This window comes from Panthera onca, chromosome D1 (assembly GCF_046562875.1).
Source record: "Panthera onca isolate mPanOnc1 chromosome D1, mPanOnc1 haplotype 2, whole genome shotgun sequence".
NCBI classification, from domain to species: domain Eukaryota; kingdom Metazoa; phylum Chordata; class Mammalia; order Carnivora; family Felidae; genus Panthera; species Panthera onca.
This window is the reverse complement of record NC_138348.1, coordinates 2,088,619-2,140,215: the sequence shown is the minus strand read 5'-3', so window position 1 is coordinate 2,140,215 and position 51,597 is coordinate 2,088,619. Positions and strand designations below refer to the sequence as shown.

Sequence of the window (51,597 nt, the reverse complement as noted above, 5' to 3'; positions counted from 1 at the left end):
GACTCCCTCCGTTCCCTTCATCCATATTCATGCTTTCATTCAGGCCTCCGGAGAGGTCCCGTGTCCCCGGGGCTGAGCCCTGGGCCGTCTTCGGCCACATGACATGACGGGAATGCCCACTGGCTCCCCCTCCCCGCTCCCACCCCAGACCCCGTGCCTGCCCTTCTGGTTCTGCGGCCTCCACACAGGCAGATGCTCTAATCACATCTCTTGGTCGGCGAGGCAGGTGCCTTTTCGGGCCACCGGTTTCCAAAAACATTCCCCAAGGGCCTGGGCTGGGCCCTGGCGGCCCCGACACTGAGACACTGTCCCTGCATTCCAGGAGCTGATAGTGACCTCTGAACAAGGTAGTGCAGGCTGGATAGGGAGCTTGCCAGGGGCCAAGGGGGAGAAAGGCGTTCTGGGCCCTTTCTCTTTGGATCCTTCGTGTCTTAGGAGGCAGGCCCCCCAACTGTGAGACTCCAGCCAAGGGGCTCAGAGGACCAGACGGGGGGACGAGAGACACAGGTCCGAGGGGCCAAGCCAGGCTGGCGGTGCAAGCCTGAAACCAGCCTCCTGCCCTGGGGCCTCTCGCTTTTCCCAGGCTGGAGCAGTAAGGAGAGGGATGCAGGGCAGGCCTGAGTCAGTCACAGGCCGCGACCTCTGGTGCTGTGACTCCAGGCAGCGTGGGCCTCCCCGCCCTCCTGAGGTTCGCGCTGGAGCATCTGTGGGACCCCCAAGGCCCCGCAGTCACAAAGCTGGTGGGAGCAGTCCCGAGGGCATGCCCCTCCCGGCAACCCAGGGGGGCTTCCTGGAGGAGGCCAGAGGAGCGGAGGAGAGGGTCCCCCGGGCAGGGGAAGCAGGGAACCCCATGTCGGGCTGTCCCTGAGCACGGCCTCCCACAGGAAGAGGGTAGTATCGAGCCCCAGGCACATGGGCCAGCTGTGACGCACGGCTTCCTCACAGGCTGCTGTTCCCAGGGCTGGTTGGGCAAGAGCGTCCGGGCCCAGCCTCTCACCGCTGTGGGCATGACCTCAAGAGGGGCCTTTCAGAGAGGTGCCCTCATTCCGTCTGGGCCCAGCTGGACAGGACAGCGAGTGGCCTTGGCCGGAAGTTTGGAGACCAGTCTGTCTGTCCCCGGGGGAAGAAGGGGGTGTCTCCCCAGGGCAGGCCCTGCGTGAATCCCAGATGCGACCCTTGGATAAACATTAGTAAACTTGGCTCTGACCCACAGTCTGACGCCACAGACAGAGGCGAGGCCCAGCACGGCCCCACCCCCTTCACTTGGGCGGGGCCGCTTCCTGCCCCCAGGCCTTGGGGCGCAGGAGGAGGGATTGGGTTTGAACCCCTCCGGCTGGCAGTGTGACCTCAGCCGAGTCCCTAACTTCTCTGAGACCCCCACTCCGTTCCCCGCGGATCCAAGAGAGCAACCCCAACAGCCCCCACCTCGTCGAGGGACCATCAGGGACATAGAGGGCGCTGGGGCCCCGTCTCTCCAGCCTGCGGCAGTCCGGCACCCGCCCGGCCTAGAAGCCTGGGGAGGCCCCAGCGCCCCTGAGGTGCAGCCCAAATCCACACCGGGGTCCCCAGTGCCCGGCGGGAAGCCGTCCTGGTGGCTGTCCGATGGCCCAAAGCGGGCTCCCCCTGAAAGGTCTTCCCTTGGGGGTGCTGGCTCAGTGTTTTGCTCCCTCGTCATCCCTCCCAGCCCCCTTCGCCAGCGGCTCCCCCAGATGGGCCTGTTGGGGGTGGGGGGGGGCACAGGGCCCCCTCCTGGCTCCAGGCTTAAGCTGCGGGGAGGGTAGCAGAGGCCGGCAGGCTCCCCACGGGGCGTCTGGGGGATATGGGTCTCAGGCCCCAGGCCAGGGGCTGTTGGCGGTGGAGATGCCTGGGTGGGCCGGGCCCCCGACCCCCAACCCCCCGGAATCCCCAGCCTGATTCCCACCCACCCAGGCTGTCCCGCCCCAGGTCTCCCTGCCAAGGTCGGAGCCAGGACTCTCCACCTGCCCTCCCAGCTCTGTCTGACGCACACCTGTCAGAGCACGCCCCCCCACCGGGGTCCCTGACCCGTCAACGCTCCCCAGAGAGGCCCCGCCAGTGGCGGCCAAAGAGAGGAACGCTGGACCGGCGGGAGGCGGCCTTACCCGGCCTCACCTACTCCCTCTCACTCGCCCTGCCCTTCCGCACCCCCGGCCACACCGGTGGGGACCGCTGGGCAGCTGACACCTGACGCCATTTGCACAGGCCTGGCCCAAGCCCTCGTGTGAGCTGGCAGTGTCCTCGTTCCTCGTCGTGAGCCTGAAGGGCCGCCCTCTGAGAGCTCAGGGGACTTGCCAAGGCCACAGAGCTGGGGGTGGGGGGCGGGGGCAGCTTCACAGACCTGCACCCAGAAGGTCCTGCTCCACTGTCATTGGCTTGAAACCTGGGAACCTGGTTTTCATTTGTACCGCCCCGCAGGTGTGCCGCCTGGAGTGCTGGTCACCGCCCCCAGGGGGCTCCGTCCTTCCCTGTTCTGTGCGCAGTCTCCGCCCCCCCCCGGCCCCGCCCTGCCCCACCCCCACAGCTGGGTTGGGGGGCTGGGGGGCCCTGGAAGGTGGGTGCTCTGGAGCGGTCCCCGCCCCCAGAGACCCCTTCTGAGGAGCCGGGAGCTGGCAGCCGTCACTCCTCCCGTAAACCCTTTAGAGGAAGAGAGGAAATACCCATGACTCAGCCGCCCCCGCCGCCCCTCTCCAGGCCGACCCTCCAGCACCCACAGCGCCTAGGGCCGAGCCCCATGGGGCTGTGCAGGCGATGGGAGTCCTCTGCCCAGACGCCAGGAGGACCGAGGGAGGAGGACAGGCCCCCTCGGGGTGCTGTTCCAGCACTTGCCACGTGTTCCCCAATCTAACGAAAGTGTTACTGTCCCCATGTCACAGAAGAGAAAGCCGGCTCAGAGCACCTGCTCTCCGGGTAGGCCCGGCCCAGGTGGGCGAGCGAAGGTTCCCGCCAGGCGCGGCCCGCAGGAGGGTGGGGGGTGAGGGGCAGGTGGGAGACACGGCCGGCCGGGCAGGGCCATCGGACGGTGTCCCCAGGAAGGGTCCCCAAGGCGCGGGGGGCGTCCGCCGCGAGCCCTCGAGCGGCGGGCCTAGCCGCCGGAGCGCCGGGAGGGTGGGCGTCCTGGGCCGGCTCCGTCCCCGGGTGCTTCCCGGGGCTCCGGGCCGTGAGTCACCGCGGGCAGGGCCGGCCGCAGCGCATTCCTCCGCGGGGCCGGCGTCCGGGGCGGGGTTGGCGGGGCGGGGGGCGAGACCACAAGTCACCCCACGGGGCCGGGGGGCCGGGGCGGCGGGGGAACGGGAGGGGCGCGGGCAGTCGGCACCGGCGAGCTGACAGCCCCCGGCGATCCTGGACGGCAGGGGCGTGGCCTCTGGTGGGGCGGGGCCGGGGCCCGAGGGGGCGGGGCCGGGCGCAGGCGGGGCCGACATAAAGCGTCGCCGGGCCGGCCGGGGCGCATCGCCAGCGCCGCCGCCGCCGCCATGAGGACGCCCGGCGAGGTGCTGCGCGAGGGCGAGCTGGAGAAGCGCAGCGACAGCCTGTTCCAGCTGTGGAAGAAGAAGCGCGGCGTGCTCACCCCCGACCGCCTGCGCCTGTTCCCCGCCGGGCCGGGCGCGCGCGCCAAGGAGCTGCGCTTCCACTCCATCCTCAAGGTGGACTGCGTGGAGCGCACCGGCAAGTACGTCTACTTCACCATCGTCACCACCGACCGCAAGGAGATCGACTTCCGCTGCGCGGGCGAGAGCTGCTGGAACGCGGCCATCACGCTGGCGCTCATCGACTTCCAGAACCGCCGCGCCCTGCAGGACTTCCGCAGCCGCCAGGAGCGCGCCGCGCCCGCCGCGCCCCCCGAGTCCCGGCCGGCCCGCGCGCCCTGAGCGCCGCCGCCGCGGTGAGTGCGGGGACGCCGTCCGGGGGGGGGGGGGCGGCGCCGCGCCGTCGAGGGGTCCCTGGGGCGCGCGGGCCGGGGCCGTCGCTCGCTCCTCCCGCGTCTGGGGCCTGGGGGGGGGGGGCGGGGAAGGGGGACCCACAGGCCGGACGCCGGGCCGCCAGCTCCCTAACCCTCCTCCTTCCCCCCTACAGGAGCCACTCACTCGACGACGAGTCGGGGGCCGCCCTCCCGCCGCCCACAGTGAGGACAGAGGCCGAGAGCCATGTCCCTGTCCCACAGAGAAGGACCTTCCCGTGCGGAGCCGCCGAGCCTCGGCCCGCTGAGCGGGCGCGTTAAATTATCAGACTATCTATGTATTTATTTTGATGGTTATTCGTCGTGGAACCGTCTGTCTTCATATGTAGTGTTTGCATCAGTATGTTCATTCCAAATAAACCACCTGACCCGTTCCCTTTTCTACCAGCCGCTGTGGTGCCGTGTGACCTTACTGCGGGAGGGTTGGCGGCCCTTTTGGTGGGGGTGGGAGTGGGGGTGGGGAGAGCCGCCACCCTGGCGGCGGAAGGGCCGGGAAGCCAGGGCACTTTGAATGAATGTAGTGTCATCCGCCGGGCCGGGTCCACACCCTCCTTGCCAAGCAGCCTCTCCAGAGGCTGGGAAGTGCCCTGAGGTTTGGCCCTGGCTGACTTCTGCTACTGGGCGTGTGTCCGGAAGGACGGGGCCTGGTTTCGCTCAGGGAGGTCACTCCCAAACTGCCCCGCTGAGGTCAGGGCACCCCCTGCACCTGAGCTGCCCCTGCTCCCCACGGCCACCTGCCCCCCACCGCCCACATGCCACCTGTGCCCCCAGCCCCCCATTAGGGAGCCCTCAGCCCTCCGGCTGCGCGCCCCCTGTGCTCCCCTTGACCCCAGCCCTGCTGGGGCCCGGGCAGCTCCCCGCAGCCCCCACCAGGCCCCGCTGGCCCGCACCCACGGTGCTGGAGCGGGGAGGCGGCGGGGCCTCCGGGCAAGTGGGGGGAGGCCGGGGCCTCCTACTCCTGATGGTTGGCAGCTGGCGAGCCCTCCCTGTCCGGCCGGGTCCCCGTCCTCCGGAAGTCAGGCCGGCCGCCGCCGCGAGTCCAGCACTGCCTGATGGGAGGACACCCGAGGCGCGTTCCCGCGAGGAAAGGTGCACTGGCAGTGACCAAGCCGGAGCGCGGAGGGCGACCCTGATCTCTGGCTGCTGAGGGGCCTGCATTTCGGGGACCCTTCTGGCTGGAAGGGCGATGCCACGTGGGGGAGGCAGCGGCGTCGGGAGCGAACGACCAAACATCGGGCCCTGATGTCTGTCCCTCACACCCTCATACGGGACCGGGGGGAGCCGCGCAGGCCTCCGCGCAGGCTGGGTCCCAGGGCTCAGACTGGGGAGGGGCTGTCCCTTTGCTGCGAAGCCCAAGGAAACCATTTCCTGCAAGGAATTTTCTCCCCAACGGAACAGCACTCCTTACGAAGTCCCTGAGCCAGTGGGGGACTGCACTGGCCCCCGACGGACCCCTGTCCTGCCCCTCCCTGGAGACCTGCCCAGACCCTCACTGGGACAAAGGGTGAAAGTCAAGGTGAGACCCCCTCCCCCCACCGCCCCATCCCCAGTGAGGTTCACAGGCAAGCTGGTCTGGTCTGAGCTCTCGGGCCGGAGGGTGGACGGACCTCTGCTCTCTGAGGCCCTGCTGGTTGGACCATGGAATTCTGGGGTTGGGGGTCCTGAGTTGTGAACTAGCTTCTTTTACAGGCAGCCCGTGGGGAGGTGGGGAGTGGCCTCCATGGTCTCAGGGTCACCTGCCGACCCCACTGGCATTGTTCTGTCCACACTGGTCACGCTGGCCCCCCTGTGCCCCGGTGCCTTCCTCCCTACAGCTGGGTTGAGGGGGGGGGGGCTCCCCGGGCCTGGGTCCGCTGGCGGGCCATTTCCCTGGGCCTCTCTGCAAGCCTCAAACTCCTCATCTTTGAAAACAACCTGTTTCCATTCACGTGAGGTGACTGACAAGGGCAAGCAAGCAGGCAGCGCGCTCGGCCCCGAGGCCAAGCCGGTGGAGGACTGGGGGCGGGTGGACAGCTCCAGTCTCGGGGGGTTTGAGCAGAGCTGTCTGGGCGGCAACAGGGGGGCCTCCTAGCTGGGGACGGACTCCTCGTGGGACGGACTCCAGGCGGGGGAGGGCCTGTTGCACAAGGACAACTTGGGTGATCAGGCTCTCTCCAGAGCCCTGGGGCCCGGCTGCATGCCCCCTCTTCCAGGAAGCTCTCCGGCATCTGACCCTCCGTCCCTCCATGGCTCACCCCCAGGTCCCCTGTTTAACCCACGGGAATTTGCAGGACTCAGGCTGGAAGAGTTTATTGCCAGTCTGTGCCCTGGGGCCACTGGTCACCGGACTCAGTCCTTCTTCTGGGGCACAGGCTGTCTCCAGAGCACGAGGAGGACAAGGAGGTTGATGGCAAACTGCACGTGGCCAAAGACGGGGACCCCAAAGCTGCGGTACAGGAGGCCGCCCAGGGTGGGCCCCAGGGTCTGAGTCAACGGCTGCACGGTGGCACAGAGGCCCAGCATGGTCCCTGAGGGGTGGGGGTGGGCGGCAAGTCAGGCTGCCCTGGCCACCCGCTTCCCGGACGCAGCCCAGGTCTCCCGTGTTCACCGCCCCCAACCCTGTCCCCCAGCTCCCTCCACCCAGACTGTGCTTTTCGGACCACCCAGCCACTCAGGGGCCACACGGGTGCCTGCACCCTGCCCCAGAAAGCTCCCAAGCCCAGGAGGAGCCCCGGAGTGGAGCCACAGGTCACGGGCCAGGCCCCGCCCTCTCAGGCCGGTTGAGCCTGGACAGAGCCTCCCTGACCTGGGGACGGCGGGCTTGGGGGGAGATCCTCCTGAGCCACAGAGTGAGGGCTGGGGCTGGGGTGCAAGGCAGGCTCCCCACAGCCTCCACCACCCTCCTACCGACTGGAGGATGCCCTCCGCAGGACCGGGCGGGGTCCTGGGGGCCCTCGAGGGGCGGCCCGCCCGCCTCTCTGCACCCACGTCCTCCCCGGGCTCACCTGGCCGCCTCTGCCCCCGGCTACCTGACTCCCCTGTCACTAGGCCCCTCCGGGCAGCTGTGTCCTGTGTGTGCGTGCGTGTATTGTCAAGACGTGCGCCCAGAGGGTCCCCAGCTCCGGGGGCTCAGGGCCCCGCTCCGCTCGGGTTGCCGGAGAGCCCGCCGGGTGAGCTGGGAGCGGCCTGGTCCGGCCCCGCCTGGGCCCAGGGCCCGGCGTGGGGGAAATTTAAGAGCGGCTTCTCCCATCGCCCACACGCCCTGCAGACACCGGGAGCGATTACCGCCCCCTCTGTGGTCTCGGGTTCCCAGGCTGGCGCTGGGAACCAGCTTCCCTGTCCCTCCGAGCCGAGGGGCGGGGCCTCAGGTGCGGCCCCGCCCTCCTCCCTGCCGGGCCCTGCCCCCATCTCTCCACGCTTCGTTCCCCTGCGTCCTCCTGGCCTCTCCTGGGGGTCGGTCCAGCGCTCCAGGAAGCCCTCCGGGCCCTGCCTGGCCTCCCCGGACCAGAGGCAGCCCTGAGATGCCACCTTGCAACCATGGGCCATCGGGTTCCCATCTCGGCCTCTAGAGCTCAGCCTGCCCTTCCCCCCTTGGCAGACAGGCGGCAAGAGCTGGAGCGAGGGGTGGCCGGTCGGGTGGGCTCTCTAGCCTGCTGGGGAGTTCTTCAACCCCAACCAGCCACAGGAGCCCGTGGGGCCACCTGCACCATTGCCCCGGGGGCAGGGCAGGGGCGGGGAGCTGAGTCTGGACAGGAGGCTTGTAGGCCTCTGGAAAGAACGCTGGGCACAGAGTGAGGGCTGGGGGATCCCCTGTCTGGGGACACCCGTGTCCTACGGGAGGGGGGGCGCTGGGGGCTTTCTGGGTTTAACCGGCTGCGTGCCTTCCCCCACTCACTCAGGGAGCACGGGCACCCCCGACCCACCCCGTGCTGGAGGGGGGACCCCGCCTCCCGGCCTGGCAGCCCCCTGTGCTGACCACGCTTGGCCCCACTGGGCTGTCTTCCCAACTGGCCTCTTCAGGAGCCTTTCAGTTCCAACCCCCTCCACACCTCGCCGAGCCGGGTCCTGGCCTGGAATGTTCCAATCTTCCCCTTCCTCTTTTATAGGGAAATCCTGCCCCTGCTTCAGAGCCCAGCCAGACAGCAGCTCCGAAAAGCCCCCTTTCCACCCCCCAGGCCCAGCCCAGCCTGGTGGCGGCCAGAATTCTCACCTGAGCCATCTTGCAGCCCCCCCCCGCCCCACTTGGACCCCGGGCCACCCACCCCACTCAGTACTCACTGGGTCTGGGCAGACCCAGCCTGAAACTGGGGAGTGGGGGGAGCTGCTCCATCCGAAACTGCCCAGAGAGCTTCCCAGAGAGGAGGCCCCGGGGGTCCCCTGCCCCTCACTGGCTCACCCGTGTCTGCGGCTGACACAGCCTTGGTCAGCATGCTGTCGGTGACCACGTTGAGGGCACACAGGCTGAAGACCAGGCCAGGCATCAGGAGGCAGAAGTGGAGGACGTCGGACATCAGTGCCTGGCATGGGACAGGGAGGCCACGGGATTGGGGGCGCCACGCAGGACCGGGGTGGAAGGGCCCATCCCCGGAGCCCCATAGAGCCGGCCCCGGGGGGAGGGGGCCCTGGGGCTCACATGCAGCCTGGGATGTGCAGACAGCTGGGGTGATGGGCCCGGGACCCCGCTGTCAGTGGGGTGCGGCCCCGAGGAAAGTGCTCACCATGGCCGGTCCCACCAGGACGAAGCCCAGCACGCTGGCCCAGAGCAGCGCCCTCTCCGAGAAGCGACGGCTGAGCCGCCCGATGACCAGGCCCTGAATGACCTGGGGAGACAGAGCGAGAGGCCGGCTGGGAGGGGTCTGGCCGGGGGCGGCCCCCCCCACAGCTGGGGACCCCCTCCCAGCCCTAGCAGCCACCCGGCCGGAGGAGAAGGGCGGGTCCCGAAGCGGCCAGGTCCTCGGGGGGCGGGGTGGCCTGGGCACCGCACGTCGGCACCCATACACCCGGACAGTCATCTCCAAAACGAGTCCCGTGTCCTTAATTTCCAGCGCGATGAACACATTTTCATCAAGCGAAGGCCGACTAACTGCTCACAGGCGGCTTCGCGGGGGTGGGGGCAACGGCTTCCTCTGCGTGGACCCTCTCCACAGCCCCCACCCCAGTCTGAGTAAATCCAGGTCCCTCCTGGCCCTGCGGACCCCCGACATGTCCTCCGAGCCCAGTCTGCTGCCTCAGCCAGCTCAGCAGCTGGCGTGCTCCCCACCCCAGGGCCTTTGCACTTGCAGCCCCTTCCGACCCCCACCCCCCCAACCAACTGTCCCATCTAAAATTGCACCTCTGCCCTTCTGAGGACCCTTATTCTCCTCTGACAGCTCATCACGCCTGGCACATGAGATGAGGGTAGTCGGGGGCTTATCTCTGTCTCCCCCCAGGCCTGTACGATGGACGCTTCCCACCACTGTGGTGGCACCGTGCCTGGGGTGGACGTGAGGGCCACGTGGGGGCTCTCGCAGGACGGCCTGCGACAGACAGGGGTCTGCAAGTCCGCTGGGGTGGTGACGCCATCCCTCAGGACCGTGTGGGCTGCCACTCCCCCCAGCCCCCCAACCCCAACGCCCCCCACGGGGAGGGGGATGCCGTGGTCCCCTTGGGGTCAGGCTGCAGCCGACACGCTTCGGGGTGGGGCAGGAAATGGTTTGCGGAGGGAGGCAGCAGGTGGGAGCCCAGCTGTGGGGGCGCCCAGGCTGCCTCTTGAGACCCTCGGTGACCGGCCCTACCCCGTGGGGCTGGGGGCTGGGAGGTGACTGGCAGAGGGGGCCTCAGGCCTCTCCCTGTAGACACAAAACCCCACCCTCTGCCCGCAGAGGTTCCAGACGCAGCTGGGGCCTCAGCTGCCCCCGGGGGTCGCTCGGGTGCTGGAGCCCCAGGCCCGTCTCGGGCGGCGCCACCATCGGGCACCTTGCCTCGGGCCAGGCCAGAACTACCCGCGTCTGTCCCTGAGGGTCTTAGGGGGTCTCTTGGCTTTCGCAGAGGTACAGGCCTGGTCTCCTGGGTCTGGGAGTCTCCAGGGCAGGGCCCCGGCGGGCTGGAGCGGCCATTTAGAACCCGCGGCCCCCAGCTCTGGAGAATTATCATTGTTTTCAGTCTGTGGCCCACCGGCCGGGCGGCAGCAGCCCTGAGGCCTTCCCGCCCTTGTGGCTGCTATTTTCGCACCAGGGGTGAGACCCGTCCTGGGCCCAGAGGCGTGGGGAGCAGATGCCCAGGAGGAGCTGGGAATGTCACACGCTTCCCTCCCCTTCAGACGGTCCCAGAATAGCCCCTCCCGCACTCCGGCTGTCGCCACCTGTCCCTGCGCCCCGGGCCCTGGTGCAGATGCCCAGGAGGAGCTGGGGCCTGGGAGACGGGCCGCCCCGTACCACCGGAAGGCGGCTGCCCGTCTCAGGGCGCCTCGCAAGGACCGAGTGACCGTCACCTGGGTGGGGCTTCCTCCTCTTCTAAGAGCTTGGCCGTGTTAGCTCACCTCATCGGCCCAGCCACCCCACAAGGGTCACTCGCTTGATGGGCAAGGAGACCGGGGCTCCAAGGGCCCGAGGAACTTGCCCGCATCTTGTCACGTGCCCTACCACCGGCTCTCTCCCGCCCTGTCCTTCTGCTGGGGGGGCACCCGGCCGCACACTCAGAGGACCGTGCACCCTCGCATGCTTCCAGACAGGAGGCCAGGGGCTCGCCGGCCTCCTCTGGGTACCAGCCCCCTCCCTCCCCTCTCCGGGGCAGACGAGTGTGCAAACCGGGCGCAGGCCCGTTGGTGGCTGCCTCGGGCAGGGAGGGGAGGGCACACTCCCGGGGGCAGGAGGGCAGCCGGAAGCTAACGGTACAGAACAGCGATGGCAGGCGCTCAGGGCAGCGCCCTGCAAGGCCCGTTGCGTCTGAGACGCGCCCCGCGTGCCCGGCACCCACTCACCATCTGGAGAAGCCCAAAGAAGGACAAGAGGTAGCCGGCCTGGGCCGCATCCAGCTGGAAGAAGTCCATGGAGACGATGGGGAACATGACCATGAAGAGCCCTGGGAGGGGGGTTCAGGGAGGGCGGGTGACCGTGGGGCCCTGGCGGCCTTGCCTGCGATTTGGTGGCTCTCTGGCACAGGAAGCGGGGCCCCAGGGACCGAGGTAGCCCGTGCGCAGGAAGGTGCCGGAAGCTACCCCGTGGCTGGGCGGGAGCCCGGGGCATCCTGTGCGAAGGCGGTCGGGAGGTGGGGGGCCCGGGGCTGACCGTGTGAGAGGATTTGACCCCGGACCCACTGGTGGCCCCCGAAGGCCCCTTCGACCGAAGTCGGACCGGAGTCTCCGGGCGCCGGCCCAGCCAGGCGGTCCCCTGACTCAGCCTCCAACCCCGCTGCCCGGACCCCGAGATTTGCAGCACAGTTTTGCAAGAAGCCCCTGCGGGTGAGGGATTAGCCCTGGAGCACCAGCACGAAGCCTCGCTAATTTGTTCTCTGCGCTGCCCCCAAGGAGAGGACCCCGGACGGGGGCTGGAGGTGGGTGCTGGGCACCCCTGAGGGTTCGTCTCAGACGCACCGCCTCCCCTGCTCTCGGACGGACCCCGGGGGGCTTGCCAAGCACAGGGCACTTCGGACTGTGCGTGAGGGGGGCCCTGCGGGGCTGCAGGGAATGGGGCACCGCTTTCCCCTCCTCCCTCCCTCCCTCCTCCACTCGGCGGGAACCAGGGGGCCGCCCCTTCTCCAGGACGTGTGTGAAGGGGAAAGCGTGCGGCCCGGGATACAGGGCGGAGAAGGGGGACGCCCTGACCGCAGGCCCCCTCCCCACGGCCCCGAGCTCTCAGCTGCACCAGGTCTGGGACTCACCGAACGGGAGGCTGGACGCCACCTTGATGAGGAACACGGGCAGGACCCCCGACTGCAGCAGCAGGCGGGTGATGGCCTTCAGGTCAAACACGTTGGCCTGGGGTCCGCCTGGGGGGACCCGGAGAGGCTGGGCAGGCCTCAGCCCATTTCCGGCTCCCTGACCTGGTCTCGGCCGGGCTGCAGGGTCCGGGAAAGCACCCCGCACCCATGCCGGCACCTGCTCTCAGCAGATACTCCTCCCTCTGGCCGTGGCACCTGCTCGTGGGCTCGGGAGCCCACAGGCCCCGGCACCCCCCTTCGCTGGCCCCTTTGGGGGCACCGGGCAGCTCGTCACGCTCCTAGGGCTGAGCCCTCCGCCCCCACTGACCCTAGAGCCCCCGAATTCTGGGAGGCGCTCCGGAAACACAGTGCCTCTGCTGTCGGGCGACCTGGCCTGGCCCTGGCTCCCCCAGCCCATGTGACCCAGGCAGTGGCTCGTGGGCACCATGGCACCTGGCGATTTGGGACTCAGGAGCCTGGCTAACCCTGCCCCGTGGTCCTTCCTGTCCTCCCCGGGCCTCGCCTACATCTCTCCTGCCTCTAGCCTCAGCCTCTCTGATGCCCCCCCCCACCCCCAGCAGACAGGAAGCCACTGTCGTGCATCTTGGCCTTGGGCGACTCTCCCTGCAGGGAGGCCCGGGGTGCTGGCTGGGGAGGCGGAGGGCTCAGGCCTCATACCCGCCCGGCGTCCAGGTACCGCGTCCCTGAGGGGGCCGGCCTGGCGGGGCGTCCCAGGCGGGGCTTACCTGCGGGGACCGCCCGGTCGTGGGCACTGGCCCCTTTCGTGCTAACGGGGATAAAGGTAAAGCTGAGGACAGCTCCCACGAGGTTGGCCACCAGAGCCACAGTCGCGGGGCAGTGCATCCTGGGGGCGACAGTAGTGGTCACACAGGACGTGGGTCCCAGGCTGTGGGCACCACACGCGGCCCCTACCGGCCCCTTCGGCCACAATGAGTCTCAGCAGCTGAGAACCGCCCAAACCCCACAGCCATGTCCCCACGGCCTGTGACCTGGAGGGAGGGGACGGGACCCTCAGGGTGCATTCATTAGGTGACAGAATGAAGGGGCAGACGAAGCCATCACCGGGTCCGACGGTCACACTGCAACGGCGGCTTTCGGCAGCCACAGCACGTGGGCCCCGGTCCCCGAGCGCGAGCCCGGGAGGTGAGCCCCGGCGGGCTGGGCGGGGGTTCTCCCAGGAGGTGTCGAGGGGTGGGAAGACCCCCAGGGGCCGACCCGGTGCCTGCGTGGTGTGCACCTGCTGCTCCCAGCCGGGGCAAGGGCGTTGGACACCTGGGGGCCCGCGCCTCAGCCCCGGGCGGTGTCTGGACGGGGATCTCCCTGCACAGCCCTGGACAGAGGAGCAAACGGGTTCCCAGAGGAAGGGCCCTGCCTCCTTCTGCGGGGACTGGACGGGCCTCCCGGGGTGGGGGACGGCTCGACTGTCCCTGTAGGTGACGCTTCTCTGTCCCTGGGGGCTGATGGGGAGACACACGCCAGGCGGCACTGGGGCCGGGGCGCCAGGAGGGGGTGCCGGCGACCCCGAGGTGCAGGGGCGGGCCGGGGCTCGGGTCTGCATCTCAGCTCTACCTGCACGAAGACCATGGGACCCCGCGCGGCCTCCTCTGTGTCGTGGAGACCGGCACGCCTCCTTCCCTTCCCTCCTGTTCCCCCTCGACCTGGGGGGCGGGACATTCCGGGCTGGGGGAGGGGCTTTGGGCACCACCCTCAGGATGCCCTCCCTCCTGCCCGCCCGCACCGAGGACCCGGACTCGGGAGGGCCCTCAGCTTCCGAGAACACCCTTCCGGGCTGTGGGTCATCAGGTGGAAACTCAGGCCCTGACCCCTCCGGTGACCCCACGTCACCTGACGACGCTGGCCCTGGGGCCAGCCCTCGTGACCGTCCCCGTTTCCTCCTGCGGGCCAACCGCCCCCTCCTGGGGTGGGGGACGGAGGGAGGAACACGTGGGAGCCTCTTACTGAGCCAGGCTGCTCGGCCCTTCCAGGCTGGTGCCTGGCCAGAGAGCCCTTCCCCTCAGCGGCAGCGGGAGCTCCTATGCACCCTGCAGGAGCCCTTCTCCGTGCGCCCTGGCAGTCCTCCCCAGGGGGCACTCTGTCCTCTGAGAGGGGCTCGCTCCTTCAGACACACGGTGCCTGGCCCTGAGGACGACTGAGCCTGGGCAGGACCCCGAGCCAAGACCGCAGAACAGGTGAGAGCCGTTCACCCGCACGCAGCCCTGACACCTAGCTGAGCGGAGCTCCCGCTCAGGGCCGCACAGCATGGGACGAGAGGGGGGTGGGTGTCCCCTGCATCTCCGAGCGAGGCCAGCCACAAGCTGAGTGCCCCCGCCCCGCCCCCCACGGCTGCACGTGTGCACACGCAGACGAGCAAGGCACACACACGTACACACGCACACACAGGGGTGCACACACACAGGGCTCCTGTGGGCAACCACAGCCAGGAAAGGCCCTGTTCCCCGTGGGGTCAGCGAGGCGTGGGGGCGGGGCCGCCCCGTGTCCCCGGCCGGGACCTGCCCAGGCGCACACAGTTGGTCCAGTCTGCACGTGCTGCGGACCCCCCCCCCCACCCACTGGCCCATGTCAGGGCCCCCGGCCGACTCCCACTGCCGGGGATGGTGGGCACCAGGCTTCCAAATGAACGGGAATTCCCATGGACTGACGCCCCGGGGAGGGACGAGGCCAGCACGGACCAAAGCCCCCTCCTCCGCTGGCAGGAACTGATCTGTGACGTGGGCAGGGACACCCCGGGCCCGGTGGCTGTCCCCAGAGAGAAGGGCCCTTTCTTCAGGACCCGCACGTCACTGCGCGGGGCCTGGGGGGCAGGGACAGAGCCTGCTTTCTTTGCCAGATGCCCCGGAAATTCGTGGGAGCAGAGGCGGCCACTTAGGTGGCTATTCTGGGAGGCTGGTGACAAGTGTGGGCTGGGTGGCAAGGAGCCAGGCCCCTTCTTGTGGGCTCTCCCCCCCCCCACCCCCCGCCCGGCATGCTAGCTGGTAAACCGAAGGAAACACAAGGACTCTGGGGGCCCCGGAGGGAGTCGAGGGGCCACAGCTTCCCAGGGGACGTGGGAGGGAGGGAGTGTCCTTCCTCCACCCACCCCCGCCACAGGCCCCCTTCCAGCTCCCCCAGGACAAAATGCCAGAAAGACCTCATGCCTCTGCGTGGAGGGACTTCTCAGCCCTTTCTGGCCTTGTGCCCGCACGGGGTAGGCGGGCGGGCACTGCTCTGCCCTCCCGGACGAGACTCGACGCCCCTCCCCAGGGACCTTCGGGTCAGTGCGCCCCTGAGCACGAGGCAGAATCAGCTCCCTTGCTGGGGGCCTCCTGCTTCCTTTGTGCAGGATCACGAGGGGCGTCTGCGAGCCGTGGTTGTTGGCTCATTGGACGGACGGGAGGCTGGAGGGATGAAGGCCGGGAAAGGACTCCGGGCAGAACTCCGGGCACCAGTCTTTTGTCCCTTTGCCCTTCCCGGTGGCGACCTTGCTGGGTGACTTCCTTTCCTCAGATGCAAATGAGGGCCACCCTCCCCGGGGACACCCTGTCCCCATCTCCCACGGGCTGCACGGGTCCCCGGGGGCCGCCTGGCCGTCCTGGAGCCCAGCCCACCGGCCTCCGTTCGTCACGGCTGGTTGCCCACGCTGGTCAAACGGTGCAGGCTGCAAACGCCACCTCTCACCTCTATCTCGAGGGCCTGGAGTTTGCCAAGCCGACAGAATCAGGAGGGCGGTGGGCTGGGCCATTGGCCCACCCTATGTGGACTGGCCACAGGGTGACAGTACTCGGGAAGCCTGGGCCACCCTCCCTCCTGCTCTGTGGCTCCCCTGGCCCAGGGGACGCAGGGCCTCCCGGGTGGCACCCCCCTTTCCTATCCAACCCGGAGGGCAGGCTGGGGTCAGCTGGGGCCCAGCCTCATGTGACGCTTGGCTGTGAGGGTCTCCAGAGAGTCACTGGACGTCCAGCCTGGGGCTTGGGGTGAAGTGCCCCTGCCCTGCCCCATCCACATCCCATGATATTGTGGCAAGAACAATGTCTGAAAATGGAAGTCTTTGTGGGGCCACTCCTGATTCAGCCTCCCTCTGGCTTCTGGGTCCCAGAAAAAAGGCCTAAAAGCCTTGTCTGGCCTAACACTTTGCAGCCCTCTGTGTCCCCAGAGCACCTGATCCCTCCAGTCCCACCCACACAGGCCTCCAAACAAGCCCCAGGCCTTTTCCTGCCCCAGGGCCTTTGCACAGGCTCCCACTCTGCCTGGAACACTGTCTGTCCCAGCCCCACCTGCAGTAGCTGCCTTCTCTCTCACTTCTCGGGTCTAAGCTGAGCTCGCTCTTGGCCAGGTGGGCCTTGTGCTGTGTGTACTTCCCACTGCCCGGAAAACCCAGGGTCTCTCGGTCAGGTCTCTGTGTCCCCCTGCGGTGGGGAGGCCGCACACCGGGCTGGCCCCGCACGGCCTCAATGAGCCATCGTGAGCACCGAGTGGGGCAGGCCGCCTGGCTGACCCATGAGTCACTCCTGTCCCAGTGTGTTTACTCATTAACTTCCAGGGGAAGCGGCCGTGTCACCCGGGCGGAAGCCCTCTGTCAGCAGGATGAGGGCTTCCTGTTCCCCGGCCAGACCAAAGGCTGAGACGGAGTCCCCAGTCTTCAGGGCTGCAGATAAGGAGTATAATAAATCCCCTCGGAGTCGCCGAGCGCCCCCTGGGCAAAGCTCGCCCTGGGGCCAGAGCGGGGCCCCTCTCCCGCGTTAGCGCCCAGGAGGGCCGCCAGTGATGGTGACACCATTGGCACCATGTCAGTTTGCCTGACCCAGCCCCCAGCCGGGCCCAAATCCCCCCGAGCCGAAAGGAGTTGCTACCCTCGGGGGCATCTGTCCAAATCCCGACCTCTTCCAGGGGACGGAGCCCAAGCCTCGCACTTGGCGGGGGAAGCCTGTCCGCGCTGGCTCCAGCCATCAGGCCTGGGGGCTGGCTCGACGTTCGACGGGGACCCCCGGACCCCCCCCCCCCCCCCGGACCTGACTCAGCTGGGCTCCGCAGGCTGGTGCTGCCTACCGCCGAGGCCCAGGGCGCACTTGTGGGAAGGGCGTGATAGAGGCCTCCCCAGGCTGTGAGGCGCTGGGCTCAGGGCCATGAGTCACCGAGCGGCCCCCACCTGCTAAGTGACTCAGGGCCTGGGCCCTGGGTAGGAGAGCTCCAGGCTGAGCCGAAACCAGTTCTACCGGTGCCCGCCCCACAAGCGGAGGCTGCCAAGGGCACTTCCTCTCCCCTCACCTGCTCCCGGAGGTGGGGGGACACGGCTGATGCCTTTTGGGGGAGGGGTCACCGGGGCACGGGAGGCAGGAAGATGGCAGCCAGGGAGCCCTCACAGCGTGCCTCGGTTTTCACCGAGGAAAAGGAAGGAAGGCGGGATGTGGCCCTCGCCACGGGGCTTCGGGGTCCGGGAGCCCGCCTCCCCCGAGCCTTGGATGGGGAGGCTCACTGTCTCCGGGGCCTCCGTTTTCCCACCAAAGGATGCATAGGGTTATAAAGCACCTTCGATCTTGGGATGAAAGAAGGCAGGGAAGTGAATGGATATTTCCGGAACATGAGGGCAGGGGCGCAGGCAATCTTGGGGGAGGCCCAGGGGAGAGGACAGTGAGTTGTGTCTTCTGGGTCAGCAGCTGGGACGGAAAAAAGGAAGGTGACGACGAGAGGGGACGTGGGGGGGGGTTGGGGGGGGACAAGAGGGGGCGTGGGGGGAGGGCTGGGGGGGTGGTCCTAGGCTCGGGCACAGTCGCAGGCCCCACAGCAAGTGAGGGTGGGCCCATTTCACGGGTGAGAGCACCTGTCAAGGTGACCACGGTAACAGGCACCTGGCTGTTGAGTCCAGGTAGGTGGGGCAGCGTGGGGGCGGGGAGGCTCCTCCCGGCCCTACCTCTCCCTCTCCCGCACACTCTTCACGCCCTGACGTCCCCCCCCCCCCCACCGCCCCCACCTGGTACACCCTCCCGACCCTCTTCCTTTTCTCCCAGGGAGCGCAGAGGCTCTCCTCCTCTTGCTCCTGGTCTAGCGACTGAGGCTCCCATCACCCCCAGCGGCTCATGTGCCGGCAGAACCCATGGTCGCTGCCGCCCCTCGGAGCGTCAAGGGTCCTCCCCTCTTTGACCTGCACACCTCTCGGCTTCCGGATGTTCTCCTGGATCTCCTTCCCTTCTTGCCCTCACTGTACCCCCTCCTTGACCCCCGCTTCTAATGTGACGTGCCAGGTTGGGGCTCGGGGCTTGGGGCTCAACCCGAACCCGTTCCTGGGGCTTAAAAACCACCCACCTGAGGACACAGCCCTGCTCTGCTCACTATAGGTCCCCTCACTCAGCTGCCCGATCCATAGCTGCCTGGAGGGCCTAGCGGGCACCAGACTCAGCCCGACGGAGATCTCAGCAGGGCTCACGGCTCCCCCCAAGGCCGGCCCCAGAGTCCAGGCGTGGCCTTGAGTTCACAGCCCGATGGAGATCTCAGCAGGGCTCACGGCTCCCCCCAAGGCCGGCCCCAGAGTCCAGGCGTGGCCTTGAGTTCACACCTACGTCCCAGCCATCAGCAAATCCGAGGCAGACCCCGCCTCCTGCCCACCTCTGCTCCCTGCCCTCCCTGCTCCCCACTCCATCCACACCGGCCTCCCCGGTCGTCCTGCCGCCCCCCTCACCTCCTGCAGGTGACACCCTGGTGACCACCCATCTGTCTGGCCCCCGATCGTGCTGTATTACTTCTCATGCCAGGCAGTTCACCCTGACCCTTTAGAAATACGTGTCATTTTCATTTCCTCCGAGGACCTGGCCTGTCCTAGCCACCACGGTATCCCAGAACCTGGAATCCCAGGGCACCTAGTAGCTGCTCAATAAATCCCGGTGAGGAAGCAGATGAAAGGAATTCTGCCTTCCCCCCCTGCAGCCTCCTGGCTGAGGTGCTCCGTGGAGACAGACATCTGCACCCCAGACTCTGATGAAAATCCTGGGGTGGGGAGCTGGTGGAGCCGGCCACGGGACCCTCCCCTTCCCCCGTCCCTGCGGATCAGCCGTCACCCGCTGCATCTACCACTGTTGGGGGCTGTCTGGAGGCACTGGGGGAGCCTGGGGAGACCGATGCCCCCAGAGGCCCAGGGGCCAGCACAGGCTCATCCGAGATCAGAAGGAGGGCTGTCCACAGAGGTGCCTGTGTGTGTTCCTCTGTGTGTGTGTGTGTGACTTCAGAGACCAGCAAGGTTCCTGTCCTGAATAGGGCCCCAGGGCAACTCCCTAAGGCCGGCGCGGGTGGGTCCCCAGCTGGCACAGGGCCTCCCATCCACAGCTGGGCACCCACATTCCAGACCAAAAGCAAAGACTTGTGTCGAAGGAAGGCAAGGAGCAAGGTCCACTCCTATGAAAGAAGCCGATTTTGAGTGGGTGTTGGGGCTGCTGGGGAGAGGGAGGAGGAATGGGGGTGGGGCAGCGGAAGTGAGGTTCCCCGCCCACGCCTGGCAGGGCCTGTCCAGGGCTCGGTGTCCCGGGTTCAAGGTTCCTCTCTTCTCCCAGGGGGCACTCCAAGGACTGCTGCTGCAGACGGCTCTGTGCAGTTACGGAACTGCCCACAGGCTGCCCTCGAGTCCTCCTGCCCGCAGCACCCCCATCGCAGGATGCCCACTGGTCATCCGGGGACCCCGCCTCCAGGGCCTGCCGTCCAATTTCTTCAGGTCCGGCCTGGTTTTCATGTGACCGGGCCAGCCGCGTGCGTCTCCCTAGCCTGGGACCTCCTGGTGCCCTCCGTGCTGCCCTGGCGCGCACCCTGCGGGACTGCACCGGCCGCGCCACCTGCTTGGGTCGGCTCGCGTCCCTGCCCTGTCCGTCCTGCCAGCCCCGCCCACCCGCTCGCGCGCCCCCTCCGGCCCCGCCCGCCCACTAGCCACGCCCCCTCCAGCCCCGCCCACCGCGTGGGTCCCTGCTGCCCGTCCCACACCTGACCCAAGACGTTCCGAGGCCCGGCGAGGTGGGCGGCCTGGGCCCAGCCAGTCTCGGCCATCCCGACCAGCACCCGCACCCCGCTTCCTGGCCCGCCGCCCCCCCCCCTCCCCCAGCCTGGTTCCAGCCTCGGCCACTCACCCGCACGTGGCGCTCAGGGTCCCGCCGAGCAGTGAGCCAAAGATCATGCCGACCCCGAAACACAGGCCGAGGCGGCCCAGGGCCGCGGGCAGCTCCTGGGGCTCAGACAGGTCCGCGATGGTCATCTGCGCGACTGGGTGCGGGGCGGGGACTGAGCCGTGCGGCCCCCTCGCGGAGCCCCGAGCGGCCTAGGCCCGGACCGCGCCCCACCCCGCACCCTGAGGGTGCCCCGCGCAACGCTGCCTCGTCCACACCCCCCAGGACCTACTCCGCACCTGCACAGGCCACGCCCCCCACCCTCAGCCACCTGCCCGCCCCCCAGGCCACGTCCCCATGTCAACCCCCCCTCCCACCTCGGTCCTGCTCTCTGGCCTAGACTGGTACCCAGAGGAGACCCGCCCCCGCACCTCCCTCAGGTCGTGACCTCAGCCCCACCCCCACCCGCAGTCCTCCCGCAGCCCCAGCGGGCCCCCGCCTGGCCCTACCTGGCATCCCCTGCATGAACGCGACAGGCAAGGGCGTGGCGTAGAGCAAGGCCACGCCGGGCAGGGCCGGGCTGCAGGCGGCCGCCAGGAGCAGGTAGAAGGCAGAGGACGCCAGGAAGGTGAGCGTGAACGCGGCGCGGGCCCCGCGCCAGTCGGCGAACCTGGGGGAACCAAACCTGTGATGCTCACAGATACCAAGCAGGTCCTGCCGCCTCTGCCCCTGACGCCCGCCCCCTGGGGCTGCCGAGGAGCTAGGCCGCAGGGGTCTCCTCTCGGAGCCTCAGTGTCACCATCCTTCCAGTGGGTCAGCTTTCGGCGACCTGGGGGTGTCTGGCCCAGCAGGGCCCTCCTGCTCCCTTTGAGAACACCTTGCGGGCTCCAAAGGGAGCAAGGTGCGTGTGTGTTGTGCAGAAAGTGTCTCCAGGCTCCTGCCCTGTCTCCACCCGGCCTCCGAGCAGGGCCGTGAAACCCTTGGGAGCCCTGCTTGGTCCGACTTTACCGCCTCTGGAGCCCCTTTTCTGGACAGTTCCCCCGAAGATCTGATGCCTGCCACGTGGATCTCCACCCCAGGGTTTGCGGGAGGATGATGTCTGCCCTCATGTCCCTGAGCCCGAGGCCCCAGCAGCGCTGAGGCCGGTGGAGGTGTGGGGGTCCAGGGGCGTCGCTGGTGGGACCCCCAGCTCGGCAATGCTGGACGTTTCCAGCCACGACAGCCCTGCCGGGACAATCCCCTCTTTGGACACAAACCAGAATTCGTGGAGGAGGCGGGCAGGGCCCCGGGGAGCAGGGGTCCCCGGCATGAAAGGGACTATTGTGCCCAGTGTCGGTCTGAGAGGCTGGCACGACCCAGCCCCTGACCTCCGAGGGGCAGGCCCGGGTCATCGTTGCGGGGAGGGCCCCCAGACTCCCTGCCCCACGGTACCTGCCCAACACGGGCCCGCCCAGCAGCTGAAGCGCGCCAAAGGTGGTCTGCAGGTGGCCAAAGGCGACGGAGTCCAGGCCCAGCCTCCGGGTCAGGTACTGCAGACACAGGGGGGCCCATGGGAAGGGTCAGGGTCTGGATCCAGGGTCCCCGGAGGGTGAGGAGGGGGAGAGGTGGCCCCGGGCTGGGCGGGAGGGAGCTGCTCTGACCCGTCTGCGGTGGGTCTGGGAGGGGCCTGGGACTCGGCTGCGTCTCCCACAGGGAGGAGACCACGGGGCCTCTGGGGCCAGGCTCTAACAGGCAGCGGCTGGCCCTCCTTCCCCTCTGCGGGGCGCACCTCAAACAGGTGGGGGGGGGCCCCAGCCCCCACGGGTTTAGCCTCGTTCGCCCAAAGCTGCCCCGTGGACTGCAGTATCTTCCCTGAACGACACAGGCCTCCTCTCTGTGGGTTCCAGCCTCTCCCGGCCCCTCTGGAGCCACGCCCACCTGGGGAGGTAAAGGCAGCGACCAGTGTCTCTCCAGAGCCCTGGAGGCGCTCGCCCTCCTGCCCGAGCCTTCCTGCTGCTCTGCGCCTGTCACTCCAGGGAGCCTCGCTGGGTCCCCAGGACAGCTGCTGTCCTGGGACCTCTCTCCTGAACTGCCCCCGGCTCTCCACTCGATGTCCAGAAGCATCTGGCATGCAGCACATCCAGAACGGACTCCCCATGGCCTCCCCCCAGGACCGGCCCCTCTGCTCCCTTGCTGACACCCCCCCACCCCCGGCAAGGGTTCAGGTCCAAACCCCGGTGTCTTCCCTGAACCCCTCTTTTCTTGCACAGCCACATTCTTTTTTTTAAAAAAAATGTTTATTTATTTTTGAGAGAGAGAAAGCGGGGGAGGGGCAGAGAGCGAGGGAGACAGAGAATCCCCAGCAGGCTCCACGCTGTCAGCACAGAGCCTGATGCGGGGCTCGAAATCATGAACCGTTGCACGGCCACGTTCAATACATCGGCAGCTCCTGGGCTCACCCTTCGCAGACCTTGAGGCCAGCGGGGCCTTCCTCGCGGCCAGCATCCTCCTGGAGTCCTGGCAGCCTCTCTCTCTGGCCTTCCCTCCTTCTCCCCTCCACTCACTCCTCTCTAGCTGCACTCTTCTCACTACTGCCCCAGGGCCTTTGCACTAGCCAGGCTTGCTCTTTGTTTCCTTTAAGCCCGCCTTCTCGGGAAGGCCTTCCTGATCCCAAAGCCGCCACACGTCTGTGGGCAGCCCCAGCACCCCCCGCACGCCTCGTGATCTTACGCACAGCACAGTCTAAGGACAGTTCAGTCCCTGCCCGCTGTATTCCAAGTTCTGAGAACAGGGTACACACAGTAGGTGCTCGATGGGCATTTGTTGAACGATACATACAACATCCACGGAGAGCCGCCCTTGCTCTGTGCCTTTAACTGTTCTCTCGTCGCTCCCTGCACCAACCCTTCCAGGGAGGGACAGTGTGACCCATTTCATGATGGGACCTCAAGGCGTCCGCCCCGGCCACCTGGCCGCTAAGGAAGGGAGTCAGGGCTTGGACCGGGCCGTCTGGTAGAAGTGAAATGGGCTTTGGGGCAGGGTTAGGGTTCGCCACCTGGCTGGGGACTCCTGCCATGCCCACAGCGGCCCCCTCCCAGCCAGATCCCCAGGCACAAGTCCGCTCACGGGAATCCCCTGGGGGGCTTTAGTGGCTGTGCCATGGCCCCACCCAGGCCAGACAGATAAGGGGCGCTGGGACGTTTCGAATCCCCCCGGGTGCTGCTGCCCTGAGAGCGTGGGAGCCCGGCCAGCCCCACACGGGTCTGTTGAATGAATAAGCAAGGGTGAAAGGTGGGATCAATAAAGAGTGGGCGGGCGGGCCCTGAGTGCTGACCATGACGCTTAACCAACCGCCTGCCGGCTCCAGGCAGCGCTCCAGGCCGGGGGGGGGGGGGGGGGGGGTGGGGGCAGCAGAGGAGGTGATGCGTCAAGTCCCGCCCTCTCGGTCCTGGTCGGGGAGACATGCGGCAGGATGTGGGGTGCGGACATCGTGCAGGAAGGCTGGCCAAGCAGGCCCTGGACGGAGGGTCCGGGCGGGGGTTGGGAGGGGAGGCTCGCTGCGGAGAAGGCCTGAGCGGAGGCCCGAGCACAGGAAGGACGGGAGCCGAGCAGGTGTCCCGGCGGGTGGATCCATAGGGCAATGGGGCCGGAGCCAGGCCGGCCAGGGGGAGGGGCACTGCCACGGGGCAGGGCTGGCTGTGCACCAGGGCACAGGAAGTGCCCACGGGCGGACCGGGAAGCACGGTCCCCGGGTCCCTCAACCTGTTCAGCTCCGTGCGGTGGGTGGCTTGGGCGGCACCGGCCCCACCCCCCGGGGCCCCGCTGTTGCACGGATGGAAGCCGAGGGGGACAGTGCGGCCGTGCTGGTGGCCAGGCTGCTGAGGGCGGGCACTCACCGGCATGATGGAAAACCGCATGAAGAGGCAGGTGAGCCCCAGGGTCACCAGCGCATAGGTGAGTAGTATGACCCCGGGACGGCCCAGAGCGCCTATCTCCCTGGAGTAGGGGCCCCGGCGCCTGGGGGCTCCGGCTCCCTGCATCCTGGGCAGGTGCGGCGGGAGAGCCTGGACGGATCGGGGCAGGAGGCCGGCACGGTGCGCAGGGGGCAAAAGTCCTGTGGTGCCCGGCGAGGGTGCTGAGTCACGGGGCGGGAGGCGGGCGGTGCTCACCTCTGGGACAGGGCCTGTGGGAGAGGCCAGTGCTGCAGGACCCCCGGGGAGGGCTTCCGGCCGCTTGCTGTGTGACCTTAGGCGCCTCCCCAGCCAGCTCCGGGGCTCTGGGCACACAGCTCCCCGGAACCTAGCCTGAGTCAAGCTGGGGGACCCACGTGCCCCATGCAGGAAGGCACCAGCACCCCATTTTAAGAGGGAGGGCCCATTTTAGAGGCCCAGATGGGTGCTGACTGTAGTTCAGGTAGGTGCCCCCTGCATGTGTGGGGCTGATGTCTTTGGGTCCCTGTTGTCGGGCGAGGGGCGCCTCAGGCCCACGGTGGAGCCCTCTCCACCAGGGGCGGCTTCCAGAGGCAGGTTTGACACCCTTCACCCAGCCCAAGGGGGCTTCTGGGGTGGCCGGAGGGTGGGGCGGGGCACAGAGCAAGGCCTCGTGTGCCCTCTAGCCCCCCACTGGCAGAAACTAGACTTTGTGGGGCCAGGGAGGCCTCTACAAAGTGTCACCAAATTAACACCCGACTGTCAGCTGAGCCCCGAGGGTGGCCTTCAGAGTCTGGGGTCCAGGGGTGGGAGCGGGGCTGGGCAACAGCAGGAGGAAACCCGGGGCTGGCCCTTCTGGCGCCCTCCCCCTCCCGCTTCGGGGAGGCTGGGGGGTGGAGGCTAGAGGCTGAGAGCCGCGGGTCAGGGGCTGTCAGCCGGCCGCTCACAGGCTCCACACCGTAAGGGGTCCTGGTCAGGGGCGTCCTCTCCACAGTGACCTCCGGTGCCTGCCCGGCCCTAGGGCACCGCTCCAGCGGGGTGAGCCCTCCCGGGGAAGCTCCGGCCTGGCCCTTCCAGTGCTGGGCTCGGGCACCTGAGGTCTCCCGGTGACCTGAGGCCCTGGCCTTCCTGGGGTGACCCGGCACCAGCTTTCTTGGGGTAACCTGGGACTCTGGCCTTCCTGGGGTGACCTGGGGCACCCACCCTCCCTGGGGAGCCCCAGCCTCACCTCCACTTACAGGCCCAGGGGCGTAGCAGCCTGCCCCCCGCCCCGCCACTTCCCACACAGCCCCTGCTCCCACTCAGGTGGGGCGGCAGGAACTCTGACTTTTAGAGCAGTCGGGGCATGGGGTGGGCAGAGGGATGGGAGCCAGGGGCTGGAAAGGAGAGGAGGGGAGAGGGGTGGAGGGAGGGAAAGGAACGCAGGGCTCATTGTCTGGCCTGCCCCCTCTCTGGGGTCTGCACAGAGACCCAGAGGAGGGCTGGGACGGGGGGCGGGGGGCGACAGGAGCATTTCTGGAAACGGCTCCTGGGCCCTCTCCCCACCTCCCCTGCAGATCAGGGGACACTGGTCCTCATTTCGCACCTGCGGCAACTGTACCCCCTTGGCTGGGCCGCCAGAGACCTGGATGCAGGTACGCCTGGCTCCAAGCCGTCTTTCTGTGGGGCTTGCAGGGGGGCTTACGGTCCCCAGGATTCCCTGCTGGAATCCACGGGAGCACACAGACTCGGCCTCGGGGTCAGACACAGTACCCCAGGTGAGGCACCGGGCCAGGACTCTGCTGCTTGTCCCCCAGAGCCAGACCATAGGCCCAGATGTGAAGTCCCCTCTGCCTGTGTTAACTGTAGCTGAGCAGAGCGGGAAGCCCCCGGGCACCAGGCTCCTGGGCCAGGTCCTCCCGCGGTGCCCGGGAGGGCTGGGATGGGGGGACCAAAGTCCGGCTGTTCGGGGCAGAGCCAGGGAGCCCGCGGCCTGCGGTCGGGGCCTTTCAGGGCAGAGGCTAGTGGGCCCCGGGGCAGCGGGGGGAGCGGCTCACCCCCCCCCCCCCCCCACACACACACACAGTGGCCTGGGTTTGAGGAAGAGCTCAGTCCAGACAATGCAAACGGGGGAGGGAGGCGTGTTTGTATCTGAGGACAGTGTCCCCTGTTCTCTGTCAGGCTCAGGAGTTGTGCTGAGAGCCCCGAGCTGGGGCAGGTGCACCAGCAGGGCTTTTCTGCACAGAAAGGCTGGCCTGGGAAGTAGGGGGACACGGTGTCTTAGACTCAACAGCCCTGGGAGGAGGACTGGAGTTCAGGTGGTTCTGTGCTCTGTGGGGGTGGGGGTGGGGGATGGGACTGTCCCCAGGAGGTTCACCTCCCCCCCCCCCCAAACCCCAGGGCCTGTGGCTGCTCCCCAGAGACCTGGCCAGGAGGTTGGGACATCATCTGGCTCCTTCTGGATTCTCTAGGCAGGAATTGTGGGTAAAGAGGCAGGAGAGGGTGGGGTGGGAGTCCCCACTTTGCCCCAGGGCAGGTCGGGGAGGCTGAGGGGACCGAGCAGCACGCGGGGTGGGCAGGAAGGGGCTGGTTACTCACCCCTCCCTTCCTCCTGCTTCTAGCAGGACGTTTGGAGGCTGGGAACTGGTCGGGGCCGAAGGGATGGGGGCTGCCCGAGGATCTGTCGTGAGCTGGCTCAGTGTGGGCGGGGCGCTTCCTGGTCCCGGAGTGTGGGAAAACTGCCCTCTGGGCTGGGCGAGGAGAGAGGAGCACCCGTAACCCTGGAATCCCCGGCCCCGGTCGTCCTTCTCCAGAGCAGCCAACCCCCCTCGCTTAGCCCCTCAACAAACGCTCTGCACTCCCCCCCGGGACACACTCCGGCCCCAGGGCCACCCCAGCCACCCACCTGCCTCTCCCAGAAACAGGCTGCAGGGTGAGGCTGATCCAGGCCCACTGGAGGAATCAGGGCTGGGGTTAGGGAGGAGGGCTTCTCGGAGGAGGTGATGCCTCCAAGGAGTCTTAAGGATGAGCGAAGATGGGCCAGGAGCGGGCAGGGCCAGCCAGACTGAACAGAGGCAGAGGGGTGAGCCAGGCTTGGGGTGTTTACTGAGAGCCCATGTCAGCGTGTGTGGGGCAAGAGTAGATTCTGGAGAGCAGGGGTGAGGCCAGCTCTCAGTAGAGGGGGGGGTCCTTGGGGAGCTCCAGAGGGCTGCTGGGCGGGGGAGGCACAGGGTGAGGGGGCCGCGGACTTGGGGTGGGGGGGTGGGGAGCTGCTCACCCCCAGGGGGCGGTCCTGATGGACTGGGCGTGGCCGGGGGAGCCCCCGCAGTGAGAGCCCCGGGAGCCGAGAGGGTTTCTCGAGGGAGAACGTGCTGGAACTCTGCGCTCGGGTGGGCGGAGACGTGGGTCAGTGTGCGGGTGCAGGAGAGTGTGGTCTGGGGCTGTGGCCCGAGCCGGGGCTTTGACGGGGGGCTTCCTTCTCGGCGGATGAGCCCCTTCGTGGGTTGAGTGTTTCTTACTCTATTTCCCGAGGGCCCACCTCAAACGTTACCTCTTCGGGGATGCCCACAGGGTTTTGGCCAGTTTAGGACCAAGACCAGGGGGCGGGGTGGGGGGAGCTATCCACCCAGGGGCAGCTTTGGGCCTCGACCAGCAGGGCGCCCAGACCCCCACAGCGGCGTCCGTGCTGGGGGCTCGGGGGGCCCCTCCCAGCTGGGAGAGGGTGTCAGATGCCGACTCCCACTTGGTGACTTGTTCTTGGAGTCATAGCCTTACAAGGGGCACCCCGGCCGGCTGTGGGCATCGGGGGCCCGGCCGCGGCTTGTCAGCTCCATCCCAGAGGCCACCTGGTTAAGGGTCTCCGAGGGCCGAGTCCCTCTGCAGATGCCATAGGAGGGGCTGGGCTTGCAGGTGCCAAGGAATGTTCTAGAGCTGGAGTCTGAGTAGGCTCCTGGGGTTGGGGTCTGGGAGGGGCTGGCTCGTGTCCGAAGCGGGGTCTCTTGAGCTGAGTGCCAGGTCAGTTTTGACTCACCCTGCGGGTGGGTTCAGGGGACTGAGCCTTGGGTTAGAGGGGAGGTTCTGCCAGCTACCGGGGGCTTCTCCACGGGCCTCTAGTGATGCAGGGACCGCAGAGTCAGGGGGAAGGAGGGAGTAGCTTGCTCGGGGGCAGAGGCCTGGATGGGCGAGCTCACACCCTGCATGCACTGAGCCCTGCTCTGCCCCTGGCTGTGTGCTGGGACGCAGGGTCCCTCATGCTGCGGCGGGGGTCCCTCATGACAGCCAGTGGAGGATGCTGGAGGTGCCCATGGCAGGAGGCTCGCAGACTGGAGACCTGGGATCCCCCCGTGACGGGTGGGATACAGTCTGGGAAGGTTATGTCCCCTTCCTCCCGCCAGAGCAGAGGAGGAACAGGGGACCCTGTCTGGGGAAACTCAGGCTTGGCGTGAGGCACGCGCTGCCCCAGCTTGCCCGGGACTGAGGCGCTTCTGGGACATGGGGCTTTCCAGGGAAAAACCCGGAGAGTTCTAGACAAACCAGGATGGCTGGCCACTCTCCCTTTATGGGTCCCTGCAGGCCAGACAGACTCATGCTGGAAGTTGGCCCAGAGGAAGGAGGGAAGGCGCTGGGGTAGGGGTAGCAGCATGGAGATGGGAACGCGAGGTCACGGGCGCCCTACCTCCAGCCCCCCAGAGGGACGCCTTGCCCTGACCTCCGTGCTCAGCAAAAAAAACAGCTTCGAAGGAGGGGTGTCCAACCAGGGGAGGCCGGAGCGGAAGTGGCCAGGAGCTGTGGTCTGGCCTGGCAAGGGCCTCCGAGGGGGTGTGAGAGGGCAGAAGGGCAGCCTGGAATCAGGGAGAGGCAGGCCTCTGAGCCGTCCAGGAGAGCAGGACTCAGAGCAGCTGGGGCTGGGGCCCCACACCTGCTCACCAGGCTGCGGTGGGGAAACTGAGGCAGAATACGTGGCAGGAACACGCTCCTGTTCGTGTGCTCCCGGTGCTTCGCCCCCCCCCCCCCCACAGGCACATGCCCGAGGGGCCTGGAGTGTGCCCGCCTCTTAGGTACCCCTGGCACGGCCTCCTCTGTCCTGCTGCCTCGTCCCCCGGCTGGAGGGAACGATGCCACGTTCTGACTATCCAGTGTCTTCCAGAACCTCTGCCCGCTGGAAACTTCATGGAGAAGCCATCCAGGAAGAAGCAGGAAGGACCTCCAGGGAGCCAGAAGAGAAGTCACAAACCCACACAGCCTCCTACCCTAGAGAGCCCCCCCCCCCCCCCGGCTGTCCCGCGGTCACTTCCGCCTGCCTGGATGGCACTTAGGGAGCCTGGGTATTTGGTCTGTGCTGGGGACAGCCACACACAGTAGCCTGTCTTCCGTGCTCTGGGAGCCCTGGAACCTGGCTGGGCCGGACTCTAGGGGCCCTGGCGCCTCCCACCCCCCGGGCCCCTGGTCCCCTGCTCAGCTCCAGTGACAGCTGGGCATTGCACACATTTGATAAACTGCAGATGAGCGAGACCCCAGCGTCTCAGCCCCTTCCCCCCACGGGACTCACCCTGAGAATCCTCCCTGGAGCGGGTTTCATCAGGCCGTGGACCCCGCCCTGGTTTATTCACCTATTTCTGGCTCCACCCACCAGCCTGGAAGCCCCTGGAGGGGAGGCCCCCTGCCCCCCACCAGGCCCCAGGGAAACACTCCCGGTCTGGATCCCCACTGGACGTTCGGGGAGGAGGGCCTGTTCAAGGACCCACGGCCAACAGTGGGCTTCCAGGCTACCATGGCTGATGTCCAACCCAAGGCAGCCACTCGCTCCACTGTTTGCCCCAGGTCAGAATCTGGGGGAGGGGCTCAGCAGGGAGGCCCCATCTGTAGGACCCAGCAGCCAGTGCGCTCAGGATGGATGGAGCCCGGGGGGCCTGCAGTCAGCCCCAGCAGGCTGGCATCTCCGGGACTTACCAGCTCTTGACAAGGGGCTCGTCCTCTTGAGAGAGTTTCCCCATCTGTGAAATGGTCTGGGCGGATTCGGTGAGATAACGCACGGGGCTGCCCGGCACAGAGAGGGTGTGCCAACGGCAGCTGCATACCGACCAGCGTCCAGCCGGGGCTGGCCGAGGACATCGCTGAGCGCCGGGCAGAGTCGCGGGGACCTGTGCCCCACGGACCCCCAGGGCTCTGGAGGGCTTGGTGGCACTGTCCAAGCTGCCCAGCGTGTGAACACTGTGTTCCACCGTGCCCTATGGGTTATTAGGGAACGGCATATGATGGGGGCGTCGGGGTCTGGGTCTCCCCACCAGCCCATGGCCCTGCACTCAGAGCAAATGTCCAGCTTACGTGACAGTGGCAGCTGGAGGGGGCCGCTGGTGCTGCGCTGTGCTCGGCCACCCCTCTAGGCGTGCAGAGACAGTGGCCACGGGGAGGGTGCTGGCCACCGCGCCAGGCACGTGTGGACACGGCCCCCGAGACTCTTCAGGAGCCTTGCAGGGGAGAAAGCAGAGGCACAGAGAGGTTAAGCGACTTGTCCGTGGTCACACAGCTCCAGTAAGAGGCAGTTGCCGTGCCTGACTCCAAAGCCCAAAGCTTTGTGGCTTAACCAGGCAGTGCCCCCTACCTTGTCCCCTGCCCCAACCCCTGTGCCACGTGCATGCTGCCGGCACTAGAGTGGCCAGACAGGGAAGAGCCACCTTGTGGCCACCAGCAGGAACCGGGGGAGGGGGGGTGCCCCCCCTTCATCACACCCCCCACATCCCAGGGTCCCAGCGCCCTCTGGCCTCGTCCCTCCGGGGTCCCCAGCCCCTGCCCTGGCCTGGGACACCATCGTTTCCCAGCCGCCTGACTTCAGCCATTCCTCGGCCCCCCTCCCAGCCTCTGCTCGAGGCACCTGCGTCCTCCATTAAACCTCAGGACCCTGGACCCTAAGCTGGAAGCCTCCAAGGCTCCTCGGTGCCTTCTCGAGGTCGCCGGCTCCTGGGCTGGACTCCAGGCCCTGCACACCCGGCCCCTGAAGCCCTCTCCGGAAGTCTGGTTCGTTCTGGGCTCACTCTCGGTACCAGCCGTGACGGGCGAGGGCCTGGGATTGGCCCCGTCCCTGCCTGGGACCCCCACCCTTGCCAGGATCCCCCTCCTCATCCCAAACCTGGGGGGGGGGTCTGCTGGGGGTTCTCGCTGTACCCCACGTCCCGCCATCCTGGCACGGACCGCCCCTGTAGTGGAGGATGCTCAGGGCTTGGCGGGGGCAGCTTGGAGGTAGGCCCAGGCCTTCCCTGGCAGCCCCCAGGGTCCCCTTTAGCCGCAGGCTCATCTCTGGGGGGCCAGCAGACGTTGTGGGGCGCTCGCTCTGCAGGCCTGCTTTCTTGGATGCCGCTCCCCTGGCAGGGCCCCAGCTCCCAGCGCAGAGGTGCACTTAGGGTTACTGGTTTGGTGGGTGTTGTGAGAGGTGGACGGACTCGTGACAGCGTCCACAGGCAGCCGGCAGGCCCCGAGGCAGGGACAGGCCTAACCGGTGGGGGCCCGGGCCGGCCACAGAGCCCTGCACTGCCCGGGGCTTCGATCAGCAGCACTAGTGGAGGGAGAGGAGGCAGAGGGTGAAGGGGCGATGGGGGCGGAGGAGATGGGGGGACAGGAAGAGGAGGAGCTGAGGGTGGGGAGGACGGAGAGGGGGCTGAGGGGCACCAGAGGGAATGGCCAGCTCTCAACGTTGCGTCTTTAGCCTGGCTGACCCTCCCCTTCCTCTCCCTGCTCCTTGGCCCCCTGGCTCCCTGCCCCCCTACCCATGTGTAGGGAGAAAGGCGAAGGCCATGTGTTATTTCCCAGTGATGTGTGAGTGACAGCCCCCCCCCCATCCCGCCCAAACATCTAGGGGTGATGGGGTACTTTTTGAAAACGAGGCTTCCCCCCTGCACGGCCCTGGCGGGCCACGTTAGGCCGATCCCCCCATTTGGACTCGAGGAGACTTGTGGGCCCAGGGAGCCAGGCCCTTGCCCAGATTCCCCACCAGGTGAGGGATGAATACGGCCCCCCCACCTCCCCCCACCCCCCCCACCCCAACCCCAGGGCTGCGCTGGGGTCCACCTGGGCTCTCCTTCCCAGTGGCCAGTGCGCGGGCAGGTGGGCGGGCCCGGGGGGCGGGCTCCTGCCTGCAATGCCATCTGCGGACACCAGGGGGCAGCAAGCGCCCAGCTTTGGGCCGCAGGGCCTGCGGCCCGCAGCCCGGGGTCTCGGGAGCTGTCACCTCTGGCACCTCAGCAGCTTTCCAAACCGTGTCCGGGCCCTCGAGGGAGGGAGGGGACAGGCACCCATTCTGCTGAGCCCCTACTCCGTGCGGCCTGCGGGGCTCCCGGCCTCTGTCCTGACCTCCCACCGCTCACCTTTGAGACCCAGCTGGGTGCCGGGGGGGTAGTAAATGTAGGAAATGTAGTAAAGGACTGCACGGATGAGATGCTGAGGGCCTCCCCCTCCCCTGGCCTTGGGGGGGCCCGACTTGCTCTGGGAGCCCGCTCAGGGTGTCACGGGCGCAGGGAGCTTACACGCTGCCCGGCCCAGTGCACACCGCCCAGTACGTGCTCCGTGGCCCCGGGGCCCGGGTGGGCCCGCTCCTCTGCGGGGCCGGGGCAGGGCTGGGGGCCTCACGTCTCCTCCGCGGCTTTCGGGCTTCTCTGAGCGCCGCGTGGGCGTGCTGGAAGCAGGGTGGGAGCTGGCGGCCCTGGTGTACCCTGTGGACAGAAGATTCCGACTCCGAGGGGTCCCCTCTAGCTCAAGAAGACCGGACAGAAAGCCGGGGGCTCGGCAGAACGAGACCCAGGACGGGGCATCTGCTCACCCAGATTCGTTTTTCCTGCTCTTTCCAGGCGGGAGGCCTGGTGGGGCTCAGGGCCAGCCGCAGACCCTCCTCCTTGCCCACCCCCGACCCTGGGAGCCCTCCCCAGCCCCGCAGAGGTCTGTGGGGGGCTAGGATAAGCAGTGTTCCCGGGCCTCCCGGGATGGTCAGTGCGGAGGCCTGAGCAGTAGTGGGCCAGCTGGGCTGGGGTGGCCTTCTGCTCGGCACTCGGAGAGGAAGCAGTGCCTGGCCCGCCTGGCCGGCCGTGGGGATGGGGCAAGGGAGCCCTCACGTCCAGGGCTGCTCCCGGCTTCCTCCGCACCTCCCCCCACGGCCCGCCCAGCCCCTCCTGCTAATTCCCGGGGAGCGAGGACCCCCGGCCCAGCCCGGGGCCGGAGCACAAGGCAGCCCCTGTAATCCAAGCTTTGGATTCGCGTTGTGCGGCATGTGGACGCGTCACCGGAGGGAGGCCGGCACCTGTGGAGGACGTGCCTGGCAGCCGCCCCGAGAACAGCCCGTCCTGGGGGGGCTGGGGGCGGGGCCGGCAGAGCGCGGGAAGTCGGTGCGGGGAGGAAGGTTCTGGCTGTGCCGGCGCTGGGCCCCGGGCCAAGTGTGCTAGGAAACCCCCCTCCCCGCCAGCCCCAGCTCCGAGCTGGGCTGGCTGCCTGTCGCTGGAGGCTGGCTAGTTAATCTGTAACTCTCCATACTCCTCGGGGCCTCCAGGCCTCATCTTGTGGAGGAGAAGGTGAGGCTGCGAGGGGCAGCGTCCTCCCCGAGGGGTCTGGCCAGGCCGGTTCAGGGCCACTGCTGGGTGAAGTGGCTTGGGGCCAAAGGTCTGGCCCTTCCCGGGGCTGTGGGCAGGGGGGCGGGGCCGGACGGGGCCGTGGGGCTTTGCCCTGGTGGGCCCCGTCTGAGCCAGGCAAGAGCTGGCTCACCTCCCTGGTGGGAGGCACACGGGGGAGGCTCAGTCACCCCAGGACGGGGCCACAGCCCGCCTCCCCCAGCCCAGATGCCCAGCTCCGGCTCTAGGCTGGGGCGGGGGGCGGGGGGCAGTCAGGGGGTTCTTGCTTTCTCTCCTCTCCTGCTTTCGTGCTCGCCAGCCCCTCATAGAAGTCCCGGGAGGGGCTCCTGGCTGGAGAAAGGCACGCATCTGTGGCCACAGAGCTCTGAGTAGGTTGCTTAACCTCTCTGGGCGTCTGGTTCCTCCCTTGCAAAAACAGGCATCAAAATGCCTCCCTGTCCAGGTTCTTGGAAGGATTAAAGGAGGCCAGGGGCCGAGCCTGGGTGCAGGGCAGGCTCCTGGAATCTGGTGCTGTCATCATTTGTAACATCCCTCTGCGCCCCTCACGCCGCCGTCTGTCCGGGAGAAGTTTTCTTCTCACACACACACCCCTCGCAGGGGCCTGGGGAGCACACTGGGGGCGGGCCCTCCTGGGCTTCCAGAAACAGGTCCGTATGGCTCCCCAGGAGGAGGGAGCTCGGGGACGCGGGCAGGGAGTCAGCCAGCAGGCGGCAGCATGTGGCCAAAGACGGGGCTCCCAGGCCCGCCCAGCTCTGCCACCCGCGCACAAGAGTGGCTCCCTCCGAGCCTCAGTTTCCTCAGCTGCAAAAGGGGCCCACTCCCTGGGCCGACCAGGGAGGGCGCCGTGGGGAGAAATAGCCCCATGAGGTCTTGGGTTAGTGGGTTAGCTGCCGTAACCACTAGAGCGGGACCAAGTAAGTCCTTCAATCTGCCCGGGCCTGTCTCCTCTTCCAGAAAAATGACACCTCAAACAGGCCGGTGCCACACAGGTGAGTCCAGCTGGGGAGGGCTGGCTGCTCTAACAGACACCCCCCGCCCCCCCCCCCCCCCCCCGCCAGCTCTTACCAGCTTAAAACACGATAAACCTTTATTTTTCACTCCTATCTCGGTCAGGTCGGTGTGCAGAGGGTGCTGTGGGGGTGGTGGCTCTGCTCCCTGTGTCATTCAGGGCTGCAGTCCCCCCTCCTCTGCCCCCCAATCTGGTTGGCAGAGCGGTGGTGGGGGCGGGTGGCAGAGGGCAGAAGAGCTAGGTTGGTCTGGACGGGCCTCGGCCTGGAGGCAGTGTAGGCCATTTCTGCTCCTGTTTGTGGCCCAAACTGGTGGCGTGCCCCCCCCCCCCCCCCAGCTGCAGAGGGGCTGGGGACATGGTCCTTGCTCTGTTCGTTTGGAGGAGGAAGAAGCGAACAGGGCTGGACCGGGTAAGAAGGACAGAAATGCACACTGGAGATGCCAGCGGGGGGCCCGGTGCTTACCACCCCCTCACCCTGCACATGGGCTCCCCCGCTGCCACGTGTGCAGGATTTAGGGGTGCTGGAGCGTCCCGGGAGCCTGTCCTTGCTGTTCCCCAGGGGCCAGCATCCCCCCGTCTGGTTCTGTTATCTGCAGCCACCCAGAGTACAAACATTGTTCCTTTTGTTTTCTTTTCTCCTTCGGATACACTTTTAATTACAAAAGTAGAGCTTGGTTATTGTACTCAGGCAGATGTTTGCAAGCTTGGGGGCCCCTCGGGGTGGAGGACTGGGCCTTCTCTCAGACTCCCAGGCCCCCAGCTGTCCTCCCCCAGGTCTGTCCCTGGCTCGGGGGAAGGGTCCCAGCCCCGCTCTTGGGACCGGCAGGTCAGTGAGCCAATGGGTATCATCCTTGACCAAATTCAGAGTCACATACTCAGAGGAGGTCACCTCCCTGCCCTAACAAAGCCAAGAGGGGAGATGTCCCCACGGCCTTTGGAGAATACAAGGAAGGACGGGAAGCCCACAGGGAAAGCAAAGAGAAAGGCCGGCAGCTGGAGGAGGGGCAGCCCAACTCCGCTCCCGCCCCATGGTGCTCCCGCTAGAGTTCCATTCCCACAACAGGTGAGGCCCCACCAAGGGGATGCATAAAGCCATCAGGACGGCCCTTGGCGCGAGCGAAGGGTGGCCACTGTTGCCGCACCGCGTGATGTGAGTTGTGTGGGACTGCCACTCCCAGTGCTCGGAGGCAGGACTCGATGTCACATGCTGTCAGTCTTGTCACGGAGACAGGGGGGTGGGGTGCTGGGACCCAACTGTCTGAACTCAGCTGGCACCGAAGGCAGTGGGAACGGCCCTCTAAGCCCACCCCAGCCCAGGACAGTGCGTGGGGAGGACAGGGTCATTTACTCCTGCTCATTTACTAAGCACCTACTAGGTCCCCTGCCCTTAGGGGGCCGAGGGCAGACAGCTATTCAGAGCACCTGGCAGTTCCCGCTAGGGAGGAGAGCTCAGGCCCCCTGAGTGTCCAGAGCGGGGCTGGGCGCAGGATGCCTTCCTTCCTGGAGGAAGGGAGACCACCTGGAGGCTGAATCCGGGGGTTGGGTGGGCTACTTCCCAGCCTGCCCTCCAGGACAGCTGGAGCCAGGGCATCTGGACCTCTTGGGAAATCCAAGAGGAATCCACCTGGTTCCACATTTTGTGGTCACTACCCGCCGTGGCACTGGGGAAGCCAGTGTGACCAGGGCACCAGGGCTGGGCAAGGCCCTGCCTCCTTTTAGCCCCAGGCCAGGTGATGACCCCGTATAAGCGGTCCACAGAGCTTCAGAAAACTTCAGCAGCTTTTTTTTATTTTCCTGAAGATAAAAAATTGTAGCATCTACGCCTGTGGGAATTTGGGGATACAGTATACAGAACAGAATAAAAACCAATCGTGAGTCACCGCCTTTGGTCCGTCTATCGAGAGCCCGGCACCTCGCCCTGTCCCTCACCCCGCGCCGATGCCCTCTCCTGTTCGTCTCATGCCCTCACTTCAAACTTGGCCTCCCTGCGACCCGGGGCCCAGGATACCTCCTCCGGGACACATCGGCACGTTATCACAGCATCTCATCCCTGGGGTGTCCTGGAGCCCACCTGACCCTGTGGCGGCGGGGCGGGGCGGGGGGGAGTCTGGTCGCGGTTGGGTCAGCCTTAATTCTCTCGCTGGGCTTCCGGGCTCACCGGGGACAGGGGCTGACAGCTCAGGCCTCTCCTCCTGCAGGTGCCTAACCCTCCCCACCCCCAGCCCAGGGCTGCTCTTATCTCGTGGACTGGTCTGGAGGCATTTCCTGGGCTCCCAGCCCCCAAACAGGCTGCACCAAAGGGAAAGCAGCAGAAAGTAATGGTCTCCCATGGCCTGGCCCAGCTGGGATGAGAGCCACCTGGGAGAACCTGGGGCCCTACCAAGGCACGGCGGGTCGGGGAGAAGGGGTTTGGGCCCTGGCAGGCCTCCTCCCCGACGCCTCTAGGAGGGGCCCTCTGGCTCGCCTGCCCAGTCACTCTTAGGGCTGTCGTTTCTCCGCAGCCAACAATATTTACTGGGCACAGTGAGGGGTGCTAGCCTTCCGGGACAGTGGGACAGGTACTCCAGCTAGAGCAGGGCTGCCTGGGCACCTGCTGCCCACCGTTGGCCCCACCTCCCACCTGGGGGTTCCCTGTGTGATGGGGGGGATCAAGCTGGTCCAGAGAACCAACGTACACAGTCAAGGGCCCTGGGGAGGCAGGGCCAGGCCCACCCCAGTGGAGGAGGCTCGGGCGCCCCGTTCAGGACCCCAGCCAGAGCAACGGCCTCCAGCGGGACCTTGTGTGGCCCAAGCCCAGGGTGGCCTGGCCAAAGCCTGAGAGGTGCTGGGCACCTGGTCCATGACATGGTGGGCATAGCCTCGGAGGGGCTCCGGTCTCCCACCCACTGAGCAGGGCTGGGCAGGGGCTAAAGGGCCGGCTCTCAAGGTGCCCCTTCGGGGGAAAGAGTGGAGCTGCCTGCCCTCTCGCTCCGAGGGCCCTAGGGCCAGCAGGTGTGTTAGGGCGCCAGGTGCGCGGAACCCTGCCAGGGACGCAGCCCCGGGCACAGCAGGCCGCGCGGGGGCAGCCGAAGACCCCGCCTCGCTAGGGACGAGACGCCCTCGGCGGGTTCAAGCCCCGTCAGCCGGCGCTGGAGGCCCAATGGTGAGCGCGGGCGGCTGGGCCGGCGCCCCCGGGGGGCGAGTCGGAACTGGCCGGACGCCGGGCCCCGCCGCGCCGAGGAGGGCGCGCCGGCCGAGGGGGCGCCCGCGCCGCCGCCGCCGCCGCCGCCGCCGCCTCGCAGCCCCCGCCGGCAGACAAAGGAGCCGGAGGGGGGCGGGAGTGGGGGTGGCGGTGGTGCTGGTGGGGGGGGAGGGGGGGGGATGGGGCGAGGGGGCGGGGCGCCGCGGTGTCACGTTACCGCCCGCAGCGCCCTTTAACTCGGGCCCCGCCCCTCTCACCGCCCCCCGCCCGCCGCCGCGCGCGGCCCGCGCCCCGCCAATCGGCCCGCGCGCCCCGCCCCGCCCTCGGGTGGGTGTGTGCACGCGGCCAATGGGCGGCACGCGGGGGCCGGGCCCGCCAGCGGGGCGGGGGCAGAGCGGCGCGGGCCAATCGCCGCCGTGTTGTTGAAACTGAAAATACTACATTATGCTAATCGCGGCGGGGCCCCCGCGCGGGGGGGGTTGGGACCCTCGCGTATAAAGGGGCGCGCGAGGGCTGGGCGTTCCACAGGCCAAGTGCTCTGCGCTCGGTGGGTGCCAGCCAGGCCCGAGCGAGCCGAGCGGGCGAGGACAGGCACTGAGGGGGCGCGGCCGCCGGCCGGACGACACCGCAAGCGACACGCAGGAGCAGCCCGAGGCCCGACCGCCAGGTAGCCGCCGCGCCCGCCCTCCCGCCGCGTCCCTTTGCAAATGCAGACTCCGACTGCGCGGGGTCTCACTTGCGCCCGGCCTCCGCCCTCCTCTCCTCTCCTCCTCCTCCTCCTCCTCCTCCTCCTCCTCCTCCTCCTCCTCTCCTCTCCTCTCCCGCGGCCCCGGCCCGCGCAGCCCCGGGCCAGGCTCGACGTGTGTCTCTGCAGCACATTGGCAATGGAGCGCCTGGTCGCCCGCCGCACCTTCCCCCTGTTCGCGCGCACTAGCGCCTGCCGCAGCCTCTTCGGGCCGGTGGACCACGAGGAGCTGAGCCGCGAGCTGCAGATCCGCCTGGCCGAGCTGAGCGCCGAGGACCAGCGCCGCTGGGACTACAACTTCCAGCAGGACGTGCCGCTGCGGGGCCCCGGGCGCCTTCAGTGGACCGAGGTGGACAGCGACTCCGTGCCCGCCTTCTACCGCGAGACGGTGCAGGTGGGGCGCTGCCGCCTGCTCCTGGCGCCCCGGCCCCGCCCGGAGGGCGCAGGCGACAGCCCGCCCCCCGCGCCGCCGGCCGATGAGCCCCTCGACGGCCTCGGGGAGGCGCCGGCGCCGCCGTCCGGCGGCCCGGCGGTGGCTCCCGCCCCGGCCCCGGCCGCGGCGCCGCAGGAGAGCGATGAGCAGGAGGCGGTCCCGCCGCCGCGCAGCCAGGAGCCCCTAGCCGAGCCGCTGCACTCAGGGATTTCGGGGCGCCCCGCGCCGGGCACTGCCGCTGCCACTGGCGCCGCCGCCGCCGCCGCCACCAATGCCGCCGCCGCCGCCGCCGCCGCCGCGGCTGTTGCCACCACCGCTGCCGCGGGAGGCGCCGCGATCAAGAAGCTGCCGGGGCCTCTCATCTCCGGTGAGTCCCGCGCGGCCCCGCCCCGGCCCGGCCCGGCCCTGCTTTGTCCGGCCGGCCGGGCTCCCCCGGCCTCGGGGGCCTCACTCGGTCCCCGCCTCCTCCCGTGGCATTAAAGGGCCAGCGGCGCGCAGGGCGCGGCTGCGCCCGCACCCCGGCCCGCCCCGCTGTTGTGCTCGCGAGCGGCGGGCGCGGGAGGGAAGGGAGAGCGCGCGCCTGGCCTCCCCCCGCCCCCCGCCCCCGGGCGCGCCGTCCCCGCTCCGGCCGCCGGAGCCCCTCCCCGGGCGCGGCGGGCGCGGCGATCGCGGCGCGGAGGGGGTTAAGCGCGGCGGCGGCCCCGGGGGGCTTGGCCGCGGGACAAGGAGAAATGCTTACACAGCACATTGCGCGGCGACGTAAACAAAGCTGACCCGCCGCGGACCTCGGCGCGGGCGGGGACGGCGCCCCCACCCTGGCCGGCCGGCCGCCCGCCCGCTCCCCGTCCCGGCCCCCGCTCGGGTTCCCCGGCCGACCCCGCCCTGACCGGCTGCGCGCGCGCCTGCCGCCCGCAGATTTCTTCGCCAAGCGCAAGAGACCCGCGCCCGAGGCCAAGGCGTCGAACGAGGTCCCCGCGGGATGCGCCGCCCCTGGCGCCGCTCCGGCCGTGGGCTCGGCGGAGCAGACCCCGCGCAAGCGACTGCGATGAGGTGGGCGCGGCAGGGGCGCGCGGGGCGGGGAGGGCTGGCCCCGCGGGGTCGTGGCGGTCACCCTGTGCGCTGTCGCTCACCGAGCCTCTCTCCCGCAGCCTCGCGCCCAAAGAGCCCCGAGGGAGCCCGCTGGGCAGCGGACAGGACAGGAGCGCTGGGCCTCGGCTGGGACCGTCCATGTAGCAGCAACCGGCCGGCAGCTGCCACCGAGCAGCGTTCGGTTTTATGTTTAAAATTTAAAAAAAAAAAAAAACTGTGCAATGTATTAATAACGTCTTTTATATCTAAATGTATTCTGCACGAGGAGTACACTGGTCCCAAGGTGTAAAGCTTTAAGAGTCATTTATATAAAGTGTTTAATCTCTGCTGAAACTCAGTGCAAAAAAAAAAAAAAAAATGAAAAAAGAAAAAAAAAAGGAAAAAAGAAAAAAACATGTATATTTGTACAAAAAGTTTTTAAAGTTATACTAACTTATATTTTCTATTTATGCCGCGGCGCGGGCCGCTTTGCCGCGCGATAGCTCGGTTACTGGTTCCGCCAAAGGCACGTCACCCGCATCTGGTTATCGACAAATGTAAATTTATTTTTATAGCGGACTCTGGGGGGGGAGGGGTCGCTCACAAGCTGTAGCTGCCGAACAAGCCCAGCTAGTTAGCAGTTCTCTTCGCGCTTTCTCTGTCTCTTTTATTATTATGACTATTTTAAACTGGAAGACAAATCTGTTAACATGGTTCCTCAGCCGTCTGCACCACCGCCCCGGCCCCTCGTCCGCCGGGTTCCAAATAAAGAGGCCGAAAAACGCTGCAGGTCAGCTCCGTGTGTCCTTGTACCCTGCCTCCCAGCTTTCTTCTCTGGCGCCCCCACAAGTTAGGGAGATAGGACACTGGACAGAGGGGGCGGCCAGGCTACGCTGTAGGCCATCCACTCCAAAGGGAGAGGGACTTTCTCCTGGCAGGACTGGCTAAGGACCACCTGCTCTAGGCCCCTAACTTAGGGATGAGCGGCCCCGCCCTCGCTCTGCTACACCCCCCCCCCCCACCGCCCCCCGCCGCCCCTCGGGGCGCGCGGGGCTGTGCGCCGAGACACTCTCTCGGGCTCAGCGCGTCCCTTGCTCCAAGGAAACCACCCGCACCCCAGCCGCGCTGGGCTGAGCCCCCATGGGGCTCAGGTGGGCACTTGCAGGGGCTGGGCCATGGCCCAGACCCCCTCCTGACTGCTGCGGCGCCGGCACTTGGGGTGGAGCCCCGACGGCTCCCGGGTCCCCAGCTTGGTGGGGCCGGGGTCCCCCACGGGTTCGGGCCAGGGGAGCCCTGACGTGTTGCTGGCCGGTACGCGCCAGCAGTGGGGGAGGGGCGGCCTGAAGGCCTGCGAGGGGGGGGGGCGGGGGACCGGGGAAGGGGAGGCGCCTGGGGCCAGGTGGGGGTGGGGAGGGGTGGGCTGCCGCCGTGGAGCAACTCGGAGTCGAGGAGCTCGAAGTCGGATCCACCCGCGTGCACCCACCAGTCTTCTGGTTTCCAAGTACTCTCTTTTAGTCGAAAAGAGGAGGTTTATTTTATTTTATTTTTTTATAGCTGACCTATAAACCTCTGAAAATTATGGCTTACAATGGAAAGGGTGACGTAAAGCGGCACAGACCGACGGCTAGCAGGATTTGTGCTGGTGCCCTGGACCCGGAAAAGCGGAACCGGTGGTGTATTTCAGTTAACCGTTTTGGGGCCGGGTGCAGCACTGACGTCCCCCACGGGTCAGGGACAAAGGCTGGGCCCAACCTTCCATTTGGAAGATGCATCCAGACTCATAATAAACCTGCCCCCAAGTGCCTAAACGGGCCTGGAGGAGGGAGATGGAGGTGGACGGATCACTCCGAGATGCGCCGGCAGTGAAAGCAGGGCCCCCCCCCCCCCCCCCCCCGCGACGTTCAGCTGATGGCACCATGGGCCCGATCGCAACCTGGGAATCAGGCCTGCGGGGGCCTGGCTTCGAGGGGGCCTTCCCCACACCCACCCGTGTGACCACAGCCTGGTGGAGGAGGCGTACATGGGGGCTGCTGGGTCGCGCACCTGGCAGAGAGCATCCCCCCACCGATCTACCGTGACCGAATCTGGTGGGGGAGGGACCCCTGGAAGCCCCGAAACAGACTGCTTCGGAGACCTGCCACCCTGCTCCCCACGCAGCCCTGGCCTGCTACCCAGGAGTGCGACCCACCTGACCCCTGCTCCCGCTCCCTGGCTTTCTCAAACGCACGGTGCTGGGAGGACCAACAATAATACTGTTTCTGGGGACGGTCCCCCACCACCTCCGCGGGAGATGGTAACGGATACCTGGAGGTTGTCCTCCACGGGGAGCAAGCATGGGATTTTGAGCCACACGCGTGACCCTGGGCACACGTGGCCGGAGGCAAGCCCTTCTATCCCTCGGTGGGCCTCAGTTTCCTGCCTTTGGCGCCCTGTGACCCTCATATGAGGATCTTAGGGAAACAATAGCATTGGATGGTTGGCCCCAGATCTCTTTTCTCATCTGTGCTCCTGACGGGGAGCATGAGTATGTACCCTACTGTCAGGACGGGCCCTTTCCTCTCCGGACCCCCAGGCCCTGCCCAAGCCCAGAGCACCCGGGGAGCGGCTCGGCGGTCAGCACACATGTGGGATGGGTCTGTCCTCAGTCAGGGCCTGATCCCAGTTCCCCTGGGGATCCATGATAATAATAATAATAATAATAATAACAACAATAATAATCCTAACAGCCACACTCATGACATCCGGTCTCGGGGCCCTAATGGCAGGGGCTGAGCACGGTTCTTCCGGAGCGAGACCCTCCCAATGTGGCCCCACCCCACTGTCTGTTTGTCTAAGGAGGAAACCGAGGCACGGGGCAAGCTGCAGGAGGACGGATCACTGACCTCGGCGGGGCTGAGGGACTTGGGACTGCTCCGTTGTACTGTCCTGTGCCTTGGAAGGCAGGCGCACGGCGGGGAGGGGAGCCGGGCCCCAGGACCGCAGGAGAGGAGTTCGGGCTCACACACACAAAGCGGGCCGTGCCGTGCCGTGCGCCGTGCCTGGCACACGCAGTCGGCGTGCGGTGCGTGTAGGGGCTCGGACCACGCGTCTCCTGCAGGCTCCCACTGGTCCTGCCTGAGCGAACGCTGCGTGCCAGACTCCGTGCTAGGCTCTAGCCACACGGAAGCTTCCTACAGACCAGGCCGGGAAGACAGGATGTGGAGCTCTAAGCTGGAGGCCCACCGGGCCGAGGCTGAGAAGGGACTGGCCCTGGGCGGTGGCGGGCAGGGAGCATTAGCCGCACGCTCAGGGAAGCTGAAGGAGGGGGGCGCCGTGTGCTCAGCTGGGATGGGGTCTGGAGGCCAGGGGAGGACAGAGGTCGTGAAGAAGGCCCGGTGAGCGTGTCTGAGCCGGAGGGTCCGGATGAGGCGGGAGAGCGGGGCCTGGAGGCTGTGTGGGGGTCTCTGGCTTGGGCCGGCCTGGCCTGCTGCTGGGTGTTGGGCCCACACATGGGTCAGACGTTATTCCGCGTAAGAGTGCCTTCTGGGGCGTGCCTGCCGGGCCTCCCCACTCCCTGTCCTTTTCCTCTGGTCTTCGGGGCCTTCCTGGGACTGCTGGGCTGGGGTCAAAGGTTAGGTTTGTCTGTGGGCAGTGGAGGGCCCTGGGCTGACAACAGCTGAGGCAATATATTATATTAATTATTTTATTTCATTTTATTTCCTATATATGGGGCAGGCAGGGAGAGGGGCAGAGGGGGAGGGAGGGAGGGAGAGAGAGATAGAGAGACAGAGAGAGAGAGAGAGAGAGAGAGAGAGAGAATCTTAAGCAGCCTCCACGCCTGGACTCAGGCTCTATCTCACGACCCTGGGATCCCGACCTGAGCTGAAATCAACAGTCAGTCGCTCATCTGACTGAACCACCCAGACGTCCCCAAGGCAATTTTATTATTATTTTATTTTATTTTATTTTATTTTTTTATGCAATGGAAAATGGAATCTTCACTTTTCCTGCCTTTTTAAAGTTTAAATGTTAGTTAACGCACAGAGCGTCAGGGTTTCAGGAGGAGAATTCCGTGATTCATCACTTACCGTGCCAGGAAGCCCCCCTGCGGCCCCCCAGCAAGCGATGTCCGAGCTTGACGGAGGTGAGGGGCACGAGCCATGAGGATTAACTGGGAGAGGAGTTCCAGGCAGAGGGAACAGCCAGGGCAAAGGCCCAGAGGCCTGGAGTGGTGATGGAATAATGGGCCGCGGGGCTGGGGTGGGAGGGTGGGGTCGAGAGAGCGGAGCTGGACTGGCAGGGAGGGACTGCGGGTGGGCAAGGGGAACACGGGGGGGGGGAGGCGTCTGTGGTTTCCGGTTCCTGTAAGTGCACACGTGGGTCATTCTCAGAGCTGAGGAAGCCTCTTCAGAGAAGGGGAGCAGAGTCTGTCATTCCCTGCCCTGATTCCTGGTCTCAGCCAGGCCCCGCGGACACGGGTTTGGTTTTCTCAACAGCCCTGCCAAGGGGGTGTTAGCACTCACGTTACAGGTGAAGACGGCAGGTTCAGAGAAGCGAAGCAAAGGGCCTGGGGTCACCAGCCAGGATGCAGCTCAGCACTGGCGACCCCACAGCCCTGGCCGCTCGCCCCCATGCTTGAGAGCACAGATTCTTTCTTGTTGGTTTGTTTTTAAACTTTTTAACGTTTATTTATTTTTTGAGAGACAGAAACAGAGCAAGAACGGGGGAGGGGCAGAGAGAGAAGAAGACACAATCCGAAGCGGGCTCCAGGCTCCGAGCTGTCCACACAGAGCCCGACGTGGGGCTCGAACCCACGAACCGTGAGATCGTGACCTGAGCCGAAGTCGGACGCCCAACTGACGGAGTCCCCGAGGCGCCCCAAGAGCACTGTTTCTTAAAAAAAAATGTATATGTCATTATTAACTAAAGTCTATGTTTTTATATGACTTCACTCTCGGGGGTGCGCGTTCTGTGGGTTCGGACAAACGCGTGGCGACGCGTATCCACCACTACGGTGTCAGCGGAGCCGTTTCCCTGCCCCCAAATCCTCTGGGCTCAGCCTGCTCGTGCCTCCCTTCCGTCCAAACCCCGACAGCCACCGATCCCTGTACTGCCTCCCCAGCTCTGCCTTTTCCGGAACGTCACAGAGTCGGAATCCTACGTCGTGTAGCCTTTTCAGACCAGCTTCTTTCACTTAGTAACACGCGTTTGCGTTTCCTGCGGGTCTGCTCGTGTCTGGGGAGCCCACTTCTTTTCAGCGCTGAATAACATTCCGCTGTCCGCATGGACCACACTCCATTTGTCCACACGCCTCCTAAAACTTCTTGGTTGCTTCCGACTTTGGACAGTTACGCATGACGCTGTGCGGGTTTTTGGTGTGGACCTAAATTCTTAGCTCCACCGGGGACATACCAAGGAGGGTGGCTCCTGGATCGTGCGGGAGAGTGTGTTGAGTTTTGCACGAAACGGACGAACTGTCTTCCAGAGTGGCTGCACCGTCTCGCATTCCCACCAGCAGCGAAGGGTCTCTGTCCCGGACCCCGTTTTAAAACCTTCTTCCCCGGGGGGACCACAGTTTTTAGGTGAATTAAAAAAAAAAACAAACAAACGTAAAACTTTGCTACAATTTAGATGCAGTGAGGACGAAGCATAGTTAAAAATGAACACAGACGGCCTTGGCTGGAAGCGGGCCCCTCGTTGGCTTGACCTGGCTGGGTTGGGGAGCCTGAGCTCGGTCAGTTCCTTATCCGGTCGGCTCTGGTGGATTACGTTCTTGTCCAAATATTTGCTGCCCTGCCTCGCGGGGGGATTTGACTTTTCCCGCAGGTTGAGACCAGGCGTGGCCGTGTGACTTGCCGTAGCCAATGCAACGGTTGGCGTGGCACATGCCGCGGCTAGGAGCTGCCCTGTGGCGCCACCGTTTTCTGTCTCCACCAGGAGACCTGTGGGGCCCCGACAGAGGACATGCGGCCCAGCCGCAGCCACCAGGGTGGGACTGTCACGGCGAGAGAGAAATTCTCTCTGCAGGCGGTGAAAGCCGCCGAGACGTTTGTTACGCAGCGTGAAGTGCCCCGCGCTGACAGAGACCGTTCTTTTGAAGACCCCAGTGCCCTGTTCTAGGACTCCGGGAAGGTCACGAGGGCCTGGTGGCATCGTGTCCGGTTGTCTGGTGGTTCTGCAGACTCCTCTCCGGGCACCGCATTCGGTGTCCCCGGGGTCTGGCCCGGTACTGTCTCATTTAAGGGCTGGGAGTCTGGGTCTTTCAGCAAGGCAGGGTCCCCGTCCTCTCCGGTCGTCTTCTGTTCGGTGGCCTGTGTGCTTTGAAAGGCATCCGTTGGTGAGGCAGGGAGCATCCGGGCAGGTGGGCGAGCGGCACAGAGCAGTGGAAGACCCCGGGGCCTAGATCGAGCTCTTCCGCGTGGCTAGCTTGACAGCGACCCAGCTGCTGACCGCATCATTGCACGTGACGGCCATGTGTTCATCCCCACCGTGGGGATTGGTCACCCTGAGCTTTCTTGAGGCAAGAGAACCGATACCGAGCTTCCCAAGAACGAGCCCCATACAGCTTCCTCGGCCCCTCTCCCACCCCCCCCCCCCCCACTGTCTGGGGCGCAGGCTCTGGAAGCAAGGCTCGCGTCCACGAGCCACAGCATGGACTGCACGCGCACGTGGTGGGACGAAGGCATCGACTGACCTCTGTAGGAGGCTTGGTGGCTGATGGCTCAGATGGGCGTGTCTCCGGGGCTCGCTGTCAGCGGCCAGAGTCACGATCCCTTCCCACAGATGGCCCCCCTCCAGTGACTGGTGGGCGCGGGGGACAAAGCCCGGCCCCTTGCCTTGAACAGAGCGCTCTGAGGAGCCGTCTGAGCTCCAGGGCTTCTGGGGCGATGGGCTGAGAAGAGTGTCTGAGTTGCACCTTAGCTCCCCTTCCCATCCTCCCAACCTGCCCCTTCCCTCCAGAAGGGTGTGTCCAGGAGCTTCCTTGATGAGGTATCGCACACGCGCACGCACACAGGGACACGCAGGGACGCGCACGTGGACAGAGACGCCCGCGCACGCACACAGGGACATGCAGGGACACGCACGCGGACAGAGACGCCCACACACGCAGGGACGCGCACGCGGACAGAGACGCGCACGCACGCAGGGACACGCACGGACGCGCACGCGGACAGACTCCTGTGCACGCACGCAGGGACACGCAGGGACGCGCACACGGACAGAGATGCCCACACACGCAGGGACGCGCACGCGGACAGAGACGCCCGCGCACGCACACAGGGACACGCAGGGACATGCACACGGACAGAGACGCCCACACACGCAGGGACGCGCACGCACGCAGGGACGCGCACGCGGACAGAGACGCCCACGCACGCACGCAGGGACACGCAGGGACGTGCAAGCGGACAGAGATGCCCACACACGCAGGGACGCGCACGCGGACAGAGACGCCCACGCACGCAGGGACACGCAGGGACACGCACGCGGACAGAGACGCGCACGCATGCAGGGACACGCAGGGATGCGCCCGCGGACAGAGACGCGCGCACGCACACACACAGGGACACGCACGGACGCGCACGCGGACAGAGACGCCCGCGCACGCACACAGGGACACGCACGGACGCACACGCGGACGGACTCCTGTGCACGCACGCAGGGACACGCAGGGATGCGCACGCGGACAGAGACGCCCACGCACGCACGCAGGGACGCGCACGCGGACAGAGACGCACACAGACACACAGAGGCGCAGAGGCGCACACAGAGGCGCACACAGAGGCGCAGAGGGACACATATACAGACAGACACACGTGTCTGGCAATTCTTAATTTTGTCGTTGACGAGGGAGGACACACGTCAAGACTTGGGGACCCGTCTCAGACTCCAGGGGTGAGCCGTGTGCCCGCACACCTACGAAGGCCCGGTCGCTTATTCCGAAAATGAAAGACGGCGTTATTTAGGCCTTGAGGTGAGTGGTCCGGGGGAAGTCGAGACCAGATTTTATCGCTGAGATGCGCTCTCTGAGACACGGCATAGAAAGGCCCCCGGTGGCCCGAGTGGCGTCTGCTTTGACCTCAGCTGTCGTCCGAAGGCCCTCGCGGCGGGCTCCTCCTCGGGGCCCGTGGCTTCAGCGTGTTTGCCTTCCAGCCCCGGAGCGTGACCGCGAGCGCGCCGTGCGGTGCCAGGGGCGTGAAGTCAGGTGAGCGCCGAGAACACCTGTTCCAACGACCTCCTGCCAAGTAAAACCTATCCCGGCGCTTTGTGGTTCGAAACAACGGTTTTGTTTATCCCTGTGATGTTATGAGTCAGGAATTTGGGAAGTGCTGGCGGGTAGTTTGGCTCCGTTTTATGGGGCGTCAGCGGGGGTGGCGGGATGGGGGTTGGGGGTCGGCTTCCAAGCCGGTGGCTCCCGTGCCCGGCCTCGCGGACCGCCGGCCGCCGGCCGGGGGCCTCTGTGCCTTCTCCTCGGGCTTCCCCACGGCGTGGCCGCCGGATTCTGCCACTGCCGGGCGGGAGCGTGGCCTGCACCAGCCCAGCCTGCCGTCGCTTCTGCCTCATCCGGCTGAGCCGGCCCGGGATGCGAGGGCGGGTGCCCCAGCCCTGCTTCTGCAGAGAGCTGTGGCCGCCTTGGCCGCAGCACCCTTCCTAGAGCCATTGGTGCTCGGTCCGTACCCAGCACGTGCTGGGGGCTTTACTCCAGGACTCAGGACACAATGACTACTTAACTTGAAAGCAACGCTGTCTTCCTTCGGCATGGGTTTCCAGTAACACGCAGAAAAACGGGTCGTTGGGTACGCCTGGCTTTGAACACACAGCACACCAGCAGTGGGGTTTTGCTCGGCCCCCAGAGCTGGGGCTAGTCCCGAGGCAGAGCTGGGAGCGCTTGCACGGGACAGCGTGGACCCCTGCTCTCCAAGACCCCTGAGATGGTCCTGCGACAACACCTGAGAAGTCCTTGCCGCCTTCCTCTATTGGACGTGTGCACGTTTAGGCAAGTGTGCGTATATATATAAATACACGTAGGTAGGATTCATGATGAACGCATACATAGAGGTCGTGTGTTTATATGGCGCACAAAACACACACGTACATTTACATAATTTCTCTTTTTCGTGAACTGTGTAGCCGGTTGAAAATGTTTTTAAGGAGTTATTTATTGGGGCGCCTCGGTAGCTCAGTTGGCAAAGCGTCCGACTTCGGCTCAGGTCGTGATCTCACAGCTTGTGAGCTCGATCCCCACGTCGGGCTCTGCGCGGACAGCTCGGAGCCTGGAGCCTGCTTCGGATTCTGTGTCTCCCTCTCTCTCTGCCCCTCCCCCGCTCATGCTCTGTCTCTGTCTTTCAAAAATGAATAAACATAAAAAAAAAAATAAAAAAAAAAATGAGTTGCGTGCTCTTGCGACGGAGTCAGCCAGGCGCCCCTGAATCTTTTTTGTTTACACGGGGTCCCAGAGCCCGTGTCCCCCCACGGGCAAACCGCTCCTTGTAATGGGAGCAGCGTCGTTCCTGCAGGTACAGCGGGGACCCACGGTGCCAAGGCGGAGGCGGTCCCTTCCCTGCCAGCTCCATCCCAGACGGAGGAGAACACTGTTGGCTTCCGAGGAAGTCCCTGCGCTTTGTTTGAAAAACACCCAAATCCACCGCTGACCTCACGCATGCCGGGTGTCCCGAGACCCTCCCTGCGCGGGGGACCCGTCCAGTGATGTCACCACCACCCGGAGGGCCTCACGCCTTTCTGGCTGCTTCTGTGGCACATGGCGGACAGTCCACGCCAGAGGTCATCCCGCGGCTGCCCTGGGCGCTCGGCGTGGCACCACGTCGCTGCTTTTCTGAACCTCTTTTGAGCCATTGGTCCATTTTTGGTGACCACACTCGCGGTAAACAACGGAACGTCCACACAGGCCGTCACACGCAGACGGCGGGAGGCACGTCCACGGACAGCTGGTGGCCGACGGCTCGGCCACGCCAGTGGGCCCCCAGGAGCACAGTGGGGTCATGTTAGTGGTCCGTGTGTGGACACAGATCATCCCTGTGCCTACTTCCCACAGGAGCTCTTGGGGGGCACTGAGGCACCGTCAGGTGGTCTTGAGGACCGTGGACAGGGCCGGGGTCACGGCATCTGGCTCCTGGCTGATGTAGAGAACAGGCCCCGAGTTTTCTAACCCCACCTCAGGGACCCCAGGGGCCCAGCCCGACTCACTGGGGGTGGGGAGTGGGGGCAGGGAAGCAGCAGGAGTGGGGTGGGGTCGTGCCCAGCACTGGGCCGTCTTCCTGACTATTTTCCATGCCGACTTCCCCCTCTTTGCTGGTCTTTCCCGGGAGTGGGGCCCCCCCATGGTGAGGGAAGCAAGACACGAGCCCCCTCCCCGTTCTGAGCCTCGGTCTCCCCTCTAGGAAAGAAGAGTGAGGCTCCTGAGGGCCTGTCTGGCTCGACGTTCCTTGGGTCTGTGGACCCCAGGGTGGTTTGGGATCTCCATCCCTTGGCTGCTGGTGCTGACCCCACCCGGTGGCCCTCCCGGACCCAGGCTCGGGAGACCTAACCGGCCCCTCTGGTGGGAGGGACCCCCCCCCCTGCCCCGAGCTCACAGCTTGGGGGTTTCTGCTTTGATGGTCACATGGGTTTTATTACCCGACCCCGGCCCTTCACTCTGGTCCTGAAAACTGGTGGTGGTGTCAGAACCAGGACTCCAGGGGCCAGAGTGAGTCCACCTGTCACCTGCCGGCCAGGGACTGAGCCAGGTGGGTCAGGTGTCCTTCTCCCGGGAAGCGCTCCCCGCAGGAGGGACTCTGACAGGCCGACCCACAGGTTGCCTGGCTCCAGTCCCCATGGGAGTCTAGCCGTGGGCTGAGACAAAGGCAAGTGTCTGTCTCCTCTGTTTTCCTGTGCAAACCTCCCTCAGCCATTGCCCTCCTGAGCCAGGAGATCCCTTTTTGGTCTCTCACACCCCGAAGGGGCAGGGGCAGTGACCTGCGTGACAGCACCTGGTTCCCGGCCTGACCTGAAAAATATTGTCATTTGTTCTGATGGTGCTTTGGGTCCAGAGCCATGTGCCTGAGCAAGGAGGGAGGGAAGGAAGGAAGGGAGGGAGAAAGGAAGGAGAGAAGGAAGGGGGGAGGGAGGAAGAAAGGAAAGGAGGAGGAAGGGAGGGAGGTGGGGAGGGAAAAAGGAAGGAGGGAAGGCAGGGAGGGGGAAAGAAGGAGGAAGAAGGAAAGAAGGAAGGGAGGGAGGAGGAAGAAGGAAGGAAGGAAGGAGGGAAGGGAGGGAGGGAGGAGGAAGGAAAGAAGGAGGGAGGACAAAGGGATGGAGGGAGGATGGAGGGAGGAGGGAAGGAAGGAGGGAGGGGGAGGGGGACGGAGGGGAGGAAGGATGAGGAAGGATGGGAGGGGGAGGGGGGAGGGAAGGAGAGGAGGAGGAGGGAGGAGGGAGGGAAGAAGGAAGGAGGAGGGAGGGAGATAGGAGAGAGGAGGGAGGGAAGGAGGGAGGGAGGAGGGAAGGAAGGAGGGAGGAGGAGGGAGAGGGAGGGGAGGAAGGAGGAGGGAGGGAAGAGGGAAGGAGGAGGGAGGGAGATAGAAGAGAGGAGGGAGGGAAGGAGGGAGGGAGGAGGGAGGGAGGAGGGAAGAAAGGAGGGAGGAAGAGGGGGAGGGGAGGAAGGAGGAGGGAGGGAAGAGGGAAGGAGGAGGGAGGGAGGTAGGAGAGAGGAGGGAGGGAAGGAGGGAGGGAGGAGGGAGGGAAGAGG

At 66.4% G+C, this 51,597-nt stretch overlaps 3 protein-coding genes across 4 annotated transcripts; 2 read left to right on the top strand and 1 right to left on the bottom strand.

Moving 5' to 3' along the window:
- Positions 1-3,439: 3,439 nt before the first annotated feature.
- Positions 3,440-4,362, top strand: PHLDA2 (pleckstrin homology like domain family A member 2). The gene is made up of 2 exons (XM_060607567.3): positions 3,440-3,898; positions 4,090-4,362. Exon 1 carries the CDS (start codon positions 3,489-3,491, stop codon positions 3,882-3,884), a length of 396 nt encoding a protein of 131 aa, XP_060463550.1. The 5' UTR covers positions 3,440-3,488; the 3' UTR covers positions 3,885-3,898; positions 4,090-4,362.
- Positions 4,363-6,246: 1,884 nt separating this feature from the next.
- On the bottom strand, positions 6,247-25,243 carry SLC67A1 (solute carrier family 67 member 1). Of its 2 annotated transcripts, XM_081790195.1 has the most exons (11): positions 25,016-25,239; positions 23,820-24,963; positions 21,376-21,473; positions 20,454-20,614; positions 19,969-20,101; positions 12,595-12,713; positions 11,810-11,917; positions 10,911-11,011; positions 8,671-8,772; positions 8,349-8,469; positions 6,247-6,480 (listed from the first exon to the last, which is right to left on the bottom strand). In XM_081790195.1, exons 2-11 carry the CDS (start codon positions 23,961-23,963, stop codon positions 6,302-6,304), a joined length of 1,266 nt encoding a protein of 421 aa, XP_081646321.1. In that variant the 5' UTR covers positions 23,964-24,963; positions 25,016-25,239; the 3' UTR covers positions 6,247-6,301. The 2 variants fall into 2 exon arrangements, with proteins under 2 accessions (XP_081646321.1, XP_081646322.1); XM_081790196.1 differs by lacking the exon at positions 11,810-11,917 and having other exon boundaries at positions 25,016-25,243.
- Positions 25,244-38,187: 12,944 nt separating this feature from the next.
- On the top strand, positions 38,188-40,660 carry CDKN1C (cyclin dependent kinase inhibitor 1C). Its single transcript, XM_078433820.2, is given in 5 exon segments — positions 38,188-38,296; positions 38,504-38,768; positions 39,723-39,857; positions 39,956-40,051; positions 40,053-40,660. Coding segments are annotated over 4 exon segments (531 nt in total). The 5' UTR covers positions 38,188-38,296; positions 38,504-38,513; the 3' UTR covers positions 40,098-40,660.
- The last annotated feature ends 10,937 nt before the right edge of the window (positions 40,661-51,597 follow it).

Bases quoted from the DNA above. Each gene is read 5' to 3' on its own strand.
- PHLDA2 (XM_060607567.3), top strand. From the start codon at position 3,489: ATGAGGACGCCCGGCGAGGTGCTGCGCGAGGGCGAGCTGGAGAAGCGC.
- SLC67A1 (XM_081790195.1), bottom strand. From the start codon at position 23,963: ATGCAGGGAGCCGGAGCCCCCAGGCGCCGGGGCCCCTACTCCAGGGAG. The intron at 12,714-19,968 runs GTGAGTGGCCGA...TGTCGCCCCCAG, and splicing joins ACCCTGAGCGCCACGTGCGG to GATGCACTGCCCCGCGACTG. The intron at 8,470-8,670 runs GTGAGCACTTTC...GTCCCATGCCAG, and splicing joins TCCTGGTGGGACCGGCCATG to GCACTGATGTCCGACGTCCT.